General features: G+C 39.4%; 4 protein-coding genes across 11 annotated transcripts in view; 2 read left to right on the top strand and 2 right to left on the bottom strand.

Annotated features, from left to right (window-relative positions):
* Positions 1–2717: 2717 nt before the first annotated feature.
* On the top strand, positions 2718–11829 carry CLEC1B (C-type lectin domain family 1 member B). 2 transcript variants are annotated; one of them, XM_047067336.1, is made up of 6 exons: positions 2718–3037; positions 3642–3740; positions 5017–5136; positions 5294–5445; positions 8645–8792; positions 10753–10815. In XM_047067336.1, the coding sequence occupies exons 1-5, from the start codon at positions 2851–2853 to the stop codon at positions 8753–8755; spliced, it is 669 nt and encodes a 222-aa protein (XP_046923292.1). In that variant the 5' UTR covers positions 2718–2850; the 3' UTR covers positions 8756–8792; positions 10753–10815. The 2 variants fall into 2 exon arrangements, with proteins under 2 accessions (XP_046923292.1, XP_046923291.1); XM_047067335.1 differs by having other exon boundaries at positions 2724–3037; positions 8645–8751; positions 10753–11829.
* A 3008-nt stretch (positions 11830–14837) lies between these two features.
* Positions 14838–28645, top strand: CLEC9A (C-type lectin domain containing 9A). The gene is made up of 6 exons (XM_047067339.1): positions 14838–15002; positions 16936–17016; positions 23754–23900; positions 25968–26119; positions 27299–27420; positions 28082–28645. Exons 1-6 carry the CDS (start codon positions 14912–14914, stop codon positions 28200–28202), a joined length of 714 nt encoding a protein of 237 aa, XP_046923295.1. The 5' UTR covers positions 14838–14911; the 3' UTR covers positions 28203–28645.
* CLEC1A (C-type lectin domain family 1 member A) lies at positions 23711–58197 on the bottom strand. 4 transcript variants are annotated; one of them, XR_006959947.1, is made up of 8 exons: positions 57322–58197; positions 45091–45189; positions 43574–43750; positions 39126–39277; positions 36771–36889; positions 35263–35460; positions 27495–27658; positions 23711–23955 (listed from the first exon to the last, which is right to left on the bottom strand). XR_006959947.1 is itself a non-coding variant. In XM_047067338.1 (7 exons), exons 1-6 carry the CDS (start codon positions 57434–57436, stop codon positions 35310–35312), a joined length of 813 nt encoding a protein of 270 aa, XP_046923294.1. In that variant the 5' UTR covers positions 57437–58197; the 3' UTR covers positions 30798–30937; positions 35263–35309. The 4 variants fall into 4 exon arrangements, 2 of the variants coding, with proteins under 2 accessions (XP_046923294.1, XP_046923293.1); XR_006959946.1 differs by having other exon boundaries at positions 34779–35460; XM_047067338.1 differs by lacking the exons at positions 23711–23955; positions 27495–27658 and adding an exon at positions 30798–30937.
* Positions 58198–69856: 11659 nt separating this feature from the next.
* CLEC7A (C-type lectin domain containing 7A) overlaps positions 69857–71721 on the bottom strand; it is a 12375-nt gene continuing 10510 nt past the window's right edge. For all 4 annotated transcript variants that reach the window (XM_047065261.1, XM_047065260.1, XM_047065259.1 and 1 more), the window contains one exon: positions 69857–70106. In XM_047065261.1, the coding sequence (XP_046921217.1) occupies positions 70029–70106 (78 nt within the window). In that variant the 3' untranslated portion in view covers positions 69857–70028. The remainder of the gene's footprint in view (positions 70107–71721) is intronic.

The following is a 71721-nucleotide window of genomic DNA, read 5'->3' on the forward strand; positions in this document are numbered from 1 at the left end:
AAGTGTGTTATCTCTATCTCTTTTTCCTGCAGTTCTCTGTTTAATTTGCTGAGTAACTCAGCTTGTATTTATAGGCTATGTAGAGGAAGAAAATAGAATTAAGACTAATGTTATCAAGGGCTCCTTTGACCCTGAGAAACTCTGTACTTACCCAGCATGTTTACACCCTCCAAGCCACGTTAGGGTAATACAAATAAAGGCAAATATATTTTTATGCAACATAGATCTGGACCTAAGACCCTCAGCTTTTGGCTAGTGTTTTCAACGATCAAAAAAAGAAAAAAGTTGTATTACAATCATTAAAAGGAAAACAAAAACCAAAGAAAGTCCAGAGGCTGAGCTATAGGAAAGGAATGTCACCTGAAGCTTACATTTCAGCTTTCCTATGTCTGGTGTTAAATGTAAAGTTTTAAGCATTCGTGAATCAGGAAGTAAGCCCAACATATTCTTGGCAATTTCCAAGAAGAATAAACGCGATATTTTTATATCTCAACCAATTACCCAAGACCTAGAGAATGTAGAAACCACAAAAAAACAAGCTGATTGTAATGTTTCATACTTCCTGAAAATTTCTGCTAATTGAACAAGAAAACGTTTACAATAATTACAAAGGCTTTTGAATGCCTACGAACATTACTTACATATTTGATTTAATTTAACTGTAAATTTTCAGAAGTTACTTATTGGGCTACTAAGACCAGAGCGAAGATTTGCAAAAAAAGTGTCATTTGAACTCACTCTCCTCCGTTCTTTTCTCTCTGTCACTATGTCACAATTATTTTTCAGTGTCTCTGTATATTTTGGGGGGAGGGAGAAAGCTGATGTAAGGCAGTGACAGAAAGAACACGGAACAGAGGAGTGAAGGTGGAGGAAAAGCCTCAGGAATGTTGTGTGAATAAAGGCAACAGAAGAAGAGAAGGAGGGTCTGAGTAATTCCTGGGCAATGCCTCCCATGTTGTTTTGTTTATTCTTTACCTCACTTTTAAAATTAGGTGAGGTGTGTAAGGAAAGAAATTTTAAAATGAAAGATTATTTTTTTTTAATTTTTTTAATGTTTATTTATTTTTGAGACAGAGAGAGACAGAGCATGAACGGGGGAGGGGCAGAGAGAGAGGGAGACACAGAATCGGAAGCAGGCTCCAGGCTCTGAGCCCTCAGCCCAGAGCCCGACGCGGGGCTCGAACTCACGAACCATGAGATCGTGACCTGAGCTGGTCAGACGCTCAACCGACTGAGCCACCCAGGTGCCCCAAAATGAAAGATTATTTTAAGTGAATTTGACACAGAATTCGGAGGGAAGGAGGTAACAGAAAGGGAAAAAGAAATAGGTACAAGATGTCCCCAAGGGAAAATTAGTAAACAAAATACCTGCCATAAGATCTTATGTAATTACTGTATTGAAAAGTAAAGTCTGACACTCAGCTAACTAGAGAAAAAATAAAAATAAGATTATTTATAAGATTAATGCCTAGAAGTTACTTAGAAGAAGGGAAGCTTTTCTGGCCATGAAGTTTTAACTGTATATATATTATTATTATATATATAAATAATTATTATTTATATTATATTTTTATATAATTATTTATATTATATTTATATATAAGTATTATTTATATTATATGTATGTTTGTATAGTATATTTATATTATTATTATTTATATATATACTTATATATGTCTGCTATAAAACTATATAAAAGCTACCCTAATGACAAAATAGAGTCCTCACTAATATTCTTACATTAGCACAGCAACTAGCTCTCTCTGGCTGTTCTTTTTTTTTTTTAATTTTTTTTTCAATGTTTATTTATTTTTGGGACAGAGAGAGACAGAGCATGAACAGGGGGAGGGGCAGAGAGAGAGGGAGACACAGAATCGGAAGCAGGCTCCAGGCTCCGAGCCATCAGCCCAGAGCCCCACGCGGGGCTCGAACTCACGGACCGCGAGATCGTGACCTGAGCTGAAGTTGGACGCTTAACCGACTGCGCCACCCAGGCGCCCCTCTCTGGCTGTTCTTACAACTCCTTTCAGTGTGAGCCACAATAACAACCTGAAAACCCATTTTATACAGTTAAATGCGTGGAAACACATATCACACTCCGATGTGCAGGGCACTAGGAACCTGTCCCTTTCACAAACAGCTCTTCATCGAAGCACCACCATACCTGTAATTACACAATTTCGCTTCATGATGATTTGCCCCTTGCTGGAAATTCATTTTAAAGTGAAAACCTTTGAAAGGCAGTGCCTACATCCCCGACTCGGCTTTATTTCACTTTATTTGGTGGGTTTTCTCTGATGCCTAAACCCAAGCAGTATGAAGCCTGCTTCCTGCAGAGTCCTCAAAGTTTTGAAAAATATAATTTGTGGAAGATGCACGCATTTGGATGAAGTGTAGGCTATAGTTAGAAATGCTGCCCTCTAACACAAGACCCTGAAACGTCTCATAGAGCTCATATTAGATCAAATTATGTTAGACTTTCTCCTCACCGTGGAAGAGGCTATGTATCTGCTCGTGTTTTGCCCAGGAAATTTTCATCACAAAACGGTTCATTTCAACAACATGATTTAGGCTCCACTAAGGCGAAGATGAGGCATGAACTTTTGTTCTTTGAAAGGATACACGTAAGGAGATGTTCCTTCATTCAGGGCTGAAGATAAAGAAAACAGGAAGCAAATGCCATATCTCCTCCTTCACGGCAAGTTATTATTTGTATGTTTTTACGTTCAAGGTCCTTGTATCTCTGAACAGCTAGGAAGGGGCTTCCTGGAAGAAAAAATATCCAAAAAAAAAAAAAAAAACCCAAACCCAAACCCAACCAAAACAAAACAACCATGTCCCCCAACTCCTATGGCTCCTCCTTACCAGAGAGAGGAGGATCATCGACTCGCCAACACTGAAATCGTTAAGAGTGGACATTACAAGTTTGCAAAGTCATTGGACCCTAAGCTCACTCGTAGTCCAAGGGAAGCCATGCAGGATGAAGACGGATATGTCACTTTAAATATTAAAGGTCGAAAACCGGCTCTCACCTCAGGTAAGAGTGCCCGGAGCCAGCAACTTGGAAATTAATTGTTGAAATCGGTCAGTCAGAGTTTCCCTTCTCTGCTAGGGGTAGCACGTATAGTTTCATTTTCCTGATGACCTTCCTTCTCTTCAGAATTTGACTAATACCTACATAGGCTCAGACAGACTTATTTAGAATATCAGCGATAGAAGATAAAAGCAGGGAACGTTACCCTAAGGTTTACACAGTTTCTTGCTGGGAGGAATCAAAATCAAGCGGATAAGGGGAAAGAATGTTTTCTAACCTTCATTTTCGAAGATGTCAGCCAATGGGTATGATTCTCCAGCTGTGGCTTATAAAAGCCATCATTTAGGGGGGTGGGTACAAAACACAACGAAGACCAAGAAACAAAACCCTTAATCGTCGTTTTTGACTCAGAGTCGAAATCCATTGGAAAAAGTTGGGTGCGTGGCATGGGGAGTGGGTTATGCTCGCTATTGATGATCACCAAAAGAACACTAGCAACATTTGGCAATGAATCTGTTTATATCACTCAGATAACCTTGAGAGAGCAAGGGCAGAGGTGACACTGCCACATAGCCCGCCCCCTAACATCTTTATTGTGTGCCCACAGTTGACTCTGCTTCCTCACCTTTGTGGCGTGTGATGGCTTTGATTCTGCTGACCTTGTGCGTGGGGTTAGTTATTGGGCTGGTGGCTTTGTGGATGATGTGTAAGTATTGACTCATTGGGAAAGAGTTGACCTGGTGAAAGCAACACCTGAGGGTCCGGGTGGATGCCCCTGAACCAAATTGTCACTGTGGGTCTACTTGTTACTATTTCAATCATCTTCTACATGGCTGCCAAGAAATTCTCAATTTCGACTTCAGACTTTTTCCTTCTGTTTACGATCACTTTGCTGATTTATTATTACAATCCTTTTCAAGAATTTTAAACTGGTCTTGGAGATCCTGCTCGGTTTAGATCCCCATGATCTTTTCAAGTTTTTTTTCTCCCTGTCTCACATATCCCACGCCCCGACCAACATGGGGCTTTCTCGGTTTCCCCGCCTGAGAGTTTGCTGTCTCTAGTCCCTCTTCCTAAAAGCCCTCCTTCCCATTGTGTTTAATGAATGTGTTTATTTTCAGTCAGAAACAATTTGTGTCCCGCACAAAAAAAAATTATCATTTTTTTTCTTTTTAGAAGTCTAAAAGCCCTTCTTTTTATAAATCTAAAAGCCCATGATGTAGCTGTTGCTGGTTTGTGTACCTGTTTATTTTTCATAAGATATTGTAGAATCTTTCATTTGTCATCTTTTTTTTTTTTTTGGAAAATGTGAGTAGTAGTGTTAAAAATATTTTGAAATGTTTTATTTATTTTTGAGAAAGAGAGACAATGCGTGGGGGAGGAGCAGAGAGAGAGGGGGACAGAGGATCTGAAGCAGGCTCTCTACTGACAGCAGAGTCCCACGCAAGGGGCTCGAACTCACAGACCATGAGATCATGACCGGAGCCAAAGCCTGAAGCTCAACCCATGGAGCCCCTCAGGCGCCCCTCCTGTGCCATCTTTTATTCACCCGAATATCACAATATTTTGAGCACAACCAGAAATCAATAATGTATTTTTTAAATCAAAAGAGATTTTGGTATGACGTGAAAAACAAAGTAACGTGCCATCCACCTTTGAAATCTGCTTAGCAACCTGCATTAAAGGAAATCTCAAAACCTGCACCTCGTTTGATCAGGAGGGCATTTTCTTACTTTGCGATGGTCTCCTTCATATAACTGAACTTCTTTTGGATGACCACCAGGTGTCAGTTTTGCGCAGTTCTTAATTTGTTCTGGGTCCCCTTCCCCCCTTGTCCCCAGACCCTTTGCAGTCCTCGCTTATTCATGTGTATCCAGTAACCACTCAGTTTGACAATTCTACTGAAAGTAGAGTTCATTGAAAGGTCTCTGCATCACCGTTATTATCCTGATGACAAATTATTACCCAATGTTTACATCCAGCTGCCACAGAGCGAAACTACCTACAAGTGGAGAACAAAAATTTCTCAGGCACTCTGCACCGGTTGGCACAGCAGTTCTGCCAGTATTTAATAAAACAATCCGAACAAAAGAGCGGCGTCAGTAAGTATGGTTTTGTAACCTCTTCCTCTCCCCCCCCCCCCCCGGAGTATTTCTGTGATGTTATCCGTAGGGAATCTGGAGATCTGCAAGCAACATTGAATACACGGAAAAAGGAAAAGTAGAAAGTAAAGATTCCTATGCTGGGTTTCTCCTTAAGGCCATAAATGCAGCCCATGTGACCGAAACTGGAGATACTACGGCGATAGTTGCTATGGATTTTTCAGGCACAACTTGACGTGGGAAGAGAGTAAGCAGTACTGTGTTAACGTGAACGCCACTTTGCTGAAGATTACCAGCCAGAAAGTTCTGGTAAGGAGATTCTTCTGTCAAATATTTTGGAGTCATGCGGAGCAAAATTGTAAGTGAAGCATTTGATTTTATGCACACAACGCGCGCGCACACACAGGCGCGCGCGCGCGCGCACACACACACACACACACGTTTCTCGAGTCTTACAGTTTGTACTAATCTGAGAACCTTATCAAGCCCAGTAGAAATGACCACAGCTGAGAGTAAAAAGTGTGAAAATGAACTAATGAGACTTCGAATTCTGGTCTTACGCCTGTGACAAGTCATTTAAGCTTTCTCAGCTTTCTTAACTCCATTTACTAACTCACAAAAGAATCTGAAAGTATAAAGAAACTCAGCAGCTCAAATCACTGTAAAATATAAATAACAATGTCGTCACAGTACTGCATGGCTCCCCGGGTCCTGCTAAGTTGTTGAACAGTTGAACTTGAACAAACTATGATACAAACTCCACCTTTCCACAGGCTCTTCGGTAGGGTGGGGAACAATCTCATTTGCGAAACACACAGGATTTCAGTTGAAATTTTTCTGCAAAACGCGTTGCCTCTTCCACATTTTCCTCTTTGACAGCTTCTAACAAAGGCTCTATTTTTTTTTAATGGTTATTTATTTTTGACAGAGAGAGACAGGGCATGAGTGGGGGAGGGGCAGAGAGAGGGAGACACAGAATCCGAAGCAGGCTCCAGGGTCTGAGCTGTCAGCACAGAGCCCGAGGCAGGGCTCGAACTCACAGACCGCGAGATCATGACCTGAGCCGAAGTCGGACGCTCAACCGACTGAGCCACCCAGGCTCCCCAAAGGCTCTATTTTCTTTTCTTTCTTTTTTTTTTTAAATTTTTTTTTTTTTTCAACGTTCATCCATCTTCGGGACAGAGAGAGACAGAGCATGAACGGGGGAGGGGCAGAGAGAGAGGGAGACACAGAATCCGAAACAGGCTCCAGGCTCTGAGCCATCAGCCCAGAGCCCGACGCGGGGCTCGAACTCGTGGACCAGATCGTGACCTGGCCGAAGTCGGACGCTCAACCGACTGCGCCACCCAGGCGCCCCGAAAAGGCTCTATTTTCAAGTGAACTATGTTCACATCCACTCATGCACTCTCTCTTTATTATTTAGAATAGCTTTTCTCGTCTTTGTGAATCCTGGAAGCAAACCAGAAACCACACCTTAGAGTCTCCCTTCCACCAAATAATAGGTTAATTTTTTTTATTTTTTTAAGTAGTATGTTTATTAAAACATTTTTTAATTTTTTAAAAATATTTTGAGAGAGAGAGATTGAAAGAGAGAGAGCTAGCAGGGGAGAGGCAGTGAGAGAGGGAGAGAGAGCGTCACCAGCAGGCTCCACTCTGATGCGGGGCTCGAACACATGATCATGATGTGAGTTAAAACCAAGAGTCAGGCGCTTCACTGGCTGAGTCACCCAGGCGCCCCTGAAACGTTTTTTTAAAGGCATAAAGTATGTATGGTATTCATCCTACACCTTCTATTATGGTAAGTATCATATTCTGTATATTAAACATGAACGCAAGTATAAGTTCGAATACAAGATCAGGATTTGGGTTGTGTACAGAGATCAAACCAAATGCAAATGCTCAAGCCAGTCATAGTCTACAAAACTGCCATAGTTGATCAGTAAAACTGACTTCTACTTTCCTGAGCTGGAGTCCACAGAAGTGGGACCAGACATGAGGAGAACATTCCACTGACACGCATGCTCCTTTGTGTGTGCTGCTTCATCTACTAATTCGTGTTGTGGACTGAAACTCAGAGACGGCATTCAGATAAATACATTAATTTTCTTTCCAATCTGGCAAAAGAAGAGAGTGCCCGAAAACCTCGACTTCAACAGCCAGAGATTAATGGGAGACATGGAAACATGGCTTGAATCTTGCTACCCTAAGCTGATGCCAGATTGGAGACTTACGAATGAAAGAGGAAGCAATGTCAGTTTTGAGAAACAAAGAATAGTTGAACGGCAGGTGGACTATACTTTGTAGAGTGAAGTATACAATGTGGGTGTATTTTAGCGAAAAGAACAGGGGGTTAACAGAAAGGTGAGTTATGCCTGAAGCTTTAAAAAATAAGCGGTTAAAGGTGACTTTCAGACACTGTCTCTTATGGAATGCCAGTCTGTGTCTCACATCTGTCAAGAAGCTCAAGTCACTTTTTATTTGTCAAGAATGCATTCTCACCTGTTTTTTCTGAGAGGTATGAGCGTATACGAACATTTGACTCCTTTTAATTTTGTTACCCATAGATTGATTGATTGATTGATTGATCCATCAATTCCACAAATATGCACTGAAACGAGTCCAGAATCTGAACCTACGCAGTTAACAAAACTTCCAGAAGTCCCTAACCTTGGGGAGCTTATATTCTAATTGGGGCAATAGGCAATGACCCATAACGTATAGTGGGTAGTGTTCATTCCTAGGCAGAGAAAGGTAAATTAGAGGGCGCCCGGATGGATCAGTTGGTTAAACATCTGGTTTCGGCTCAGTTCATGGGTTCGAGCCCCGTGTTAGGCTCTGCACTGACAGCTCGAAGCCTGCTTCAGATTCTCTGTCTCCCTCTCTCTGCCCCTCCCCTGCTTGTGCGCTCTCTCAAAATAAATAAATAAACATTAAAAAAAAAAAAGAAAAAGGCAAATGAGATAAAGCAGATGCTGTTTGTAATCCCTTTGAGAAAGACCTCATATAACTCCCTTTTACTCAATCAACTGAAACAAATTAATACTTCCATATGTAAATTTTGTAGGCTACTACAAAACTAAGCTAAGCGATGAAACCAAAGCCAAGTAGAGGTTAAACCTAGGGAATAATAGTTTCGCCAGCAATATATTTCTTTTTTATGTTTTTTCTCCAGTTGTTTGCCATTATCTTATTTAACAGCCATATTTGGTACTCTATTTGAAGTGGTTATAATAGACTCTAGTCTTCTGTCAGTGAAAGATAAACACAGAGGAGGTTAGAATATCTGCTTTTTGTGAACATTTTTTTCCCTGTATTCTACAAGCAATTTTTCATTCTGGAACAAGCGAACTTGGCACAATTCTAAACACCAAATATAATTAATATTCATATTGACGTGTAATCTAATTTATTGTTGTTGTTCAGGGTCTTATCGAGAAGCTTTGTCTTTACGTCATTGCAAGACCTGTGAAAGCGTGCTGACCGTTCTATTTATTTGTGTTTGCAATAGGAATACATGAAGTCTAGGACTGGATTCATTCGTTGGGTTGGACTGTCCCGCAAGAACACTAATGAGGTCTGGAGGTGGGAAGATGGTTCAGTGCCCTCCAAAGATGTGTAAGTCACTGGACTTTTGGAATACAACTACTCTCTTGATGGCAAGTTACTTAAAAGTTGGGAGGTGGCTTGGGGCACCTGGGTGGCTCAATCGCTTGAGCGTCGGACTTGGGCTCAGGTCAGGATCTCGCAGTCTGCGAGTTCGAGCCCCGCATCGGGCTCTGTGCTGACAGCTCAGAGCCTGGAGCCTGCTTCGGATTCCGTGACTCCGTCTCTCTCTTCCCCTGCCCCACTTGTGCCCATTCTCTCTCTCTCTCTCTCAAAAATAAATAAACATTAAAAAAATGAAAAAAGAAAGTTGGGAGGTGGCTCTGTACCCTTCTGTGTGCTACATAAGCAGTAGCTGAGTCACTGACACCTGAGTCCTAATAAGTGACCACGGGTAATAAGACAGTTCTACCTTCCTTACTCTCCCATGCCTCTGCTCTCTATCTGTGTCACAACCAACCTCTACTTCCAATATTTTTCCCCATTCATTTCTACCCTCAAATTTACCGTTGTGATATTTGCATGTGTGTGTGTGCGCGTGTGAGTGCATTTAACGTGATCCGATTCTCTTCGCATATTTTTCGAACAAAATTATCATTCTTGTTGTTTTGTGGTTGGAAGTGATTACTTTGAGGTTTCTTTGGACTTTTCAGCATCATTTTACCCACTCTTTCACGCTAGGGTTCTCCAAGAATCAGGCACATCGTTTACAAGGTGGTTCCAATGTTCATATCATAAGGCTTCATCCTTCTACAGACGAGCCAGGCAAAGGAGCCAATTGCATTAATAGTTAATATGGCTTTCCAGTTTCCAACCTCAAGATTTTTGCTCATTTTGTATGTCAAAATTCTGCCTTTCCGGTTAAAATGTAAACCATATAACTAAAACTTGTACAATCTGATCGTTACTAAAATTTGCAATTAATTGATTCAACAGGTACTAAGTATTTACTATGGGGAGGAGCAAAGTATACCACAGGTACAAGCAAATTTCTTCATAGGTCTTGAGCTTTAGCTTCTGTCATTTTCTGCCTCATTCCCAATACTCTAGGCAAACGGGTGAACCCTCTGTGCTTTCAACAAGCTCAACTTGTTTTGTTGTCTCAGGGCTTTTGGATTTACTGTTTTCTTCTGGAATGTTCCACCTCCGGAACTCCATTGTGGGCTCCCCCTTGTGACTCACATGTCTGTTGAAGCCTCACTTCCTCAATGAGGTCAACTTCAATTACTGAAACTAAATTAGCCCCACATCCACTCGTTTCATTTCTTCGTAACTGTTACCACTCTCTGAAATGTTTTATTGTTGGCTTCTTACCAATATCCTCTTATATTTAATGTAAGTTCCCTGATAGAAGGGACCGTGTCCTTGTTGACTCTATCATCGGCACATAAAACAGCTTTGGCACATGGTAGGTATCCTACAGATGTTTGGCAAACCAATTAGATGTGTACATTCTTTGTTCTCTTGTCACAAGCAGTGTGGCAGGGAATAAAGACAAGGTAAGGCAATCACGGTAGAGTGTGCTTAGCCTTATATCTGCTAGCTTGTAAGACAAATCCTCATTTAAAAAAATGTCTGATCAACTTACTTTTCCTTGAGCTCCTTCCCATTTTGTACAGCTACTTGTCCTACGGGGTTCTTCTAACTCCTCTCTGTTTATCTAAATCCTATCCTCCCTTCAAGACAGAGCTAAAGCGTGCTCTTCTATGAAAAGATGAAAAGATAAAGCCTTCTCCATAGTTTTAGATCCCATCCATATCCGTCTCTTTCTCTGGACTCTAATGGTGCCTACTGCTCACTTACTACTTAATCGATGCTGTTTGAAATCGCTACGGAGCTCCTCAGCTGTGCATACTTTATACTCCCGAGCAGAGTGAAAATTTCTCAATGATCTGAATGTGTGTTTTCATTTTTTTTTCCACTTTGTGCCACAAAATACTTGCCCGCAGGGTTTGATCGTTGATTGTTGACATCGTTTTTCACAGGAACTCATTCTCCCTTTTCCATTCACAGGTTTGAGCTTTCTGGAAATGGAGGAGACAATATGAATTGTGCCTATTTTTATAATGGGAAAATTTACCCCACCTTCTGTAATGACAAACATTACTTAATGTGTGAGAGGAAGGCAGGCATGACAAAGGTGGACACACTCCTGTAATGCAAAGAGATGGGAAGGATGTCACAGACAGGTGCTTGATTGTACAGTGACAGATCTGGATGAAGGACTTCCTGGACATAAAATTGTTTATTTTTTCCCTTCATCCCCCTTGGAGTCATCTTTACATTATCTTTTCTACCAACCCCGCTTCATTCCTCCTTTATCTATCCCTTCATACTAAGGGATAACTTAATCCCGTCTTTATACATCCGGAAGCCAGTCTGTGAGTTGATCATTTGTTCTCAGTTGTTCTGTTTCCATGCGTTTTCTTTCTTCTTGTCTTCTCCTCATAATTATGTCAACGCAGTATGATTCACTGCATCTTCAGACGCAAACAAAAAAACACTTTAAATTGGAATGAGAATGGCTAGGCTTTCATCAACCGAAGCTGTGCAAGATATCTACGTTTGAAAGACAACATAAGGTAGTGGAAAGAAAACTGAACTTGGACTCCGTAGAACAATGTAGATGATGACTTAACTAAAGTACAACCATGGACCAAATAGTAGTGTGGCCCCTTTAACGTTCATTTTCTCATACTTCAAATAGAATAGCACCCATTATCTCACGCTCGCACAACCTAAGAAAAGGTCAGGGTACTAACTATATCGATAACCCCATGAAGAGCAACACCATGACTTTCCTATACGCCCAGCATTAAGCACGGCTCCTTGTGGCTCACGGGAAGCAAAAAAATAGTCACTTGTCATCGCGTGAAAAGCACCACAATCTGTAAAACATCACAGAATTACAATTTGGATTCTGAGTCTGCTTTGGTTAGACTCAACCTCTGTAATTTTCTGTGCAAGGAAAAATAAAAGTTTCTGGGCAAGAAGCCTGATGGGGTTTAGAAATAAGAAAATGCTTCCTTAACAAGGCCCGTAGGCAAGTAGACAAAACGGCAAGTAAAAATGTTTTATCTCTTCCTGACAGTTCTATGCTTGGTTTTTGCCGAATAACTCCTGAAGTATTTATAGATACGTGGGGAGGCACCCTTTCACGGGGTAACAGGCAAACATTGCATTTCTTTCCCACAGCTTCCTTGAAGCCACTCTTTCTTCTCACATTGGTGGTAATAAAATTTGTGAATGGGATTCTCAAACATCTCAACTGAGAGGTTTGGTAAACCATGCAGATGTGCAAACACAAATACTCAAGGTTCTCAGCTGGAAGGCTGAGAAGACGCTGAGTCCTGTGCTTTTAAGAAGCACTCCGGCTCGATTCTGCTACAAGTAGGTTTTAATACATTGTGAGAAAAACTACATTAGAACTTCCTCCCTGTGTGGCTTTTGGTAAGTTACTCTCAGTTTCCTCATGTGTGAAATGGTTTTAATATTATTACTTTACTCACAGGTAATGGGATCATCTGATATGATATATACAACATTGAGCAGAGTACCAAACATGTAATAAATACTCAACAAATAGGTATTATTTTATACCTTCGTGCTCTAATACCCAAAGACCCTTGGATCTTTATCTTGTCTTAGACTATCGATAAACAAGCAGATTTTGGAGAGACAGGAAAAATAACACAAATACCTCAGGTTTCGCTTCTACTTCAAGTATCTTGAAATTATGGTCTTGGGGGCAGAGTATCATTATGTTACTGTTTTATTTGTTGATTTAGAGGAATGGAATAGGAACTAATATTTGAGAAAATCATCCAGAAATCAACCATATCTCTGGACTTTAGTGTTTTATCACCCGCAAATGGAAAAAAAAAAAAAAAAAAAAACATATATTTATACATCACTATGGCACAAGTAAATTTCAAAGAATAATATGATATCTTAGGTCCCGGAAAAAATGCAATTAAAAAATGTAAACCAATCAAACTGTGCCTACAAAGATTCTTTTTTCTGGTCCTCAAATCAAAATAATCTTATACATGAAATCAGAATAGCACAGATTTTAATAGCACAGGCTCTGCGATCAGAGCACCTAATTTCAAATACTGACTTCCACTTACTACCCAAGTGAACTTTGGTAAGTAGTTTGATTTCTCTGCGCTTCAATTTACAACGAAGTTACACTGTGCTAATGACAGTGCCTGTTTCATAGAGCTGTTTTGAGAATCAAAATAATTCACATAAAAGCCTTTTGAAACACTACTTGGAAAGTCATGAATAATCAGCAAAAGGTGGTATGATTAAAAACATCAAAAGCGATACAAGTAACCTATTAATTCTTTATTGGGAGAGCCCAGTGTTTCCCCTAAAGAAATTTATCAGAGCGTATACTGTGTTACAGAAAACTAGATCTTTCTAAGCTTGATATTTAGTCCTGATAAAATGTGAGCGCACCTGGAAATTAATGACAACTCATTGAACTTCCTGTTCCTGTGCTCCTGACATTAGTCTTAATGGACGTTTGGTATGCTTATGGCTTCTTCCTCTTCTTCTCTTCAAGATAGAAATCACTACATTAAAAAGGCTACAGAGTTAAGTGACGTTGTTTTTCAGATCAGAATCTCAAGTCACATGAAAACCATTAGAAGTATTCAGAGGATTTGCTGGATAGTCTCCCTTTACCTCTTGAGATCCTCTCGGCCCCACCCTGTGTCTTGGGGAGGCAGAACTCAAATAACCAGCATTATTTGGGGAAACTTGCCCCTGGCTTCCAGTTAATTTAGCTATTGGGAGGTCCTAGCAGTGATCAAAGGTTGAAATGAGACAGTGGTCAAGGTATTCAGTCCCTGGGTCTTCCCTACCATGACATGGTTTGGCAAAGGAAAGGCTGTAAGTTCGGTATCTTAGGCCATGACCCCTATCAAACAAGTCATAGAGTTCAAACACCCTCCCCTTAACTCCTCAGGCCTAGGGGTGATAACAGTATCCCGATGCATATCTCACCACCTTTTTTGGGTCCATTAATCCTTCCCCCAACAGTGCCCTTATTCAATGCCCTTAGATTACTCTCTGAATATGCCATTTGTTTTCTTCTGTTACAGAGACCAATGATTGATGCAGGGAGACACTGAAACAAAAGGGAGCATTGCAATTTTGCAGATTGTTGAGATTTGCAAACTATGCATTAGTAAGACATGACCTTTGGCCATAAGGACAAATGGCCAATATGTGAATGGTGATTAAAGTCTCAAGTTTCTTAATACCAATGCTATAGTCACAGGATGTGACAGAAATGGCCACCTATCCACTAAATAACTCATGCTTCCCATTTAGAATAACATTGTCATAAAAATTTCCCTGGCCAGGCAAAAATCACATGTATCGGGCCCAGCCTTTTAGATCCAAACACAAGCATTACATTAGTGGATGTGGATGTGCTACGTGTAGGTTATGGCTTTTCGAGCAGATGTGGATTTGCCATCTTCTCTTTCCCTTTCCAAGGGACTCGGGTGTCTCACGAGATAGAAGGAGCCTGGGTCCCCCTTGGAAGAAATTGGCCCACTAACCAGGGTTACTCAAGCTAAATTGTTATGTGAGCAAGAAATAATCTTTAGTGTGCTTTCTGAAACTCACTTGTCACTACATTACCCTAACTACTACAGCAGGTAAATTGATTTTAGAGATGAAATCCCTCCCTAGCTTGTTTGTTTTAAGGATACACAGTGATCCACAGCTCCTTACATCCAGGTGAGCGAACCCTGGCTCTTGGCTCCCTAGGTCATCCAAATGCTTCCTACACCAAATATAAGGGTGCTGTTTGGACTTCTATTCTTTTCATCTTGACAATAACCTAGTGCTGTCACCTTCAACGTCTGCTGTGCTTTGGAAACCAGAGGAATAATCTACTCTACCATCGGCCGTTTCAAGTTCAGGTTCTTTCTCATTTCCTTCTTTAACAAGTTCTACTTTGGCTTCAACTTCACAAACTTCTACTTTCTAGATGAAGATGCATCGATTCTATTCCTTAAACCCAAACGTAGTTTCCCACCGGTGTGAGAAGTAGTCAATTTCAATTCTTTCACCAGCCTGCTCCTGCCACAAGAGGAGATATTTTGCCTCGCCTTCTCCTGGAGACTGCCTTACCTGTCGAAGCATCTCAGACATGCAGGAAGAAGGGACATACAACTCACTCCAGTGGGATAATCCAACACCAAACCCTTACCAGAAACATCTGTCTTCCACCAAATGTTCAGGTAACCAGTTCTGATTATTTAGTCCAAGACTTTGCAGTTTACATTTTGTTTCCTGGCCTACGATGAGCCCAAGGTGATTTTTCTAATGAGATTACTCACGTATGCATCTGATAATGTGCATGATACGCTAATGTTAAAAATGAAGTGATATGGGAGAGTAAATAAAGGTGCGAAAGGAAAAGAGCAATGGCTACGACAAATACGTAACCTATGACAAAAAAGTAACCCTTTTCCCTCTCTCTTGCTGGAAAGACAACGAATTCCCAAATTTGGAAGATACATGAAAGAAATCATATATTTTTTTATTAGTTTGGTTCCTGCATAAAATACCCTGAAAATCACCTGACAAATACTAGGAAATAAAGAGAAAACATGAGTTGAAAACCTGGCAAAATCTTATCAGTCTGGAGGGGTCTGCTCCAGTGATCAGTGCTGGTATTATTATTTAACATTTGTATTAGCTTCTTATTATTTTGATAATAGATTAACACGGACCGAGGGGTTTAATACAAGACAAATTTGTTATCTTATAGTTCTGAAGGTCAGAAGTCCAAAATTGGTTTCATTGGGCAAGGCGTTGGCAAGGGTGCGTTCCTTTAAGGGGCTCTGGGGGAGAATACATCTCATTGTGTCTTCTAGTTTCTAGAGCGGCATTTCTTGCTTTTCTTGGCTCATGGCCTTTTCCTCCATTTTCAAAGCCAGTAGCATTATGTTTTCAAGTGTCTTTCCGCTTCCATTGTCATATAGCACCCTGACTCCCGACCTCCCACTTATAAAGGCCCAGATCAAACAGGATAAAGTCCCCATCCCAAGATCCTTCACTTAATTTAAAGTCTCCTTTACCACAAAAGGTAATATTTACAGGTTCCAGGGAGTAGGACATGGGCATTTGGGGCAGTGGCATTATTCAGCCTACCACATAATCCAAACAAAGATAACTTTTAATTCTTTCTGGCTAGTGTTAAGAATATAGCAAATCATACATTCTTCATTTTTCCTTCCTGAATAGATGCAAAATTACCTGGAAAACAAAATGTCCCTCATCCAAAATTGTATATTTTAAAAGAAATATCTGTGGGGGTGCCTGGGTGTCTCAGTTAGTTAAGTGTCTGACTCTTCATTTCAGCTCAGGTCACGATCTCCCGGTCCATGAGTTTGAGCCCCGTGCCAGGCTCTGTGCTGATGGCCCAGACCCTGGAGCCTGCTTGGGATTCTGTGTCTCCTTCTCTCTCCGCCCCTTCACGATTCATGCTCCATTTCTGTCTCTCTCTCTCAAAAATAAATACACATTAAAAATAATTATTTTTTTATTAAAAAAATTTTTTCACATTTATTTATATTTGAGACAGAGAGAGAGAGAGAGCACAAGCCAGGGAGGGGCAGAGAGAGAGAAGGAGACACAGAGTCTGAACAGGCTCCAGGCTCTGAGCTGTGAGCACAGAGCCCGACGTGGGGCTCGAACTCACAAACCGTGAGATCATGACCTGAGCCGAAGTCAGACGCTTAACCGATTGAGCCACCCAGGCGCCCCCCCCGCCCCAATTTTTTTTAATAAAAGAAGTATCTTTGAACCAATCTTGTTCAAGTGGCACTGGAGAGAGATGAGGATGTTTGCTTTCAAAAATGAAGGCTTACTACCCGGTTTGCTCTAAAAGATTGCTGGAAGAGAAAACTGGAAAACTAGGTAGTAAGATTGTGGCATCATATACTGTTAAGAGAAGTATGTTGTTTAACCTATTGGATTTGACATTTTTCCAAATCTAACTTGCATTTCCAAAAGTTCAGAGTGCTTTTTTCCTGTTACCACAGTCCCCAGGGCTTCAGGGATTCTCTAGTAAGAATGCAAATTCTTTCTTTCACTCGGTCTGCTCTTAGCCCATGTCTTTCGTCTACTTTCTCTAACTCAGTATCATTGGCCCTATTCCTTGCTCAGGAACATGGTGTCTTCTGGTGGTGATTTCATGTATTTTCTGCGTGGGCTCAGTAACAACCTCTGTTTTCCTGGGCATCAAGTGTAAGTACAAAAGGGTATCTTCTAAATAATCTCTCTGTATACATACTACATATACTTTACATATAATTATAAAAATTATATGTAAATTATACATATTATTATAAAAATACATATGTACATATACGCTGCATGTAGCTTTATAGACAATTCTATATATCATTATAAATAAATATCATAATTTATAAATAGATAAACCAATCAATGAGAAACCTGTAAATGCATATAAGTGATGTAAAATAATGGCTTACTAATTTAAGTTATGGGGCATTTATGTAACTCTCTAAGCACTGGGATGCTACTGATAACTTTTAATGCTCATCTTCACGAGTTAATTGTTTAACTCAATTCTAATGCCATCGTCTCTTTGGGGAAAATAATGCAAATAATGACTTATATTATGATTCAATTTGTGACTCTTATTAGTATGCCAAAGGATGCAATTTGAAAGATTTCAGTATAATGCTCTTTCTTTTCTAAATATTCATGTATTCTAAATTTGACTTTATGCAGATTATTTTAGTAAGAGCTTTTCACTTTATATGAGGCAAAGTACAAGATAGTAAGCTTAATGCAATCTGAACACTTTATTTGGGCCATATTTAATCACATTTCTTTAGTCCAAATTTTAAGACATGTTTTCATATCTGGCTAGTGAAATTTTTATAAAATATAATAATTACAGAGCTGCAGATTACAAAAAACAAACAAAAAAACAACCAACAACTTGGATTATCACTCATGCTAGCACTAGGAAATATTTATAGAAAGACAGAGAAAAAGTTTATTGTCCAGATAATTCCTCCTTTTCATATGCTCTGGAAAAACATTTCTCTATCTAGCAGACATTAGCTGGCGAGAATTATGAGTTCTAGAATGAAGAAGAGACGGGTTCAGATTTGCTTCCACAAAGTACAAGAAACTTGATCTTGTTCATGTTAGCCATGAACTTATTTTCCTGATTGTTCTTAGAAAATTGTTTTAAGGGGCGCCTGGGTGGCGCAGTCGGTTAAGCGTCCGACTTCAGCCAGGTCACGATCTTGCGGTCTGTGAGTTCGAGCCCCGCGTCGGGCTCTGGGCTGATGGCTCAGAGCCTGGAGCCTGTTTCCGATTCTGTGTCTCCCTCTCTCTCTGCCCCTTGCCCGTTCATGCTCTGTCTCTCTCTGTCCCAAAAATAAATAAGCGTTGAAAAAAAAAAAATTAAAAAAAAAAAAAAAAAAGAAAATTGTTTTAAGAATTACTAGCAGTTCAATAAGTAATTGTTGCCTTGCCTATCGCCTCAAAAGAAATTTCACAACAAATGTGAGCACTGCGAAAGCCTTCCTTATCTCACCGTCTACTCTCTCTGGGTATCATATAAAAACGTTATTTAAATCAAACGCAAGTCTGTTTTTTTAGGAAACTCACACTTAAATGTATATTTCTCAAACAGACACACTGGAAATAGATTGAGGAGTTGAAAGAGAACTAACAGAGAAGTAAATTAACCTCTAATAATTCAGTTTCTTCTGTAAAACCTGGGCACTTTGAATGGAATATTGTCTAGCTCCATTCTGACGACAGTACAAGAATTCATGCACAGAGTGACACTGGAAGGATACAAAAGTAACTAAAAACAGGGTCAGGAACGTAAGATAGACGGTGACAACATCAGTGATTGCTGTTTGTTGTTTTTTTAATGCCGTAATCCCATGGATGTAGTCTGTATGAAACAATTTTTTTTAACTCCCAAAACAAAAAATATGGGAAGAAAATACTTCCAGGAGGATAAAGGAAAGCTAGTTAGAAAATAAAGTATTTAAAACTTTCAGTAATTTCTGGAAAATGCTTACAAATACAAGTTTTGGCTTTTTTTTGCATTAATAGCTACAAATACCTACTTTTAAAACTTATAAATAGCACTATACAAATGTAAAATATTTTTACTAGTGGCTTTTCTTCATGTATAGTGGCTTTTAGTTTTTTGCTACCAATATGGTCATTGGCCAAGATCATCTTTTACACTCTCAAAACATTCTTAGGGCTTTTATTAAGTAAAAGCCAGTTACAGAAACAAGAGTTGTGCTAAACAAGAAGTGGTTTGTTGACTTCAGACTTTCTTAACTTATCGCTGTCCTTCTAGTTATAGATTATTTTATAGCCAGTATATTTTGAGTTGTAAAAATCATGTTTAATTTCTAACAATTATCTCACCTTAATCATGTTCCACTTGATAAAGAATGTTAAATATTCTCTCCATGAAAATTTTCACTGTAAGAAAAAGGCCAATATTAATATTTAAATTATTATATACTATATAATTTAATATACATATTAGAAACAGGGACATGTTTCTGACAAAGAGTAATGAATGAAATCTATATCCTGTTTAAAATTTTTTTTTTCAACGTTTATTTATTTTTGAGACAGAGAGAGACAGAACGTGAACGGGGGAGGGGCAGAGAGAGAGGGAGACACAGAATCGGAAACAGGCTCCAGGCTCTGAGCCATCAGCCCAGAGCCTGACGCGGGGCTCAAACTCACGGACCGCGAGATCGTGACCTGGCTGAAGTCGGACGCTTAACCGACTGCGCCACCCAGGCGCCCCTATATCCTGTTTAAATATGAAAGTAATGCATGGGTTAATTACAAATTTTTCTTGTATACCATTAAAAATGCATCCATATGTATCTGACAGTAAAATGACTCGTAAAATTAATCATGTACGTTGATATAAAAGGATACACTGCAGTAATTTAAAGAGGTCTTCTAGAACTGTTGCTGTTAATATGGAGATATGGTTACACAATAGTTCCCATGAAATAAGCAGACTTAAAAGTCACTTATGGAAAAATACAGTTTTATAAAAATTATATGTAACATAGATGGGGTTTTACATGCATATGTGGAAAAAAGTTTTAGTAGATATAAACTAAATGCTAACAACTGCTATTTGAATGGTGGGTTTAAATGTAAGGAAAAGCAGTTTCTTGCTTTCTTCCTACTATTTTGTATTTTCTATTTTTTTCTACCAAATGATTTATGCTAATTTCTATTTTGAAAGCTCTGTAGTGCAAAATATTTTCTAAAACATCAAATTTTTTCATTTGTTTTTACTCTTCTTTTTCATTTTCTTAATTCATCCATTAAGTATATCATACAACATCATATAATTACAAGATACTTTTATTTTGGGGGGCTTTAAAAACATTTGTCTTATATTCCCCCAAATAAATATATTGTTTAATCTTTATTCCTCACTTGTTGCAAATTGATTACAAGCCCAACACTGTATTTTGCTTCCCATTTGGGAGGGAACAAAAGAGAAGTCTCATTTCCCTTTCTCCAGTTTTATTACAGTTTTATACAGTACAACCTTTTCAGATGGTAATAAACACAGCAGCAATAACCTCAAGAATATGGTTAATCTAGAAAGAGTTCATCGAAATTTAAACTTCTGGAATAATACTTCAAATTCCTAAAAAAAATATTATTTTCAATCTCTAAACGTGCCAGATTATTGATAGAATAAAATAAATAACGTCACTGTCCTACTCCCCACTCTGGTTATATCTAGCCTTTTGCTAAGAAGGAACATAATCCAAGCCACTAGCAGCCTAGGTTACTTGAACCACCAATGGACAAGGTATAAACCATCCATTGCATATCTCCCTAGCTCTTGAGCAAAATATGGAAAAGAGGGTAAGAGTCCTAGACCATATTGAGAAAGATTAGCATATGTGTAATAATAGACCCCAAAGTAGAAGAGATAGTTCGATAAAAGTGGTATTATTTTAAGACCTATTGGATGGATATTTTCCCAAACTGATCAGAAACACTAAGCCGCGGGTTTCAAGACATTCTATAAAAACCAAACGGCACAAAGAAAAGCAATATCCATGTGAAGAAAACTATTTAATAGACTAGGAATAGATGGGTACTTTATAATATGATTTTTAAAAAGAATCGACCTAAAAAGCGAGTCAGACTTAGAAGGAAAGAACGGCAACAAAAAATAATATAAAAGTAATGTGAAAATGGGAGAAAGGCAGGCCCTGCCGAATATTGAAATAAAATTATAAATCTAAAATAACGAAGGCTGTGTGGTTCATTCCGCCGAGAAGCAGGCAGATCGAATGTAACTAAAATAATAGAAATATATTATTCCTATTATTCTATCCCTTCAGCTACAGATGGCAAGTAAATGAGGATGGGGAGGACAGGCACGTGGGAGGCTCAATCGGTTAAGCATCTGACTTCGGCTAAGATCATTATTTCATGGTTTATGAGTTCGGGAACCCACAAGGAACTCCGTACTGATGGTGCAGAGCCTGCTTGGGATCCTCTCTTTCTCTCTCTCTCTCTCTTAGTCCCTCCCCCACTTATGCATGCGGCACTCTCTCTCTCTCTCTCTCTCAAAATAAATAAACTTAAAAAAAAAAAAAAACAAGACAATGGGGAGGGGTTTCATTCAGTAAAGGATATGAGACCACACACAATGTAGCCATCTAGGGGAGAAAGGCTGAAGTCATACCTTATAAATTCCAACGAAATAAATTCCAGCTACCAAATATGGAAAAATGAACTACACTTATAAAAGTATAATCTCAAGTGTAAATTTTTTACTAAAAATGACTCAAGAAACAAAACACATGAACATAGGGGAATAGAAGGAAAAAATACGATAAAAACAGAGAGGGAGGCAAACCACAAGAGACCCTCAAATACAGGGGACAAAACTGAGAATTGCTGAGGGGGTGTTGGGTGGGAGGATGGGCTAAATGGGTGCTGGGCATTAAGGAGGGCACTTGTTGGGATAGGCACTGACTACCAAAGGTAGATGATGAATCGCCAGATTCAACTCCTGACGCCGTTGTTACCGTATATGTTAACTACCTTGGATTTAAACAAAATCAAAAATTTTAAAAAGCATCTGACGTACGTGGGGCAAACTACCACACGCAAAGTCAGACACACTGGGACAGTGTAACTGCAGCTCGTATCAGGGAAAAGCTCAGTTTACCAAAGTACAAATGCACTAACAGAACCCGTTACACGAGATTGATTTGCCGAAGAAGAGTCACACGACCCAAAATGCCAGGGCTGACAAATGTACAGTTTACCATAAGAAAAGGGTACAATTTAACGACCACATTAAAGTAAGGATATGTATTACAATGAAGGATCCGGACAGGCCAGGTACGAACAGGTGTCTCGTCCTCCCTCTGTGACTATCCTTTCGGAACACAGTTCTTCTCTTCAGTCAGGAACCACCAATGTATACACAGAATACTTTGGTACCAGGGCACCCCAAATAGAGTCTTGCTTGGGAATTTTTATATTTTGCTGACTGCATAGGCATACTTCTGTAAGGTACCCGGCTTCAACAGCAGACCCTGCTCAGGACCTCCTTGTAACCAGGGGCAAATCATCGGTCATATGGCATCAGTAAAGAATGCCGACAAGCTAGTATAATCTGGCCCCAACATCCTCAGACTGATGATTGCAAAGCGACACTATTAATCGGTATGTCTCATACCTCGTCCAGAGGTCGGTACCAGGCAGAAACTTTACAGACACTGTCAGGCTGATCCCAGGCCTGTTTGAATGAATTCTCAGCACAATAAGCACCTCATATAAAACAGTCAAGGAAAGAGTAGAAACTCAATGAGAAAAATTATAATTATGTATGTAATTATATATCATATATTATATATAATTATACACTTCATAGAAAAGGAAATACAAATGACATTTATATGTACGAGAAAATGTTTCGACACCAGTGTAAAAAGGTAAATGCAAAGTCAAATGATATTGAGATACCATGTGCAACAGCATATATGGAGGGTAATTTGGAAATATGTAATACAACTTAAATGTACATAAACTTTGACCAAGCAACTTATCTTAAAAATATGCTTGCATAGGTGTGAAATTATGTATGACTAAGGTTCTTTATTACAGTATTTATTTCTGGAATGCCAAAAGATTACAAACAGTCTAAAAGTCAATAGAAAATGTCTAACATAAATCATGATATATCCAGACAATGGAATTCGATACAGTTATAATGAAAGGATGAGAAAGCTATTTACATACTGATATGGAATTAGGTCCAAAATGTACTTTATAATTACCTTTTTTTAAAGTTTACTTATTTATTTTGAGACAGAGACAGCATGATTGAAGGAGTGGCGGAGAGAGAGAGAGAGGGAGAGAGAGAGAGAGAGAGAGTGAATCCCAAGCAGGCTCCTTACTGCCAACACAGAGCCCGATGCGACGCTCAGTCTCATGAACCAGGAGATCATGACCTGAGCTGAAACCAATAGTCAGACACTCAGCTGACTGAGCCACCCAGGTGCCCCCCAAATATATTTTAAGTGGTAAAATAAAAGGTGAAAAACCATATAAACAGATTGCTACCGTCCATACAAAGGGAAGAGAGGGCATTTTATATGCATTTGCTTGTAAAATTCAAGCAAACATATATGGAAGAGTAAAAAAGAAATTGGTAAAGCTGACTGCTCTTGGGGAGTGAAGTCAGGTGCATGGGGAGACTGGGTGGTAAAGTGGCTTTTTGCTCTGTCTCCTTTGAAGTTTTTGATTCTTGAACAGTGTAAATTGTAAACAAAAACTTAATGCGAATTAAAGTCCCAAAGATCATCAGTAATTTGCAGCTGTACTTAGTCTGTATGGAAAAACTACTTTGCAATAATTTGTTAGTATTTTTTATTAAGAATGATTGTTATTGTTTGAAGTGTTCCAGGTGTCCACTATTGCAATGAAGCAGCAAGAAAAACTCATCCATCAGGAGAGAACGATGTGGAATTTCACACGATGGCAGAAAAACCATAACCTTCAGATGAAATACTGTCAAACCTTGATGCAAAACTCCTTTGTTTCAGGTAATTGATATCAAATCAGTTTCCACTGTGCAGATACAAATGTAGGCACCAATCCCTTAAAAGAAACAGTGACATACATTTTACTCTCTGCAGAACTACGGTCAGAGCTTTAAATTAGGAGGGACGTAATTTTGATCCACACTTCAGTTCAGTCTTATTTATATATTTCCATAGAACGTGGAAAATACTGAGGTCCCACGAAATGCAGATTTAAAAAACATATAGTCAAATTTCAAAGGGAAATGTGTAGGATTAGATCAGATTTTTTTTTAAGCAGCATTTGATGTTTTACCCAATCACTCCAATTTGTAAGTGCATCTTTAATTATAGTTCTAAATTCTTCAATATATTTAGTTGAGACATTGCTTTAGATTCAAATTTAGATATCCCTTTGGGCAGAAAAATCATGTTAGAAATCAGAGTCTTTACCACAAAAATTATAACAATGCAGGGTTCAGCTCTTTTTAAATATTCTATGAAGTTATTTCAGTTTTATCTTTTACATCTCTTACAAGCATTTCTTTTCAAGTAGGCTCCACACCTAACATGAGGCTTGAACTCACAACCCTGAAATCAAGAGTCACACTCTACCGACTGAGACAGCCAAGCTGCTCCCCTCTTATAAGCATTTAAACCTAAAACAGCCTATTTCTATTTGTTTTGTAGTTTGTCAAATATTCTATGGTTACCTAATTGGCATTAATTATCCTTGGAGTGAATACCATTTAACAAATCACCAATGAGAGAGATCAAAAACCTACTATAGCTCCTTCTGACTAAAATGTAGTCAAATAAATGTTTACAGAATCACTGTGTGCCCCACAGTGTTTTTAAATACATCAAGCTTTTGCAAGCATGAGTTGGGCCCACATCTGAGCCACCAACCTTGAGACAATGACAATATCCATTTTGGAGACCTACAAATCTAACATGTCCTCCAACCTTTCAGCTGCCATTGTCAATGCCACTCAGGCTATAACTTTAACAATAGACAAGACACTGATCAGCATAGATTCTAAATGAAGGATAATGAAAAGCTTTAAATAACTCAACATTGGATCCATGGAAACTGATAATGAACTATTTGTGACCCTCAGTAGAAGTCCTCTGTCTAGAAACTAGAGTTCTGGAAATGCCAGTGTCTTTCCCTCTATAAAACTGTGCAAGAAACGGTCAAATTCCTGCTTTTCGGTTCCCCTTGTATACTCTTGAGCACACTTTTTTTGTGAATACATTCTTTAAGACAGGGTTCATAAAACCGATTAAACAATATGGCTTGCTTGTTAGTTATATCCAAGTTCTGAAATAAGCTTATTGGTCACTTATGTTTTTCTTCAATTTTCCTCACTCACGTTTTTCTAAAATCATTCCTCAAAGTAGAATGAACTGTTTGTTCTCTCCCTTACATACGAAACACGTTCATGTTTAACTCTCAGAATTTAAACATCAACTTGAAACTTATTACTCAGCTTACCTAATGGTCCAGTATATTTCCAATTAGATTGGACCAGTGAGATTAACAGACATGAAACAATAAGCAAACAAATGAAGACATAAATGATGTCAACCTAAAGAAGGGAAATATTTATAAAAATAGAACAATCAGCTCACTTATTATAGAAGAGGAACAATTTGGGGAAAAACATCCCAAAGCTAATTTTAAGTTTAAAAAAAAAGTTTACTTATCTATTTTGAGAGGGAAGGAAAGAGAGAGAGAGAGAGAGAGAGAGAGAACCCCAAGCAGGCTCAGCACTGTCAGCTTGAAGCTTGATGTGGGGCTCAAACCCACGAACGTGAGATCACGACCTGAGCTGAAGCCAAGAGTTGGTCGCTTAACCAGCTGAGCCACCCAGGCCCCCCAAAGTTAATTTTATCTTAAACTAGTTCTTACAGACCTATTGTAGCTGGAAATAATTATATAAATCTCACTACGGTAAGTACTGCCTCATACGAACCATTTGGTTAAAAGTGCTCAGTTTCATTGGGGGTGAGACAAGGGGTTCCTTTGGGAAGATGTGCTACTGATATTTTTCTGATAAATTTAACGAAGTATGTTTATATTCAAAGCCCATAACTGCAGCCCTTGTCCAAACAACTGGATTCAGAATGGTGGAAGTTGCTACCATGTCTTTGAAAACTGGAAAATCTGGCACACCAGTAAAGAGGACTGTTTGAAGGAGGGCTCTAATCTTCTACAAATAGACAGCAAAGAGGAAATGGTAAACAGTATCTCGTGGTTTCCTATCATTCTGAAAATACCCTGATACGTTAAAAGAAAGGACTCATTCTAAGAAGACAGGACTCCTTAATATTCTACAAGAGTAGTATATTTGTTGTACGTAACAAAGGTTTCAAAGAGACGAAGTGGGAATTGCCAAAGTTTGTTTTCCCTTTAATTAGACAAACAAAACAAAAGCAAGAAGCTATCCAGAAATCAACGAGACTATGTTAGCTGTATGTCCTTTGTTAATCAAAAAGGTGAGGTGGTAAAGGAAATACTATTTTATGACTTGTTGATCCACTCCAAGATGTACGTATATTACAGTTGTGTGTGGTTCAGAGTCATCGTTTTCAATGCTGTCGGGAAGTATAACAACCAATCACAACTCTGTAATTACCAAGGAAAAGCGGAAGTATAAAAAGGGAAGTGACGTCATGAAATGGAGAGGTCTATGAAAATAAGCATTTGCTAAATGAAACGTTTAGTCTGGTTTACTACCATCTTAACAAGCAGTGTTTCCCTGAAGTCGTTTTACATATTTATGGAAATAGGTATGAAATAGAATACAGAGTTGACACATTTCTGCCCTTATTAAAAATGTATGCTTGCTATACTCAATAATTAGCTAACGTTCAATTTTCCAAGAATAATGAGAGAACGATTTAACAATATGTTAAGGACACGCAGGAAACCAAGACAACTTGAACTCACTACAATTATAGGTTTCCACTATTTTTTCTGTGCAAATTTGGTGACAAAAGCTAGTCATGTTTTTTTCTAACAGAATACCCCTACAGTTAAGTTGCCTCTGGAATCTTCTAAATTATTTCTCGTATTGAAGTATACTGGGAAAGAATGATCTATGCGGTCTATGATGTCAAGGATATTTCTACTTTTCCTGATTAGTATCACACCTTGTTTTGACATGTATTAACTGTCAAACTCGGAATCTGTTAAGATTATTTTATTGCCAGATGCTTATTTTCCTTATAGTCCTTAAGACCCCATCTATCGTACGACAATAAAAACAAATCTACGAAATGTATCCCTTCTTTTAAAACCATCTCTGTCTTATTCTTTCTCAATTTCCATCGAGGCAAAATGTCACACTTTATATTTCATCATAGTTTCTTGCTGTTTTCCCCCTAGTTCACTGTTGAGGTCTTGTTGCTTCTAGGACTTTATCACTGGCAGCCTGAGGAAGATCAAAAGTGGCTATGATTACTGGGTGGGACTGTCTCAGGATGGTCTCAGCAGATCGTGGCTTTGGCAAGATGGCTCAGCTCCTCCCCCTGACCTGTAAGTGTCTGAGGGAATTGTTACAAGAAAAATTAGAAACCTGAGGGAATTCAGACGTTCCTTTTATTTTATACCTCAGAGTTTTTCCAGAAGACAGAACCAGCAATGATAGCTTCACAGGCTTTTTATTGGAACCAAAGCTGAGGTCATTGAAGGGTAGCTTCATGGCTTCCAAGTTTTCCTCCTTCTCAGTCCTGCTGCCATCACCCGTAGCACATTCACATGAAAATTGGAGACGCTGCATGAACAACATTTATCAGTATCATGACATTTCCTGTGGACCGTTTAATGGCTAGAGTACTAAGGGAAAGACATTATGGTGATTATTAAGCGATTTCCATATTAAGGTTTTTAGATAGAACTAGGGAGATTGGTGAACAGGATTAGGTGCCTTAGTATTTTGAGAGTTAAGAGTCGGGAGAGAAATCCTAAGTTAGAGCCAACTTTTGTGTCTCTATTTCTTTTAATATGAGGCTTTTTGCTATTACAGTAGCATATTTTTATTGAGCAAAAACAGCTCTGTTACTGAAGAAAGAGGGTGCCATAGGAGAATACCATATTAAAACAAAACAAAGAGCTACCCACCTCTCGTTAGGTACCCACAAGACCATCACTGTCAGCCCCATGCCTAAAGTCAGATTCACTGACTTTGCCTCCCCAGGTCACCAGTAAAGACACTCCAATCAACTAACCAGCTTTGCGGATATCTCAAGGACAAGTCCCTGTCTTCCGCTAACTGCAGCATTTGGAAATATTTTATCTGTGAGAAGTATGCATTATGATCCTCTACCTGAACAAAATTGCACTTGAAGAGATCTATTGCAAGAGTGTGCTGATCAGGCCATTGGAAAACCTGCCACAAAATTCCAAGGGGCAAGTGAAGTATGCCGATGTGTGGGCTATGAAACTACCTACCTGGGAGGTAGGTATCAAAACCTATCTCTGCATTTACACTTGGCAATTTCCTTCAATGCTTTCCAGACCTTCATTTGACATTGTGTAAATTGCCAAGAATAAAAGTGACTTCGAGCTACTGAGGACAAAATCCCGAAACGCTGAGAACAAACTGAAGAAAAAACATGTCCTTGTGCTTTTGTTTCCCCCCTAATCTAGAGTGACTATAAACTCCACACAAAAATCTATAAGCCCCTGGGGGGGATGATGCCTTTCTAGCTGGCTGATTTTTTTTATATATAAATAAATAAATGTAGGCTTTTAAAATCTCTGCCTGCCAGATCTTTCTTTGCATGTTTTCTAGGCTTCCAGGCATTCCACTATTGAATCTGCAGGAGAGTAGGACTGAGATATGGATTTTCATATTAGAAAGAAGACAGACAGCTATCTGCTGCCTGTAAGACAATACCCTTTTAGGATTGCAGAATTCTACTGGACACTTGCATTACGAGCACTTTATATAAGTAGAAGGAGTAGTTAGGCCGTCAGTACCAGTGCATCTCCGGTAAAGGACAGCTGTGAACTTCCTTCTTTCTCTCTCTGACTGTCTCTAGTACTCACAAATCAAAGGACTCAGGCTGGGACTCTCAAGGTTAACACTCCAGCATTTTTTTTTTTTTATTTTTAAAATTTCAATTCCGGTATAGTTAACATACACTGTAGTATTAATTTCCGGGGTACAATGTCGTGATTCACCAATTCCATACATCACCCTGTGTTCATCATGATAAGTGCATTCCTTAATCCGCATCATCTATTTAACGCCCCCCCCCACTTCCCCTCTGGTAACCATCAGTCTCCTGTTAGTAGTTAAGAGTCTGTTTCTTGGCTTGTCTCTTTTTTTCCCCCTTTGCTCACTTGCTTTGTTTCTTAAATTCCATATATAAGTGAAATTATATAGTATTTGTCTTGCTCTGACTTTCTTATTTCACTTAGCATTATACTCTCTAGCTCCATCCATGTCATTGCAAATGACAAGATTTCATTCCTTTTAATGGCTGAATGATATTCCATTGTGTGTGCGTGTGTGTGTGTGTGTGTGTGTGTGTGTGTACCACATCTTTATCCATTCATTAATCGATGGACACTTGGGCTGCTTCCATATCTCGTCTATTATAAATAATGCTGCTATAAGCATAGGGGTGCATGTATCCCTTTGAATTAGTGTTTTATATTTTGGGGGTAAATACCTAGTAGCATGATTACTGGATCATAGGCTAGTTCTATTTTTAACTTTTTGAGGAACCTCCATACTGTTTTCCAAAGTGGCTGCACCAGTGTGCATTCCCACCAACAGTGCAAGAAGGTTCCTTTTGTTCCATATCCTTGCCAACATTTATTGTTTCTTGTGCTTTTGATTTAAGCCATTCTGATAGGTGTAAGGTGACATCTCATGGCAGTTTTGATTTGCATTTCCATGATGACGAGTGATGTTGAGCATCTTTTCATGTCTGCTGGCCATCTGGAGGTCTTTTTTGGAGAAGTAATATTCCACTGTAACTGCATCTCTCTGTGCCTCAATTTCTTCATTGTAAAATAGTAATAGACTTATTTCAAAATATTATTTGAGAATTAAATTATTAATGTATGTTAATTGCTGAAACTATTGCCTTTCCTAGAGTTTGACACTATATCAGTGCTCATTATTATTATCTGGAGTAAATTACTAGTCATCTGTAGGCATCAACTTTATTAATGTAGTCCAGATAAACATGATCCTTTTTCCTGCGCGGGTTACGGGAATATTGAGAAGCTAAAGTTTATATATAAATGTCAGCAACTGTCTAGACAAAATATCCGTTTTAAAGTTAATGACTCTCTTCAAATAAATCTATAGACAATCTGAATCCTAGGTCTGCAGGCTCCTTGTACATAGATCAGCTTGTTGCCAACACACAAGATATGAAAGTATCTTGTAATCTACAGGAAAGAAAAATCCGCCAATTATTACTACATTACTTCTGTTTACCATCCTTATATAACTTACTACACAGTAAATTCTCATCAAATACCTGCTAAATTCAATATGATTTTATTTAATTTTTCATTTTTCACAAGGACTAGCTGAGCTACATTAGATTCTCATCTCTCTTTACAATAAAGATACTGGCTTAAATAAAGTGAAACAAAATAAATCCACTGAGGCTAGTGGAAATAACTTAAATGAACCTAGAAGTCTATTGTAAAAGGTGACCTCTGAGGGAGAAGGTCCTTTAAGGATGGGAAGAGCATGTTTTCATGTTTTGTTTTGTTTTGTTTTGTTTTGACTTTTTTAATGTTTATTTATTTTTTGGGTGGGGGGAGGGACAGAGAGAGAGGGAGACAAGAAGCAAGCTCCAGGCTCTAAGCCTCTCCAGGGAGAGGGAAGCAAGCTCCAGGCTCTAAGCTGTCATCACAGAGCCGACGTGGGGCTTGAACTCACAAACTGTGAGATCATATCTGAGCCGAAGTTGGACTGAGCCACGCAGGCGCCCCTATTTTGTTTTTTTAATTTACCCTTGACCTGGAGTTTAAACGGTGGGCTTTTCAATAACAGGCATTTTTCTCTAATTTTCTGCTGAACCTGGAAAAGGAAAATAGCACAGAAAACACAGTATAAGTTGAGTCCTGTGTTTGGTTTTCACAGCTGACAGCTGGCGGTTGAATATAATAACCTGGAATAAACGAGAAACAATAACAATTTGACTGTCTCAAGATTCTTCAGAGTATTGTCATGGAACTATGTTTACAGAAAGGATAGGAAGCATTTAATAACTCTGTTAAGAAAAAGTACAATGAAGCCAAAGGCAAACATCCTTCAGCTGATGTCATTCCATCAATATGTGATGCATAATTTACAAGCCAGAATCTTATCTACAGTGCAGCTGGCATAGGACCCTACAAATTTCCTCAGTGGCAACACTGCTTTACACATAGATATTATGGGTGGAAATTTTTTTTTTTCTTGCAGATTGCTTTTGGCCCAGAATATCAAGGTCTTTTTCCAGGCACTGGTAAGGGATTGGGCCTTGGCACAGAGATAACGAGTTTTATATGTTGGTCTCACCAATACTCAATTGGATATCTTTCATCCATCTCATTGAAATCCAAGTTAGCTTTAAGAAAAAGGAGGAAAGGAAACATAAAACCCTGTCCTATAAATGTAAAGAAGCTTTGTTACAAGCTATGGTTAAAGTACATTAAGCGTATAAAAAGGAAAACATGAGAATGGTAATGTTGATAGAATAATATTACCAGATCCTAAAAACTTATTCACACAACGCACCTTGTAAAAAAGTTATGTACACTGTAAATAAAATCACGATGGCTTTTGCATTCTGCGAAAATGACAAGAATCCCTTTACAAAGTAGTTGATTGAGGAGGGCACCCGTGGGGATGAACACTGGGTGTCGTGGGGAAACCAGTGTGACAATAAATTTCGTATTAAAAATAAATAAATAAATAAATAAATAAATAAATAAATAACAAATATTAAGGCCAAACCCAAGGCAATCTACTAGAGTCTTCTACTTATTTCATAAGCGCTTATGTCTCCAATGTAAAAGCTCCCCTTACACTTCTCACTCTTCCTGCTATTACAGGGCTCATGATCTGTTTCCTGTTGATAAGTTTTAAAAGCAGTTGAATATCCTCAGGAAAAGAAATAACTCATTGTGTACCCTAGGGAACTCAGATCTACCAGGAAAGGCTATGTTCCTCGTTTGACTTTTCCTGAAATTTCTTCAGAATTAACTAACCACACAAAAGCCTGGAAGAGAAAAAGTTTTCACGAGCCAAAAATTAATTCACGTGGTGCTGCTTTTTCTGATTAACCATGGAAACATGTCTTAGCAAATCACACTTCCAAGTTCACGTCATGATTATTTCCTATTCTTTTTCTTTTTCTTTTTCTTTTTTTTTTTTTTTTGAGAAAAAGAGAGAAAGAGGATTCCAAACAGGCTCCACTCTCAGCGGGAAGCCTGATGCGGGGCTCGATCTCATGAACCATGTGACAGTGACCTGAGCTGAAATCGAGAGTCTGATGCTTAACTAACTAAGCCACCCAAGAGCCCCTATTTCCTATTCTTAAATATTTTTAAAAATGGGGAGAAAATGTTGTGCCCTACTATATTTCTGTTCTTTTGAAATATCTGCTCATATTGTGATCAGTGTCACAAGTTTTGTGATACAGATGATGGGACCGAGGGCAAATATGGAGAGAAATAGGGTAAAGAATAGCAAGAATGTCAAATAAATGCTATTTTTCCCTCTTCACTATCTACAGTGACACTTTCCCTTAGGTTGCAGATTTGAAGGAAGAACACTTTTCAACACCCACTTTCCAGGCAGCTAGTCTCTTTAAAGTAATGGCATTTAAAGAGACACTTGTCATTCAACCCTGAACTAGACTGCAGTTATGTAGGATGCCAGGGGTCAAAACGATGTGTTCCATGTCCCTGTTTTACAATTTAGTCCACAAAATAATTTGACTTTCTCATATTAACCACGTTTTCTTCCTGTGGTCACAAAACTTAAATAACACTTAATTGCTTAACTAAAGTCCTAAACCACATTTCTTGTTATGTGCCTATTTTATTAATTGCATTCATTAAGTATCTGCACTCATCATAAAAAACATTTGGTAATATCCACATCTTCTTAATGTAAGTGCCTCTCGATAATTTACTAAAGAATACAGATATCCAAAAAGGACTGCTTATGCTTTTTTGTGGTCCCTTATGTAAAAAAAAAATAGGGGTTCCTGGATGGCTCAGTCAGTTGAGAAACTCTTGGTTTCTGCTCAGGTCATGATCTCATGGTTCATGGGATCCAGCCCTGCTGAGAGCACAAAGCCTGCTTGGGATCCTCTCTCTTCCTCTCTCTCTGCATCACTCCCGCTCACAGTGTCCCTGTCAAAATAGATAAACTTTAAAAGAAAACACTAAATCCTTTTTTTACATGTTGTTAATGTCGTTTACATTTCATATTGCAATTTAGATTGTAAAACTAATTTCATATTTACCCCAGTTCAGCTAACCACAGCACCACGAGAAAATTACAAACATTTCCAATTCATACTTAATGAAATAAACTTCATGAGGTAAAGTGATTTGCCCAATAATGAATCAGTGTAGGGGATCTAAAACATCTCATTTTATGGCCACAAGTGCATTTATTTTTGCACAACACAATAAATCAAGACAAAATTTGTTCAACTCTGAAGACATTTCCTGACGAATCGACAGAAAATTGAAAAGAAAATTAACTCATAAGAAATCAACACGTAGTGATTGCTAAGTAATGCAGTCTTATGAAAATGAATACAGACATATTCTCTTTATCATGATTGCTAATTTAATATCATTTTACCATGAGATAGATGCTTACTGAAAATAAAACTAAAACACCCCAGTTTCCACTGCTGACAAATAAAGATTTATAATAGATGATCCTTTCTAGCATTAAACCCTTAAAATTGATTTTTCCATAAACCAACAGTCAGTGGTTGTGATGGTGTTATTTACCATGACCCCTGTTATGATTGTGCATATTGGCTTCCTGAGAAAGGAATGCTTACACAACAAACCAGTGATGTGTCCAAATGTCACAGTCTCTCTTCCCCTTTCCAGGACCTGACTGGATAACTCAACCTATTAAAATTTCCCTGACTTATCTTTAGCCATGGGTTGATGACCAGCTTGCCTCAAAAGATTTCATCTCAGGAAAGTGCTAATATCACCTTCTTGAAATCAGTGTGCCTCTCAAAGACTTATCTTCTTCCAGTGATCAAATAATCAGTACTCTTGTACAGTCCCTACAAACTCTCTGTAAGGCACAAACAACCAAAACACAGGTTGCTATCATAGTTTGAAGAACATCTCCACGCTGAAAATTTCCCCAAATCACAAATCTATTCTCAAATCACATACATTTCACATTATTTACATTTATTATTATTAAATCTTCAGTACCTGAAAGGCATAAGCATGGATCAAATGGAAGAAAATCGGAACTGATTAAAGACTCACATGATTAGATTCACATAAAGAGACTGACATTTGCTCTGGTCTTCAATCTCTCTGAAGGGAGGATTGGGGCAGTAACTGGGATACAAAACTGAGCTGAGAATATTTCTTTCTTGGAAGAAATTCCTCAGGAAAGGAGATAATTGTTGGAGTCTTAAGTGAACAGGGGGAGGTATGTTCATAAGAAGTTAAGATTCTAATAAAGAGAGTTATCCCAGTGGAAAGCAAGCCCTAGACATGGCAGATGGGGGCTTTATTGAGAGAGTAGGAAGGGAAAAGTACGGACTGAAGCAAACAGAAACAGAAAGAATTAGTTCTGTATTTAAGAACGTTGTATAGAAAGTGACTGCTAATTTCTCATGGTCTACTTGACCTTTGGAGTAAAGAATGTTACACACCTTTATTTCCTCTACTTCAGTAAGTTTCTCACTTCTCCAAATATTAAGGAAGACATGGAAAAAGGCAGATGATATTAGATGATGAGAAGGAAGAACGCTGGAAAGCATCTCTAGGTCAAGAAGGTAGATTACAACTTTACGAAAGTCTGCGACTGGTGGGTGGTATGCAGATAGGACTTCTTTGTGACTCATAAACATTTGCATGAACCTAAGCTCAGAAATGCTGGTGATCTTGAGCAAGAAACAGGCAAGTGCTTCTTGTACCTGTCAGAGAAACTGCCTTTCCTCCTTTTTTCCCATTTCCCAATGTCTCGAATATCCTTTGCAATGACCTTGCTTGGCTCAAATCATTTTGCTGCTTTGTTGTACAAACATGGCTCCAATAGGAGAAAAAAAGGAACTGAAACCAAATTATTACAGGTGCCCATAAAGAAATTGACTTTTGTTCTGATCTTCAATTTCCCTGAAGGGAGCTTGACATCACCTTTATGGCGGAAGAGTCAATCACCTCCACGTAATGGCTCAGAGAGGCTAATGGAGGCTCTCAAGCTTCACTGCTGCAGCCCTTCTTTCACACGCACACCGCCTCAACTCTTTGCAGTCCTTTGAGAAAGCCTTCCCATTGAGGATGGTCACACAGTCCCTGCTTCTTAGGCTGGTGAAATCTATTATAATCTCAAACCTTGAAGAGAGAAAAAAAAAAAAAGGTTAATTGAATCATAGTTTACTTCTAAAGTGAAACGTTAAATACCCAGAGAGTACATAGGGAGTATCCTTCGCTTGACAAAATTGTAGAATAGACACGCAGAATGAGTTTACTGCGAAGACGGGGTCACCAAGCTCTTACTTTCAGCCCCTCAATTTCCATACTCATTCTTGGAAGCATCCGTTCATCTAAAGCAACAAAAGCTGTTTCTAATTAAAACTAGGATGCATGGGGGCGCCTGGGTGGCGCAGTCGGTTGAGTGTCCGACTTCAGCCAGGTCACCATCTCGCAGTCCGTGAGTTCGAGCCCTGCGTCGGGCTCTGGGCTGATGGCTCGGAGCCTGGAGCCTGTTTCCGATTCTGTGTCTCCCTCTCTCTCTGCCCCTCCCCCGTTCATGCTCTGTCTCTCTCTGTCCCAAAAATAAAAAAAATAAAAAAAAAAAAAACAAACAAACTAGGATGCATGCTACAATCCATCAAATTTATCATATGATTTTACCACCATCTGAGAAATCATCTGCGACTCAGTTTAATTAACTGTAAAATTAAAAAAAAAATGATTACACTGATTACATCCTACCTCCTGGGAGAAGATATCCTGTACGATATAGAGAGAAGAAAGGTATCTGTCCGAACGTGGCTTTAAATTGTAATATATTTGGGGATAGGTATTACATTTACCTGTTTCAAAAGATACCATGACAATCCTATCTAAGTGCTCACATAAGTAAAAGTAATTTTTGATAATATTACTCTTACAACATCAGCAAATCTAGTCTCAGAAACTGTACTTTTAAAGATGTGCTCCCCTGGGTGTTGTATAGAAACCCATTTGACAATAAATTTCATATTAAAAAAGTAAATTAATTAAATTAAATGAAAAATAAAATTAAATAAATAAATAGATAAATAGATAAGTAAATAAAGATGCGCTCCCTATTACACTACCCAGGAAGCCAAGAAATCTGAGGTCTTATATTGTCTCCGGGTATTGATAACTCCAAGGGACTTCAGGCCCTGAGATAAACACTCTGAAAGCATCCAGACGGGGAACTGCCCCCACTGTTTCACTAACAGTTTGTAGGTCTCCTTCACTGGTTTATAAGCCATTGAAAAGCAAGCACTATGTTTTATTTCTGAACGTCTTGGTCCATCCTCTTACAAACTCTGCACCCAGTGCAAAGCAGATGTTCAACTAATGCTGATTGAACCCAATTGTTGGACCCTGTGATGCAAGCAAACTCTCTCTATTAAATGCTTTTCCCACAAAATGTTCTGAAGGCTTACAGTTCAGAGGAGTACGGGGTTCCATCAGTCCATAGCCACGCCTGTCCGCTGCCATTGCGGGATAGCCCTGTCCAATAAGAGTAGAAAAACTCAGAGTAGCTCTGAGGCATGGCAAACTCCTGTGAAAGGCACACAAGAAAATCTTTAGCTTTAGAGATGTTACACCCTATACACACAGAGATGTGTAGGGCCAGCCAACACTTTTAATATAATACAAGAACAACACATGGGTCCTGCCCCACATAGGTGATAGTGCCCTTGAGAGAAAAAGTGTCTGCGGGGAGGTCAATTTGGCCAAGTTAAAGAATTGATCTTGTCTTAATAATTATGGAATGTATACTGATATTCTGAAACCATGAATCGCATCAACCAAGATTTATAAACGACCCATTATTTGCAAGTCACAAATACTAAGGTTTATATAAAAAAACGAGAGGCAGATTTACAAAGAGATGGGGAGTAATTCTGGGAAATGGAAGAATATGGAAGGACAAGTGTAAACATGGGAAAAATAACCTTTATACAGGGACTGACCCAGAAGGAGAAAAGACTAATGAATGTAATTTAACGCAAAAAGATGTAAGAGAAAATTTGGAAAGATGATTTATGTCTCAGACAAGGAAGGGCAGAGAAATTTTTCATATGTGTGTGTCTATTTATATTTTTGTATAGTATTTATATATACATATATACTCATATATAAATTTCTTCCCTAATATCTATATTGAAAATTTTTTATTTTTTTAACATTTATTTATTATTGAGAAACAGAGAGAGACAGAGCATGAGCATGGGAAGGGGCAGAGAGGGAGACACAGAATCTGAAGCAGGCTCCAGGCTCTGAGCTGTCAGCACAGAGCCCGATGTGGGGCTCAAACTCACAAACTGCAAGATCATGACCTGAGCCGAAGTCAGACGCTCAACCAACTGAGCCACCCTAGGCACCCCTATACTGAAATGTTTTTAAGTTATTCACTTCCTTCTACCTAGTCTCACTCTTGATAACATAGAAATTATATAAATTTGTGATAATTATCCATTTTTATGTCCTTCTTTTCCACCATATTACGAGTTCCTTAAGGACACACACATTTTTTTATGTCTTCAACCCTTCAGTTAGTTAATGGCACATGTTTGTTCAAGTAAAGATTATTGGCAGTGTATGTGAAACTATCACTAAGTAATAGTCATCGAGTAGGCCTATCGAAAGAAGTGTAGTTGAAATACTTCCGACTGAAGGGTAGATCCCTCAAATTAAAAGTTCTGAATATAAATCACATGGAAATGATTTAAGTATATACAAGGATATGAAGCATGAGAGAAAATCACTGTATAACTTTCACGATATTCCCTACCATTACATATAACGCAGTTCAATTATATACCTGAGTCCTCAGTATGTACCTCAGTCCTCAGTATGTACGAGAGGTGGGGGAAACAAAGAGAATAAGAAAAATTAGATGGGCTTATGGTAGGACACATTGTCTTAGTCAAATAAAGTTACCTCCCTTTCTGCTTAAATTGAGCTGTCAAGAAAGGATACAAATATTATTTTAGTGGAAAAGAGACAGTGCAGAGCTCTATTCATCACAGATTTCAGAAAGTAGGTAGGAATTTGGATGTAACCAGAGGGATGTTAAGAGTTTGCATAGTGAGGTGGCCTTTTATTTCAATTAAATAATCCTTTGTGGATAAACTACTTACTCTGGGCCGAGACCTCCGCTAAAACAATGATAAATACATAACGGTCACACTGCTTGAGGGACTAAATCCAGAGGCAACGATAAATATTTTTTTTAAGGTGGCGACAATTACGTGATTTTTAGAGTTTATTTTAACCGCATATACTTAATATATGTCAATTTATAATTTCACTTTCATATTTGCCTTGACCCGTCTATGTTAGGCTATAAACTTCTGGAAAGCAAGGTATTTATCTGCAAACTTTAGTAATGATTTACTTAATGAAATATTTTTAATGAAAGCCCTTGTCCCTTTATAACGGAAGGACAGGAAGGACTATTTTCATCTTTCTGACACTGCCTCCATATTGTGCCCTTCCTGCCCACATCCAAAGAGGTGAGGCACAAAAACAGTTTTTAATTTGATTCCTGACTGGTGGAGATTTTGAAGCGCCTCCTCTCGTGGTTCTAAGGCATGGGTTTCTGTGGAGAACAGAAAATGCCTTCTTCCATAACCCAGGGAATCACTCGACACAACAGGAGTAAGACTTAGGCCTTGATGGCAGTAAGTGTGAGACTGTGAGCATTGACTCCTTAGATTCTTCTTATACGGCGCTTTGAAAGACCTCCTTTTGCGAACAATTCACACACCGACTAAGCCTCAGGATCTTACCAGCACTTCCTGCGTGTTTATCTTCAGCATGGTGGCGTTCTCTGCAATGCAGAAATATTCACAGCCTTGCCAACTCTTGCTGTCTCTACAGAATCGGTAGCATTTGTCCCCATGCCATTTCCATTTTTCTGGACAAGGGCTGCATCTGTGTTCTTGGAAAGAAACCAATTTTGATACGTTATTTTTCTATCCAGGTCTACCTTCTTTCCTTTCCTGAAGTTATATAGTACGTGATGACTCAAGAGAGAATTGATGCCCTTTCTCTTATTTAGTTGCCCGGGTGATGATAACTACAAATGTTTACCGAACACCCTCTATGTGCCACGAGTTGTTACTGGTACTGAATATACAGTGGAATTTGAAAATATCCAGTGAAAATCGAAACAGGGGCGTCTGGGTGGCTCAGTCGCTTAAGCATCCAACTTCGTCTCAGGTCATGATCTCCCAGGGCCGTGAGTTCGAGCCCCGCGTTGGGCTCCATGCTGACAGCTCAGAGCCTGGAGCCTGCCTCCGATTCTGTCTCCCTCTCTCTCTGCCCCTCCCTTGCTTGTGCTCTCTCTGTCTCTCTCTCCGTCTCCCTCTCTCGCTCTCAAAAATAAATAAACGTTAAAAAAAAACTAAAAAAAAAACAAAAAAAAACTAAAACAGACACTACCTGCTTTCATGGAGTTTGGAACCTAGCAATGAATGATTGGAATTGCTTCTTGCCATATGTAACAGAGAATATTCAGTTTCATAAAGAGCTTTTAATTATGCATGGTATTTAAGAAACAACTGAAGCTTCCATACTTTTCTTCCTCAAAATTCTCTTGAATAATTGTAAAAAAAAAAATTTTTTTTTTTTTTTATATAGAGAGAGCATGTGCATATGCACGTGTTCAAGCAGGAAAGGGGCAGAGGGAGGGAGACAATTCCAGTCAGGTTCCATGCCCTGCACAGACCCCACGAGGGGCTCAGCTCATGACCATGAGATCATGACCATGAGATCATGACCTGAGCTGAAATCAAGAGTCCAATGCTTAACCGACTGAGCCAACCAGGCACCCAAAGGCTTTTTTTTAAAATGCAATATATACCAATAAGATATGGACTCTTTTCTCATTCTAAAAAAAGTCAATAAAATTTAAGAAAAAAAAAAGCATAAGTACTAAGCAAAGTATGAATTCAAAGGGTAAATCTCCATGTGTCAGAAATTAAGATGGGCCCCACAGTCGGAAAAAGTAAGTGCACAGGTCAAGGGTGAGAAGGACTATGTGGGTAGAGGTTATAAGTGTAGGAACTACTCCCTGAAAGCCATGGTTTCAACACTGGTGAGGGTACATGGCCTTGGGCTTTTGAGAACAGATATTTGTAAGCACAATCCTTACGGAGGTATGGGAACTCAATCATTCCATAAAAATATATCTATTTTAAAAACAACCCAGTGTCAAAATGTTAACATGTTACAATGTAAATGGTCAATATGCTAATGGGTATGATGTTATTGTTCGCATTTTTTTGTGTGTGTATATTTGAAATATTTCTTAAGATAAAACAAAGTTTTAAATAAATAAATAATTTGGGAGATTTTTCGTAAGTTAGTTGATATTTCTGGCTCAGACTTTATAGCAAACTACTTACTCAGCTCTCCACTTGGATATCCATATGATACTTCAAATTCAACAGGCCCAAAACAGTGTTCTTTTTTGTTCTAACCTTCCCCCTCATAACTACAGAATTCTGCCCCATCTCACTTGATCACGTCTCCCCTAACTGCATTGTCCAAAATCTCTGGAGGTATCCTTGACTCCTTTATTTCTCTCACCTCCCATTTTATTCCATCCTTCATTCATCTCCACTAATAACATCCTAGTTTGAGGAACCATCATCGCTCTCCTGGATGATTGCAAAAGCCGTTTCTGATGTCATTTCTCTGTTTTCACTCTTCCTTCCTCCAGTCTATTTTCAACATATTTGCAGAGTTAGCCTTTAAAACTCATGGCAGATATATATTTCCTCGGCCGGAGATGCTGCAGTGGATCCTTATTTTGCCCAAAATAGAAGCCAAATCCCTTACCATGTCACCTAACGCCATAAATAATCACTACCACATCTCCTATTAGTTCTCCGCTCCCTCACTCTGCCCTGGGCACACAGGCTCCTTATCATTCCCTGAACAGACAGTTGTATTCACTTGAGGGCTCCCGCACTTCTTGTTCTGGTTCTTTCCAGAACCTCCTTGGCTCGGTTCTTTGCCCATATTATCTACATGGCTAACTCCCCCAACGCTTCAAATCTTTGCTCCAATACCCTCACCTTAATTAGGAATTCATGGTCTCCCTACTTTAATTAGCAACCCACCATCCCTAAATCCCTGATGCCTCATGCCTTATCTACTTTATTTTCCATAGGATTGATTACCTTCTTATAGATTATGTTTAGTTTGACCAACCCTTTCCTGTGTGCCTGAAACCTGAGCTTTCCCAAAATGTGGGACTTTCAGTACTAAAGCTGGAAAAGTTTCCAGCACACTGGGACAAGTTGATCATCTTATTTTATGTTTTTAAGTCTATTTGTTACCACCACCCCAATAGAGCAAGAGGTCTACGAGGGCAGAAATCTGTGTATACGTTGCATGGCATGCATCAGTCAGTGCTCAATAAATCTTAGCTGAATGGGAGAGTGGATGGATGGATGGATAATGGGAAAGGAATGGAGAGCATCAGAATAAAACTGAGAACGAACATCAAACCAAAGCTATATGGACATTTTCATGGCAATAAGGGATATCGTTAACAGATGGCGGGTAGATTTTATATTTAAGGGAGGCATGGTTTACTTGCATAACCAACTTTCTGTTTGTTTTTATACAGCTAGCTGTAAATCCCAGAGACCACCGGTTTCAGAGAAACTTGGATTACCTTTCGAAGGCACAGCGCCCACCATAGAAGACAACATACAGCGGGTTGTCGGAAGCACAAGAAGAAACAAGACTCTATGAGGTGGTTAGATGCATTGATCATCTTGACTTTGAGTATGATTGCATAATGTATGTGTACCTCGAACCGTAACGTTATCTACTTCAAATACATACAACTACATTTGTCAACTATTCCTTAGGAAAGTTAACAAAGAAAAACAAAAGAAAGAAAATCGTGACCAGTGAGGCCATGAGTCATGCGGAAAACAGTCGCCTAGAGAAATGGAAGTGTGCACGTGGGTGCCATTTACTGGCTAACCACGCAGTCTGGCTGTCTGGTTAGCGTGGGAAGTGATACCCGTATGGAGGAGGAAGACTTCAACCCAATTTAAAGTCCCTGAAAGAAAAATAAAAAGTAGACTCGAAATGTGGGTTGCTTCCTGTGCTCACACAATGAGCAGAACAGAAGAGAAGACTAACTGGAATAGAGTTAGGCATGATGAAACCCAAAAAAGACAGGAGAAAAAGGCCTGGGAATGAGATGAGGCTTCCGGTCTTGTGGTCATCAAAGCGTGGCTCATCTATCACTGGCATTGTCATCATCACCACAATGCAGATTTCTGGTACCCAGAGAAGGCAGAGTGGATTTAAATGACTGTGATTTGATTCAGCCTATCAGCATTTTTAAACATTTTTTTTAGTGTTTATTTATTATTGGGAGACAGAGAGAGACAGAGCATGAGCATGGGAGGGGCAGAGAGAAGGGGAGACACAGAATCTGAAGCGGGGTCCCAGACTCCGAGCCGTCAGCACAGAGCCTGACGCGAGGCTCAAACTCACAAACCATGAGATCATGACCTGAGCTTAACTGACTGAGCCACCCAGGTGCCCCGATACCATTTATCAGCATTTTTAGCCTGTGCCAGAGAACTATAGTTACGAGCTCATTAACTTCTCAGTGAGAAAAGATTTATAAACTCATTACAAAATGTATACTACTCTCAGCTCTTTATGTGCCAAGGTAAATTAAGAAATAACTCTGTATTTTATTTATGTGCACTGTTATCTTGGTTATTCAACGTTAATTGTTTTTATTGTGTAAAATGTCTGAATTTGAGGGGCGCCTGGGTGGCTTGGTCGGTTAAGCGTCCAACTTCGGCTCAGGTCACGATCTCGCGGTCAGTGAGTTCGAGCCCTGCGTCGGGCTCTGGGCTGACAGCTCAGAGCCTGGAGCCTGTTTCAGATTCTGTGCCTCCCTCTCTCTCTGCCCCTCCCCTGTTCATGCTCTGTCTCTCTCTGTCTCAAAAATAAATAAACGTTAAAAAAATTTTTTTAAATGTCTGAATTTGAAGAATCTTTTTAGTATTATAACACAGAGGTACCTGAACTAAATGATCCAGTAACTGGGGATGGAGGCGCCCAAATTCTTTATTATGTTTGCCAGACAACAAACTGAGTATTATGTGACTCCCAGGTACACGGATGGGAAAGTCAGCTCTACCATGACAGATAACCTGAGGGCGGAGGGAGCTTAGTGAACAGGACTTACCTCCAGTTTTGTTATAGAGCTCACGACACAGTTTTTCAGCCACGCGCTGCAGAATTTCTGCAAGCTTCCTGTTCTTTGTCTGGAGAGACTGCAGCTGTCGGGAGAGATTCGCCAATCTTTCTTCCTTGTTAGAAATGCTGTCTTGCTGAGTGTTGGAAAGCTGGTAGAACTGGAAAACTAACCCGAGTTACCAAGTCAGACTGCACAGCTGGTTTCTTCATTTCTACTTCCCCTTTTTACATACGGGGAAGAAAAAACATTGTGCTGTTTAAGATCTCATGCTTTGAGCTTTCATATCGCGTGCATTCAAGTTTGAACTGCAGTACACAATAAATTGCATTGTCTCAAGCAGTTTAATTTCTCAAACTCTGTCTTTTGATCTGACAATGTAGGATCATAATAACAGTTTCTAACTTCAGGACTAAAATCTTCACCCATATTCACTACTCAATAAATATTTTGTGCATACGCTTATAGCACTGCTTAACCTGAAACCACAAATCCACTCATCTAATGATTAGTATGTTGACTATGGACAATCAGCATATATTGTTATCTCATTCAGTCATTAAAGTAGTCCTATTATCATTTCCATAGTTTTATGGATTCCCACTGGGCTCAGTGAGAACAAGCAACATCCTTAATATCTCTTGTCTAGAAAATTTCAACCAACCCTTAGGCTTAAACTCCAGATTTCAGATTTCTAAATCTAAGTAGAAAAGTCCTTCATGAATCATGAAAGTTGCTTCATATCCCTAAAAGTAACGGCGATCATGAAACAAATTATATCAAAATGAATTAAAACTTTGGAGGCCATGGTAGAAAGAGAAATATATATTTTTTTAATTTTAAAAACTTACGATGTCTTGAACCACCTTCTTCAACTGCTCAGGAAACATTTACTATAGGGTCTCAATCTCATGAAGCAAATTCACCCACTTCACTTTTTTAGTTTTTGAACTTGTCCTTCCTGGTTTGAAATTTCAAGACTTTTCCACATGCATGTTTCCTTGTTTGGTTTTCACAAGATTTTGCAAAATGATTCTATAACTTCCTGGGCTTTCTGAAAAATACTGTGGTCATTAAGGACCTAGTCTGTCCTCCTTATATTGAGGGGGTAGACATCAATGAAATCTCTTCCCTCTGTATTAGCCTGCTGAGTCATGCACACTAAGAGCAAAAACCACTGCCTCTACTCTTTTGTAGGATAAAAGAGGGTTAAACCATGCATGCATTAAAAATTGCTGATTTTAAATATCGGCATGGAAACGGACAAAACCCTGCTCGATCTCAAACGGAATGTAAAAGTCTAGCTAGCAAGCGATTGCTGCATCTTAATGCTTCTGTCACTACTCATCATTTACATGGGTGCTTTAGAATAAGGTACACTGAAGTACCCATGGGGTTAGGGTTAGGGTTAGAATTAAAGTAAAAAAAAAAAAATTCATAAAAGTATTTCTCATCCCAGACAACCCTTAGAACCAAGATCCTCCCCCCAAGTCAGAGCGCAGACTTACACACAAGCCCCAGGGCCAACAGGCCAAGCAGCAGCACCAAACACAGAGTCAGCAGGGTCAGGGCCACTGGACGCCAAACTGAAGAGGGAGGCCGGTGCCCTGCAGGGAACAAAGGAAAAGGCAGGATTTCGCTTTTTGTTCCTCTGGATCTCTGCCACCAGCGGGCAAGTGAGAAGAGCTGGTTCTGGGAAGGAACCCCTTCTGCAGGAAAACAGTAACCAGGGGCTAGATAACATGCCCTCCATCCTCAGGAATGCTGTTAAAAGGCTCACTGCCAAGCCTCACTTACACAGCGGGAATCCTTCACCGGCCCCACGGAGTTCCGCCGCCCTGCCCGCCCCCCCCCCCCCCCGTTCTACTTTGCGCTGCATCGAGCAACGCATTGCCAGTATCTTTATAAGCTGGTTTGTGTAACCTTCTTTTTTGCCAAAATCCGAGTTATGAAAGACATGGAACTGCCTCAGCGAGGAACCGTTGTTCACACCAGCAGAGAGGTGAAATTAGTGTGCTGTTACTTTCGCGACGCATCGCCCCCCCCTCCACGTTCCGCATCGTGTTTCTTCTGAAAAGCAAATTGCGTATGACTAATGAGAAGTGATCATTTTACTGTTTGCTTTTGGGGATTTCTTTGTTGAAAGCCCCTTTCCTGTAAGGATTTTGTTCGTTCACTTCATTTATATCTCTGTCAAAATGGACCGTCAAGAAACGTGATCATCAGGGGCTCAAGGATGAATCTAAGCTATCTCAATTTAGAACAGTTAAATAATAAATGCTGCACCCCCACAGTCGTGCTTTGTGGTAATCGCAGAGGAGCTACTGAGTCAACAGGGAACTGTCACCTGCTGAGGCTGGTTATGGATACGAATGACCTGTGTGGTATCCTACAAGGAAGACGCTGCCCCCACCCCCGAACGTGTGGCATCTAGCATCGTGATTAAAATGAACAAAGAAAGAGCAAAACCCTCAATAAAACTCTGATGCTTCCTTGAAACTGTGTTTCCCTTCATTGGGAATGTTAGGTCAGGTCCTAAAACAAAAAGGTTGAAGACATCTGAATTCATCTCCTCTTTGATACAGTCCTCCATGTCATGTATTCTAGGTCGTGTATTCTAGGTGTAATTTGTGTTACACCTTATTTCCAAGTGGGGAATGATAAGTAGTAATGATGGTGTAGAAATAGCGAATGTGTGGGGCGCTGGGTGGCTCATCCAGTCAAGCATCTGACTCTTGATTTCTGCTCAGGTCCTAATGTGAGCCCTGCTTCAGGCTCTGCACTAACAGGACGGAGCCTGCTTAGGATTCTCTCTCTATCTGTCTCTCTCTCTCTCTCTCTCTCTCTCTCTCTCAAAATAAGATATATAATTTTTTTGACATTGGAATTGATATATTTTAAACTGTGAATCTTATTTTCTACTAACGATCACCTCCATGAAAACTTCCACTGGATTGCATTACATTTAGAAAAAAATCCAAATTACTTTTCAAGAAGACTCAGATTGCTCTTTCAAAAAAAAATTAGGGGCTCCTGGGTGGCTCAGTCGGTTAAGCATCCGACTTCGGCTCAGGTCATGATCTCCCGGTTCGTGGGTTCCAGCCCCGTGTCGGGGCTCAGACAGCTGACAGCTCAGAGCCTGGAGCCTGTTTCAGATTCTGTGTCTCCCTCTCTCTGACCCTCCCCAGTTCATTCTCTGTCTCTCTCTGTCTCAAAAATAAATAAACGTTAAGAAAAAAAGAATTAAAAATAAAAAAAATTAAATTGGATTATATTATTTCCCCACCTAAAAGCTTCCTATAGCTTTCTTGCACTTAAAATAAAATTCTACAAGAGTCTTGTTCTTCCGGACCCTACCTAGTTCTTTCATTCTTTTCTGAACTACTCTCCCCTCATTCAAAGATCCTACACACAGTGGCCTCTGTTTAACCTTGAAACAAACTTGTCCTTCGTGTTAACCTGTGTTAGCTCCGCCTCTGCTCCTGCATAATTAATTGGCAGGCTACTCCCTGCTCCTCAACTTTCCATTTAAATGATGCACCCTTGGAAGAGGTCCAGGAGTTCATTTCTTTTTTAAGTTTAGGTATTTATTTTGAGAGAGACGGAGTGTAAGCAGGGGAGTGGCAGAGAGAGAGAGAGAGAGAGAGAGAGAGAGAGAGAGAGAGATAATCCCAAGCAGGCTCTGCAAGGTCAGCACAGAGCTTGAGGGGGGGCTTACACTCACCAACAGGGAGATCATGACCTAAGCCAAAATCAAGAGTCAGACGCTTAGTCGATTGAGCTACCCAGGCACCCTAAACATTGTTGATTTTTAAAAATCTATTGCGTTTTCAGCCATATTTCTGACAGCAGAAGGTGGACTCAGCTAAATTCATCTTCTAGCCATACTGGTTTCTATTCACTGACTTGTGTGAGATTCTGAATCACGAACAGATATTGGAGAGATGTGCTTTCTTCCCCATTTCCTTTGATTATGTGGCCTATGTGATTTGGTCTAAATTTTCCTGGAAATTGTTGGACTGTCAAGGCATTGACTTAAGAGTATCTCAGATCAACAGAACATAAAAGTACGAGATCAGAAGCCAGAATATAGCTGATGCTAAACATCCTCTCCAAACCCCAAGTCTTTTTAAAGTTCCTTATGGCCAAAAAAACCTTAAATAAGGTGGATATTTCTGGATTCCAGAGGTACTAGCCCATATGTGCACCCACCACCATGATGGCTTTATTTTTCTCTATATATCTTAATACTATCAAATATATTATATATCTTACTCGTTTCTGTCGGTTTATATCTGTCTTACCCCAATAGAAAGTAAGCTCCTTTTTGAAGAAGATTATTATCTATTTAGTCACTAGAAAAACATCAGTTCTAGCACCTAGAACATCAGGTGAAATCAGCTCAATTAATGTGGAAGGAAGGAAGGAAGGAAGGAAGGAAGGAAGGAAGGAAGGAAGGAAGGAAGGTGCAGATTATATATAAATATCTGTCATATACCTATCTACTCCTGCTGAAACCTATTTATATTAATACACTCTGAAAGGCATAAACTATTTCTTAAATGCTGTTCCTTTTTTATGACTAATATTTCCCTGGTCCAAATTATAAATAATAAGAAGGTACACAGAAAGAAAAACTATAGAAATCAACCAAACTATCCCTTAAGAAACCTGCTCTTCCTCGTATAATATCGGGGCCCAAGAGAGGTGTTGATCTTCTACCGAAAGAATAAAAAAGAAGAATCTTAAACCTTTACTGTAAAGCAAGGGCATGGACTTAACATATTAGAATATTATCTAATAATAATTATATCCATGTAAAGAATAAATACATCACCTTTCCTAAGATTGTCTCTAGGACAGAAGACAAAAGCAGGAGTCTATATCTTTTGCTAAGGAACAAAGTTATAAAAATTCCCTTCTAAAGAATCATCTTTCCCTGGTCATTTGGAAATTTTTCTACTCTGACTCTCCTCTCTCTCCCTCCTTTTCTCCCTTCCTCCCTCCTTCCCTCTCTCTCCCTGCCTCCCTCTCTCAGTATTCACAATCTCTTCCTGTTTATCTCAAGACTCAGAAAAACACAACCCTAGGGAGTTTCTACAGGAGGTGTGCTCATTTCCCAGGAAACCAGGCTTCCATAATGGAAAGCCCTTGGAGTTGAGAGTTTCACTTCTTTTTTTTTTTTCTTTCTTTCTTTCTTTCTTTCTTTCTTTCTTTTTTTTTTTTGATGTTATATTTCCCTCTATTTTTCTAAGTTTAATATTCCTGAGTTTTATTCCAAGTGTCTTGATCATAAAATGAGGTCTGTCTCTAGGGGCCACCTCCACCCTGAAATAAGAAAAAAAAAAAACTGCCTGGGAGGTGCTTCAGTTTGGCTTGGCTTTATCGTGGTTCTATTTTTTGGAAGAGAACCCCTGTGCTGTCCCCTGAGGCATGTTTAGAAAAAGGTGTGGACAGGGCAAGGAATGGTATAAACATCTTTAGGAATAATGAGATACATATATAAAAAAAAAAAAACAAAACACCCCTTTCCTGTATCTTTTTACTATAACTATATTATAAAAGGCTACAGTGCTGAGGTCAAGTTTGGAAGGCAAATTCCTTTGTAATTATAAGAAACGTTGTAGATGAAGAGAGTTGGCATCCTTGACCGGTTAGTTACTCTTTCTTCATCAGGCGTCAGAAAGGGGGAGTTTCCCTTGAAAGAAAGGCTCCACTCCCAGGGCCTATAAGAAATGACACCTGTATTACCAGATGTAGTTTTTTAGTATGCCTCTGAAAGAGAAAGCATAATAAAAGCTGGAAAAGACACAGAGAATCTAAATAATTTGCACAAAGCCACATGGCAAACTAGGGCCAGAGACAGGATTACATTATCATGCTTAACAGCACACTTTGTAGACTTCTCCTTTACCAGGACTCACAGACATAATGGAGGCGAATTAGACAGGTGGCAAGGTGCATCATCTTTCAGAAATTACTTTTAACGTTGTTTTTTTTTTTTTTTAATTTTTTTTTCAACGTTTTATTTATTTTTTGGGGGACAGAGAGAGACAGAGCATGAACGGGGGAGGGGCAGAGAGAGAGGGAGACACAGAATCGGAAACAGGCTCCAGGCTCTGAGCCATCAGCCCAGAGCCCGACGCGGGGCTCGAACTCACGGACCGCGAGATCGTGACCTGGCTGAAGTCGGACGCTGAACCGACTGCGCCACCCAGGCGCCCCACTTTTAACGTTTTTTAATCATGAGATATTGCCGCTTAGATATCTGACTTTCAAATTTCCAATGTTGTCTTTTTAGCAACTTCTTTTTGTTTCCTTACTCCTCCCATAGGGCACAGAATAAATCTCTGGGAGAATATTTGAGGGGCCGTGAGTTGAGAATATTTTTCAGTGTTCATGAAAACGCAGATTTTCATTATCTTACGATTTTATTTCACATCCTATTCAATATTTTCATTCTCTCTAAAAGTAAATGGATGTTATTCTTCCTATCATTTCAAAAGAATATGCATCTAAAAATGTATAACCTATTTGCAGAATATCATTGAGTTTTTAACTCACTGCAATTAGAAAGTCGATTACACATATGTTTTTGAGTAAAATTTAGGTGAGTCAATTTTATATCTTAATTAAGAAGTTTCACTTATGAAACACAATTCAAAAATAACATCGCTACTCATAAAGATTGCTAACACTCCTTGAGTTACTAAGATAAATGCCTTATGCATTATCTCGTATCTTACAACCCCCTGTGAGTAGATACTCCTCATGATCCCCATTTTACAGGCAGGTAACTGAGTCCTAGAGGGGTGAGTCCCCTTACCCAAGGACACACAGCTTTTGATAATGACAACTACTGAGTGTATTATGTGGTCATATTTCATTTGACTCATCCAAAAACTACCCGAGAGGGCACTATTTTTAACCTTCCTTTGGATTTTTAAAAACTGCAGTATCTAGGAGTTGCTTAATTTGCTTAAGTTTGCACAGCTAGTAAGTGAAGGAGCAAATGAAATTTGGCTGCAATTTTTAAATCATTTTCCTAGCCTCCCAACAGATCCCACATCAATATTTGTCCTTATATGGCAGTTCCGTATGGAATTATGGAAAGACTCTAGTGTTTTACCGCTTACTACTTTTCACTTCTTTATTGTGAAACACCTCAGAAATAGCCACCTTAAATCATACCTTCCCTACTCTGCCACCAAATGCAAGTTTAAGTTCTTCCTAAAGGAAAAACAAGTCTTCTTGGTATAAAAGACCCTGCGTAGCAGGATCCCATCCAACGTTTTAGCTTCATCTGCCAAAGGTCCCTCCTCATATGCCCCTTTTCTTTGAAGACTATGTCTCAGCCCATTAATCGACCTTCTCATTGCGTTTGACTCTGCGGGTGATTCCCCCAATGATCTTATCCTGCTCTAAATTCCCATCCAAAAGTAATACTTCACCTTTTCCCTCTGAGTTCTTGCCTTTCTTAATTTTACCCACTAATACACTCTCCCAGGCTAGCTCTTACCTATCTGCTTTTGTCCCTGCCCGCGTCTTCCTCACTACTAGTGCCCATCTTGCTCTGCCAAGAGCAAACGTCACCTCGTTCAAGGATATTCACATGAGTAAACACAGTCAGGAACTTGTTCATCCCTATCTGCTCTTGTGGCCTTCTACACATCCTCAATAGCGTTTACCTGCCATTTTCTTGTAATTGATTCCCATTACTCCTTCCACTTCTCCAAGCACCTAAAAATCGGCTCTCCTCATCAATGTACGGAAAACAAACGGTTGCCAGACAGGAGGCAGGTGACGGGGTGGACAAAATGAGTGAAAGAGAGTGGGAGGTACAGGCGTCTAGTTATGGAATGAATAAGTCAAGGAACGGAAGGGACAGCATGGGAAACACAGTCATTGCGATTGCCATAGCATCGTGTGCCGATGGATGGCAGCTACACTTGTGGGGACCAAAGCATGAACTTGTCAAATCACTAAGTTGCACAGCTGAAACCGATGAAACATTTTGGGTCGACAATACTTCGCTTAAATAAAAATAATAATAGCCTTCCATGTCTACCATCTTGCTTGATGTTAAATAGGTATGCCTTAAAGATTTGTTGGATCAGTGAGATGTGATTTATGCCATGGCATGTAAGTGACACTTTAGTTGAGGAAGGGAAGCTAAAAAGCTAGAAAAATTTGAGAATATTGTAATGAACGTAAGCAGCGGTAAAGCAGAACATAAATGTGTAATTAAAGTGTTTTTATGTTTTTTTCTTAAACCCTAATATGTCTTCAGGTTCTTTTGATAGGTTTATAGTCTTCTGTTGGAACGTTGGCCTATCAGAGGAAGCATGATGAAAACACACAGGAGGGAAAATGCTGGGATTCTTCTTCTAGGGATGGAATACATTCATGCAAATAAAATGCCTCACTGGACTCTTAAAAATAATAATAATAATAATAATAATAATAATAAATAATTTTCAAATGCACTTGCGCAAACTCATAATACCTCAGATCTGACACTTGATCTTTTCTCTTTACAGCTAACTCCTCAAAAAGAGAAATATTTAAAAAGGAAAATGACAAATTGTTTATTTTCCTATTTAACTAGGTTCCTTCCGAAGTCCTGGTATTAAAAATTACCAATAATCTATTTTTCTTCTTATTGCTAAAACAATAAATTGTTTTTAGCCTTCCTTTTGCTTGCATTTTCTGCAATATTTATTATTTAAAAATTTTTTTTCATGTTTATTTATTTCTGAGACAGAGAGAAAGAGCATGAGTGGGGGAGGGGCAGAGAGAGGGGGGTACACAGAATCCGAAGCAGGCTCCAGGCTCCGAGCCATCAGCACAGAGCCCCACGCGGGGCTCGAACTCACAAACCATGAGATCATGACCTGAGCCAAAGTTGGTCGCTCAACCGACTGAGCCACCCAGGCGCCCCTATTATTTATTATTTTTAAAATTCACCATTGACTTTTCCATTTCTCTTGAAGTTATTGTTTTTTGACTTCCTTAATGTCTCTCTCTCTCCTGGTCCACCTCTGCCACTGTTTACCATTCATTATCAGTAGCTTTTATTGGAACGTCTCATCCATCCTGCCCCTGATTCTCTCCTCGGAACTCTATTCCTTCGGGTTTTTTTGTCTCTTCATTTCCATTCTCCTTCTCAGTGACCTTGCTCATCCTCAGAAAGTTTAATTCTAACCAAGATGTCAACAATTCTCACATACATATGTAGCTCAAAATCCTTACTTGCAACCCACTTGCAACACATCCAAGTGTCTGGGCAACTCCAACTGCCCGGAGTTTCTACCCCAATTGTTGGCAACACCATCTACAGAACATTGGTGGAACCTAATCAACCTGTGCTCTTTCTTTCCTTGTCTTTCCACTTGTAACCAGTCACCAACTCTTTAAACTCTATCTCCTCAGCATCTGATTCCCCCTTCTCCTTCTCACACTACTTCAGTTTAGGTTCTTCTAATCTCACACTTAGCTAATGCTAACTACCTAGGTATTAGCTCGTGCAGTTTCGTACTCCTGCAATGCATCTACCTCTTTGCAGCCTAGATGGTTTTCTAAAAACACAAAACTGATTACGTTACTCCCTGTTTAAATCCTTCTGTGAGCTTATTGTACTGAATTGGAATGAAAATACCTCAATATGACATAATAGGCCCTTTTAACCTTTCCATACTAGCTCTTGTCAGCTTCCCCTCTCTCCAACTCTACCCATCAGCCAGAACGCAGTGCTTACAGATCTCTGAAAACACAGTTACTTATGCCCTCCGTGGCTTTTCTGTCATGTGTCTGTCTGCCTATCATGCCCCTAACCCCTTAAACCCTCCCAGCTTTGTTTTCATATGATGTAGAACTTTCTTTCTTCCTTCCTTCCTTCCTTCCTCTTTCTTTCTTTCTTTCTTTCTTTCTTTCTTTCTTTCTTTCCTCAAGTTAGTTAACATACAGCTCAGTCTTGGCTTCAGGAACTGAACCCAGTGATTCATCTCTCATATATGACACCCAGTGCTCATCCCAACAAGTGCCCTCCTTAATGCCCATCACCCATTTAGCCCATCTTCCCACCTGTCTCCCCTCCAGCAATCCTCAGTTTGTTCTCTGTGTTTAAAGAGTGTCTTATGGTGTGCCTCCCTCTCTCTTTTTATCTTATTTGTCCTCCCCTTCCCCTATGTTCGCCTGTTGGCTTTCTCACATTCCACATACGAGTGAAATACCTCTGTCTTTCTCTGAGTGATTTATTTTGCCTAATGTAATACCCTTCAGTTCCATCCATGTCGTTGCAAATGGCAAGACTTCATTCTTTTTTGTTGCCAAGTAGTATTCCATTCTGTATATAAACCACAGCTTCTTTATCCATGCAACAGTTGATGGACATTTGGGATCTTTTCATAATTTGGCTTTTGGTCGATAGCCAATATCAACAAATTGGTTGATAGTGGTTGATAGAGTTGCTATAAATATTGAGGTGCATGTTCTCCTTCAAGTCAGCATTATTGCATCCTTCACAATTGCATCAAAGACCATAAAATACCTAGGAATAAACCTAACCAAAGAGGTAAAAGATCTGTATACTGAAAACTATAGAAAGTGTATGATAGAAATTGAAGAAGACACAAAACTTTAAGTTTCCTCATAAACAGGGATCATATTATATTTGCTATTACTTTGCAATATCGTATTTGGCATACCTTGCAATATGCCTGGCATAACGTAACCTTGAACATAAGTTTTTAGAAAGAAGGTATGAGGACATTGTCTTTCACTTTTCCTTTTTATCTTCTGAATTGTTTAGCATTTTTTAAGATGAACATAACTTTTATACTGAAAAAATGAAAATCGAGGAAATAAACGAGTGGACATAATTTATTTTTATTGATTTTAGAGAAAAAAATTAATTTTCCAATCATAAGAACTTAAATCTGCATTGCCAAAATATTCCCGGAGTGAGTTTTGCTCTGGTATTTTTCCCCTTCTCCTCCTCCTCCTCCTCCTTCTTCTCCTTTTTTTAATGTTTGTTTGTTTTTGAGAGAAAGAGAAACAGCATGAGCTGGGGAGGGGCAGAGAGAGAGGGAGTCACAGAATCCAAAGCAGGCTCCAGGCTCTGAGCTGTCAGCACAGAGCCCAACGCAGGTTCGAATTCACAAGCCGTGAGATCATGACCTGAGCCGAAGTCGGATGTTTAACCAACTGAGCCACCCACATGCCCTTCCTTTGCTCTGTTATTTTTAATAGTAAAATTATATCAGATCATTTTCCTAAGAAATAATTAAACTTCAACAGTGACATCCCTTTAAATATTTGCATCAGCACAAGGTAAAAACGAAGTATCATACATGAAGGGCAAGATAACTATTTTCAGAGGTTTGCCTTCAAGACACTTCTTTGTAACCTTTACTCCTACTGTTTCAGTTTCCCCTTCTAAGGGAAAGGTTGCCAGATGTTTCACTAAGTGTTTTATCCTGCCCCACCTACCTCTCCACCCCCTAGCTCGGCAGAACTTATTTGTACACCCTGTTCCTGATTATGCTGATTACTGATCTTTGTGAGTTCCTGGCTCTAGTTAAAGATGAAAACTGAAGTTATACACAAGCCACTTAAAACCACAGCCACGAAAGCTGATTCTTCACAGGATTTGTTGGAGGAAAACATATCGGATCGTGCAGCTCATAATCGGTGGCTACAGAAACTGACATCCCAAAGTTGTCACTTTGCTTCACATCAAGGAGGCTAGAAGTCCCCAGTATCTTCTTACAAGTTAGTAGATAGTGTAGTAGAAAGAAAACAATAAGATAAAGTCACATTAGTGAGTCTCAGGTGGTGATCATTCAATGAACAGAAACTGAGTGGAAAGGTTTAATAGAGGAAAGGAAGAAAACCTCAAAGTTATTTGATAAAGGAGAAGTGGAAGGCAACAGTGAAAAAAGTATGTGTCCAGATTTATAGAAGTGAAAACCTGAGTGTGGCCAAACGAGAAGGACATACTACGATCCCGTCACTGATTAAGAATCTCTCTGATGCAGGGCCGCCTGGATGGCTCAGTCGGTTAAGCGGCCGACTTCGGCGCAGGTCATGATCTCGCGGTCCGTGAGTTCGAGCCCTGCGTGGGGCTCTGTGCTGACAGCTCAGAGCCTGAAGCCTGTTTCAGATTCTGTGCCTCCCTCTCTCTCTGACCCTCCCCGTTCATGCTCTGTCTCTCTCTGTCTCAAAAATTAAAAAAAAAAAAAAGAATCTCTCTGATGCAGACTAACACAAAAATGTTAAACAGAACACTTAGGAATTCTCAAGGAATGGCATACTGAAAAGAAACACACAGGTATGTCTGTGGTATGCCAAGGACTTTACATAACTTCTCAACCTTAAACCCCAGCCACTCTATAAAATAGAAGTTTCATATATACAAGTGCTTAAAATTCTTTGAGGCACACAACGCTCACTGTATACGTGTTTACTGTCGCTAACATTTTATAAATGAAGGAATTGAGGCCCCAGAATACTTAAGCGACTTGTCCGATACCCCAGTCTGTAAGCAGCACAGCTGATATTGGAACCTGGCTCTGGGGCACCCGGGTGGCTCCGTCGGTTAAGCGTCCCACTTTGGCCCAGGTCATGATCCTGCCGCTTTGTGGGTTCGAGCCCCACATCGGGCTCTGTGTTGACAGCTCGGAGCCTGGAGTCTGCTTCAGATTCTGTATCTCTCTCCCTCTCTCCCTCTCTCTCTCTCTCTCTCTGCCCCTCCCCTGCTTGCACTCTGTCCCTCTGTCTCCTATAAATAAATACTAAAACAAAAAACAAAAAAAGAGCCTGTTTCTGTGTTACGCTGTGAGGTCTTTCCACTAGAACTCAAATCACATTTCGCCTTACATTGACTGAGTTGCCCAGGATATAAGATCCTTCTCTCTGTATATGAATTCTATGGACTGAAAAAAAATATTTTTATTGCTATGTCAGAAAGTGAGTTATTGGAAACAGAAGCATAAGGTAGAAACTTAACTAAGGTAGAAATGTAACTAAGATGAAATATTTTTATAGTTCACTTCAACCATCTCAGTAATATTCTGGTAGTAAGTAGAACAAAAGGGAACGGAATGGGATGTTATTGCATCTGAGGCCACTATTTAGATCATCGAATCACCGAATTAAGCTAAGGGGACCTTAGAAAGCATTTACTTTAATCCCACCTCATCTCACAGATGATAAAAACCAACACCTGATGTTGACATGACTCTCCCGAGGCCTCACAACTTCAAGAAGCAGAATTATGACAAAATACCCAGGTTGCTGTGTCTGCTGGAAAAACTCCTTCTAAAGCCACGAGTCCCAAACCAGCGAATTCCCAGATCGGATCGCAGATGGTAAATAGAACAGCATTGGATTTGGCCTTCATGGGAAGCCGGGAAAGAGAAGGAATGCTGCTTTAATTCTACATACAATCTCACCTTTGTATACTTATACCTACTTGGTAAACACAATACACCCTTAACTGCAAACCACTGTGCTCACGATAGAATCCTAGAAAAATAAACATCTTTGTTCGTACTGGGCTTAGTTTTTCAGACGTTCATATACGAGGCACACAGGTTGTGGAAAGTGCACAGTGACAGGTAATTATCAATCATGGAAACACTTTCTCTTTCCCTCATGTGGCGCATTCCCCAGAGAGAGAGCTCATCCCATGCATCGCCCAAGGGTCTTGCCAATTTGCACTCCGGGAGGCAGAGTACCTTTGCGTCCAGCCTCTGGCTGCTGGCTTGGAGACGAGGCTCGAGAATGCACACTCACGACGGTGTCCCCATCGTCATCCAGCATGTCCCTTGTGCTGCTGTACTTGGCCTGCATCTGGATTCCTGCAGGGATGAGGCTGGGCCGCAGTTTGATTGCACCCAAGCCGCGTGGCTTCTGCGAGCACCACAGGAACTACTGCACTGAAAGTCATTCCTGATGTTCTTCTATCCCAGCGAGTAGCAGGGGAAGCCTCTGGCTCCAGTTCCTGCCTGGAGAGGCCCAGCCCCTCTCCTGGGAACTTGTACGCGGAATGCCAAATTGCTCAGGCAGAGGGGAAATAGCATGTGTTTTTCATTTGGGCCGTCTCTGTCTGAACAATTTTCGAAGGGTTGCACTTCTCGGATCCCTTTTGTTCATTTATTTATTATTCCTGTGTAAGTACAGTGCAAAAAAAAGGGAGGGGGGCAAGACCTTATAATCACACACAGATTCCTTCAGGCTCTGCAGAGTAATAATCGGCCGAAGAGATACGTATCACCTGTTTCTTATCTACCATACACTCACTGAGTCACTTAGATGAAGGTTAACTTCTGTGCCTTTATGAAAAGAGAACAGACGACAGGACCTCCTTCTTCCACGAGGGCATATTGTGTAGTATGAAATGTCATATACGTGGGATGTCAGCACCGAAACTATTTCGAGAACATCTCATTGATTGTGCTTTTCCGTTTTACAGAAAAAGGAGATTGAAGTCCAGTGAGCTGAAGAAAGTGGTTGTTGTAAAGTCACATAGCTAGTTAGGGACAGTATTAGCTTTACAAGTGTTCCCCTATTGGACTTCTCCAGAAACAAAGGAACTGGCAGGTGCCATTTCCCTCCCCCGCCCCTCAACATAAACAGCAACCACCTGCAGGAACCAGTGCCGTGCTGATTCACTACCTAACTTGCTAATACGCACCACCAGCCCCCACCCTCCACCCCCCCATCTTCCCATGCTGCTTCAGAAGATCTGCCCTTTCCAATTATGCTTGCCTCCGTCTTGGCACTGCAGGTCCCCTCCCCCCAGAAGACCAGTGTAAACCTTGCCAACGCCCAGTCTACTGCCCCACAGGTTTTGCAGGGTCCCGGGCCAGTTTTGGCAGTGAGAGTGGTGGCAGTGGGTCCCACAGAGGACTGGCAGGCACCTTATTGAAACTGTGTGCCCTGCCCATACATGCTTTGCAGATCTGGCTTTGTAAAGGTGGTGATGGTGGCAGGTCTCATTTTGCAAGCAGACCAGCATGCGCCTTACTAAAACTGTGGATCCTACCCTGGCCAGTCCCATGTCTGTGGCAGTGGCATGCCTGTTCCAAAAAACTCTTGGGCATAGCCCATTCAAATTGGGGTCCCAAGGCCGACAGTGTGCAAGCAGCCCCAATAGGGGCCAGCATCACTCCAAAGTGACTCCTGCCCTGGGATGAGAGGAAGATAAACACACATGCCAGCTAGAGGGCTGCCCCAGCAGTGGGCTGGGGGCACACTGCGGGTTAGATTGTAGGCCTCACTCACCAAAGAAAACTTCTTAGGGGACACTACAGGGAAAGTGCCCTGCAATTTGCTACTACTGCATCTCTGGCAAATGCCTGGTCAGACTCAGCTTGAACCCAAGGTGGCCCCAGACTGGTCCACTAACACCACAGAGACAAAACACTGCCCCAAACATGGAAAGAAAACCACTGCAGATGACTGGACTGAAAGAAAAGCAGTCAAGACTCAACAGCAAAGCCCACACAGCACACATAGGAGATACCCCTGAAGCACCAGGTTCAAGAGAAGGAGATGTAGCTGGCTTCCCTAACACGCAGAAACAGACAGAGGGAATTAGACAAAGTGAGAAGACAGGAATATGTCCAAAATGAAAGAACAGGACAAAACTACAACAAGAGATCTAAGCAAAATGGATATAAGTAATATGCCTTAGAGAGAATTTAAGTAATAATCATAACTTCACCCATAGGACTTGAGAAAAATGTGGAGGGTATCAGTGAGACCCTTAAAGAGTTTAAAAATAACATATCAGAGGGGCGCCTGGGTGGCGCAGTCGGTTAAGCGTCCGACTTCAGCCAGGTCACGATCTCGCAGTCCGTGAGTTCGAGCCCCGCGTCAGGCTCTGGGCTGATGGCTCAGAGCCTGGAGCCTGTTTCCGATTCTGTGTCTCCCTCTCTCTCTGCCCCTCCCCCGTTCATGCTCTGTCTCTCTCTGTCCCAAAAATAAATAAACGTTGAAAAAAAAATTAAAAAAAAAATAACATATCAGAGATGAAGAGCATAATAAATGAAACTAAAAATAAACTAGATGGAATAAATAGCAGCCTAGAGGAAGCAGAAGAACTAATTAGAGACCTGGAGGACAGAATAATGCAGAGCGGTTGAGCTAAGCAGGTGAGAGAGGAAGGAAAACACGCAAAATGAGAATAGACTTAGGGAACTCAGCAATTCCATCAAGTGTAATAACATTTCCATTGTAGGGATCCCAGAAGAAGAAGAGAGAGAAGGTTTTACAGAAAATTTATTTGTAAAAATAATAGCTGAAAACTTCCCTAATCTAGGGAAGGAAACAGATTGATATCTGTTGCAGGAGGCAACAGATCTGTTGCAGGAGGCAGAGACCTCATCAAAACCAACCCAAGGTGGTCCACACCAAGATACATATATACATACATAGTAATTAAAACGGCAAAGAGTAGTGAAAAAGAATTTTAGGAGCAGAAAAAGGGGAAGCCTATGAGGCCATCAGAGGATTTTTCATCAGAAACTTTGCAGACCAGATAGGAGTGGCATGATATATTCAAAGTGCTGAAAGAAAAAAAATCTGCAGCCAAGAATACTCTATCCGGCAAGGATATTATTCAGAATATAAGGAGAGATAAAGAGTTTCCCACACAAACAAAGGCTAAAGGAGTTCATGATCACTAAGCCTACCCTACAGGAAATGTTAAAGCAGAGTCTTTGAATAGAAAGGAAAGGCCATAAGTAACAGTTAGAAAATAGGAAGCACAGACAGTAAAAAGAAGTATAGCTGTAAAATGCAGTCAAGGGAGTCACAAAATAAAGATATAAAGTATGACACTATATACCTAAAACGTGGGGAGGAAAGGAGTACAGAATGGGTTCAAACTTAAGTGACCATCAACTTAACATAGACTGCCATATACAGAAGATGTTATATACAAGCCTAATGATAAGCACAAATAAAAAACCAGTAATAGATAAGCAAAAAATAAAGAGAAAGGAATCTGAGTATACCACTAAAGAAAATGAGCAAACTGTGAGAAGAGAGCAAGAGGATAAAGAATCAGCTACAAAAATAACCACAAAACAAGTAACAAAATGGCAATAAATATATACGTATCAAGAATTAATGGGGCACCTGGGTGGCTCAGTTTGTTAAGCATCCGACTTCAGCTTAGGTCATCATCTCATGGTTCATGAGTTTGAACCCCGCATCGGGCTCTGTGCTGACAGCTCAGAGCCTGGAGCCTGCTTTGGATTCTGTGTCTCCCTCTGTCTGTGCCACTCCCCTGCTCGCCCTCTATCAAAAATAAATAAGCATTTAAAAATTAAAAAAAAAAAAGAATTACGTTGAATGTAAATGGACCAAACATTCCAATCAAGAGACATAGGGTGATAGAATGGATTAAAAAAAAAAAAAGGACCCATCTATATGCTGCCTACGAGACACTCATTTCAGACCTAAAGACAACATGCAGATTGAAAGTGAGAGGATGGGGAAATATTTATCATGGAAGTGTGTCATGGAAGAAAGCCAAGGTAGCAATATTTATATCAGACAAAATAGACTTTAAAACAGAGGCTTTAACAAGAAACAAAGAAGGACACTATGTGATTATTAAGGGGACAATCCAACAGGAAGATATAACAACTGTAAATAGTTTTGCATACAAAAGGGGAGCACCCAAAGACATAAAATGGTTAATAATCAGGGCTCCTGGGGGACACAGTCAGTAAAGAATCTGACTCTTGATTTCCACTCAGGTCATGAGATGAAGCCCCGTGTCAGGCTCCACACTGGGTGTAGAACTTGCTTGAGATTCTCTCTCTTTTTCTGCTCCTCTCCCACTCATGCTCTTTCTCTCTCTCTCTCTCTCTCTCTCTCTCTCAAAAAAAAAAATACAAGTTAATAAATATTAATAATGCTAAATAAATAAATAAATAAATAAAACAGTTAAGAACAAGCAGAACTAATCGATAGCAATACAATAATTGTAGGGGACTTTAAGACCCCCCACTGGGGCGCCTGGGTGGCGCAGTCGGTTAAGCCTCCGACTTCAGCCAGGTCACGATCTCGCGGTCTGTGAGTTCGAGCCCCGCATCGGGCTCTGGGCTGATGGCTCAGAGCCTGGAGCCTGTTTCCGATTCTGTGTCTCCCTCTCTCTCTGCCCCTCCCCCGTTCATGCTCTGTCTCTCTCTGTCCCAAAAATAAATAAACGTTGAAAAAAAAAATTAAAAAAAAAAAAAAAAAAAGACCCCCCACTTACATTAATAGATCATCTAAACATAAAATCAACTAGGAAACAGTGGCTCTGAATGGCACACTGGGCCATATGGATTTAACAGATATATGAGAACATTCCATCCTAAAACAACAGAATACACATTCTTTACAAATGCACATAGAGCCTTCTCCAGAATAGATCACAAATTAGACAATAACACAAGTCTCAGCAAATTCCAAATGATCAAAGTCATACTATGTATCTTTTCTGACCAGAATGTAATGAAACTAGAAATCAATCAAAGAAAAATATGGAAAAACCACATATACATGGAGGTTAAATAACATACTACTAAACAATGAAGGGGTTAACAGCAAAAAAGGAAATTAAAAATTACATGCAGAGGGGGTGCCTAGGTGGCTTAGTTGGTTAAGTGCCTACTTTGGCTCAGGTCACGATCTCGTGGTTCGTGAGTTCAAGCTCTGTGTCAGGCTCTGTGCTGACAGCTGGGAGCCTAGAGCCTGTTTTAGATTCTGTGTCTCCCTCTCTGTCCCCCTGCTACTCCCCCACTCATGCTCTGTCTCTCTCTCTCTCTCTCTCTGTCTCTCTCTCTCTCAAAAATATAATAAAAATTAAAAAATAATTACATGGAGCAAAATGAAAATGAAAACACAAACAGTCTAAAATCTTTGGGATGCAGCAAAATCGGTCCTAAGAGGAAAGTGTAGTGCAATACAGGCCTACATCAAGAAGCAAGAAAAATCTCAAATAAACAACCCAACACAAACTTATACCTAAAGGAACTAGAGAAAGGAGACTACACAAAACCCAAAACCAACAGAAAGAAAGAAACAATAAAGATTAGAGCAGAAATGAATGATATAGTAACTAAAAACAAAACAAAACAATAGAACAGATCAATGAAAGCAGGAGCTGATTCTTTGAAAAGATCAATATAATTGATACTCCTCTAGAGAGAGGACTCAAACAAAATCTGAAATCAAAGAAGATAGGGGCACGTGGGTGGTTCAGTTGGTTAAGCCTCCATCTTCAGCTCAGGTCATGATCTCACAGTTCATATATATATATATATATATATATATATATATGACCCTAAAGACTCCAGCAAAAATTACTAGAAGTGATAAATGAATTCAGTCATTGCAGGATACAAAATCAATGTACAAATATCTGTTGCATCTCTATACACTAAATGAAGTAGCAGAAAGAGAAATTAAGAAAACAATTGCATTTACAATTTCACCAAAAATAATAATAAAATCCCTAGGAATAAACTTAACCAGAGGTGAAAGACCTGTACTCTGAAAATTATAAAACCCTGATGAAAGAAATAAAACACAATATAACAAATGGAAAGACATTCCATGCTCATGGATTAGAAGAACAAATATCATTAAAATGTCTATACTACCCAAAGAAATTTATAGATTTAATTCAATTCCTATCAAAATGCCAACAGTTTTTTTCATAGAACTAGAACAAATGTTCCTAAAATTTTTATGGAGCCCAAAAGACTCAATTAGCCAATGCAAACTTGAAAAAGAAGAAAAAACTAGAGGTATCACAATTTTAGACTTCAAGATATATTACAAAGCTATAGAGATCAAAACAATATGGTACTGACACAAAAATAGACACATAGATCAGTGGAACAGAATAGAAAGCCCAGAAAATAACATATAATTATATGGTCAATTAATCTTTGACAAAGGAGGCAAGAAAAAGCAATGGGGAAGAGACAGTTTCTTCAACAAATGGTTTTGGAAAAACTGTACAGCTACATGAAAAAGAACAAACCTGGACCATGTTCTTAAACTTTACAAAAAAAAATAATCTCAGAATAGTTTAAAGACCTAAATGTGAAACTTGAAACAGTAAAAATCCTAGAAGAGATCATAGACAGAAATTTCTCTGACATTGGCCATAACAATGTTTTTCTAGATATGTCTCTTGAGGCAAAGGTAACAAAAGCAAAATTAAACTACTGGGACTATATCAAATTAAAAGGCTTCTGTCCAGCAAAGGGAACAACCAACAAAACTAAAAGACAGCCTACTGAATGGGAGAAGATATTTGCAAATGACATATCCAACAAAGGGTTAGTATCCAAAATATAGAAAGAAATTATACAACTCAACACCCAAAAACCAATTAAAAAATGGGCAGAAGACATGAAGAGACATTTCTCCAAGGAAAACATACGGATGACCAAGAGACACATGAAAAGATGCTCAACATCATTCATCATTAGGGAAATGCAAATCAAAACCACACTGAGATAACACTTCATACCTGTCAGAATAACTAAAATCAAAAACTCAAGGAACAACAAGTGTTGTTGAGGATGTGGACAAAAAGGAACCCTTGTGCACTGTTGGGGAATGAATTGGTGCAGTCACTGTGAGAGAGTCTGGAGGTTCCTCAAAAAATTAAAAACAGAACTAATCTAGGATCCAGTAATCACACTACTGGGTATTTACGCAAAGAATATGAAAACACTAAATTGAAGGGACATATACACACCTATGTTTTTTGCAGCATTGTTTACAAAGCCAAATTATGGAAGCTGTCAAATTTAGAATAAATTTAGATAAATGGAAAAGAATATATATATATATATATATATATACACATATATACACATGTATGTACATATATGTATGTATATGTATATACATATGTATATATGTATATGTACATACATATGTATGTATGTATATGTATATATATGTACATACATATATATGTATATATGTGTGTGTGTATATATTATATATATACACACACACACACACAATGGAATATTATTCAAGCATAAAAAAAGAATGAAATCTTGCCATTTACAACAACATGGATGGATCTAGAGGTATAATGCTAAGTGAGATAAGCCAGTCAGAGAAAGGCAAACACCATATGATTTTACTCACATGTGGAATTTAAGAAACACAACAAACGAACAAAGGGGGAAGAAAGAGACAAACCACAAGACTCTTAACTACAGAGAACAAATGGTTACCAGACGGGAGGTGGGTAGGGGGTTGGGTCATAGGTGAAGGGGATTAACAGTAAATTTATCTGATAAGCACTGAGTAATGTATAGAATTGACGAATCACCATATTGTACACCTGAAATTAATGTAACACTGTATGTTACCACACTGAATTGTTTTAAGCGTTTTTCGGTGGGTAACTAGGTGGCTCAGTCAGTCAAGCATTCAACTCTTGATTTTGGCTCAGGTCATGATCTCTAGGTTTGTGGGATCGAGCCCCATGTGGGCTCTGTCAGTGCAGAACCTGTTTGGGATTCTCTTTCTCCCTCTCTGCTCCTTCCTTGCTCATGTACATGCTCTCTCTCTCTCTTTCTCTCCCAAAATAATTAAACATTAAAAAAAGTGTTCTTCTGTTGTCAATTCAATCATCTTTTTTTCTTACAGTATATGAGCTCAGTTTTACATTTTATAGCATATTTGGTACACCACGATCATGAACAATCACACATTTAGCTGGAAGTCAGGACTTTTGCAATTATTGCTAACTACATGTGATTTTTTATGTGACTCCAGGAAGCCGGGTAATAATTTTTGCCTAAATTTCCTAACCTGAGAAGACTGTTTTAGATAATGTCCAAAAATCCTTTCTGAACCAATACAATATAATTATATTATTCTACCAATACTTTTCTATATTTTAGTTGACATCTTGGTTAAATCAAGCATACTAAATATAAAGAAGTGGAGAAGATGCTTGGGTGGGGTCGGGCAGGCCCTATGAGGGCAGGATTAGGAAACACACATTCTAGATTTATCATGTGTCTCCAACCGTGTATTGTTCATCAAGTTATTCTAGATAAAACGAACGTAAAGACATTTTCTCTTGCATTATGCCTTGTAAAAAGTAGTAAACCCAAATTAATTTGGTCATTTGCATTGGATTGATGTATTAGAAAATGGTATAGGAGCTAAGGCAGTAAAAAAGTTTGAAGTGAAGGGCATCTGGGTGGCTCAGTAGGTTAAACATCCAACTCTTGATTTTGGCTCAGCTCATGATCTCACAGTTCATGGGATTGAGCCCCGCGTTGGACACTGCTGACAGTGAAGATCCTACTTGGGACTCTCTCTCTCTCCCTCTCTCTCTGCCCCTTCCTTGCTCATGCTCTCTCTCAAAATAAATAAATGGATAAACTTTTTAAATAATTTAATTTAATTTAAATAAACTTGAAAGGAGAGGTAAGTGAAGCACACAGTAGAAAGAAGCAGGAAGATCAAATATTAGAAACTGCAACAGCTGGGGCCTGAAAAAAATAAAGTTAGAAGGTGTTAATAATTATGATTTTCCTGAAATATCAATTAAAACTCTTCTCCATTCACTGATTCAAGTAGATTCTTGATACTTTTCGCCACAAAACCTACATTACCATTTCTCCTACCTGTCCTTGAACATTTACTTTTTTTTCAACAATGACAAAAATATCTTTTGAACACCTACTTTAATTCAGGTGCTAGTCTCAGATTCTAGTTTTGTAAAACAAAACGCTCTGCCCTTTGGAGCCTATGTTCTAGGAGGAAGGCAGAGGATATACAAGAAAGACAGTAAGCAAATAATAGAGCATATTAGACTAGGACAAGACTTATGAAAATATGTTGGAAGGTAAGGGAGATTGAGAATATACAAAAAGGAGGGTTGATAATTTTATTTATTTATTTATTTATTTATTTATTTATTTATTTATATACTTATTTATTTGAGAGAGAGAGGGAGAGAGAATCCCTAGCAGGCTCTGCCCTGTCAGCGCAGAGCCCGATATGGGGCTTGATCTCACAAACCACGAGATCTTGACCTGAGCTGAGATCAAGAGTCAGATGCTTAACCCAACAGAGTCACCCAGGCTCCCGGAGGGTTGGTAATTTTAAATAAGGCAGTTGACATCAGCCTCATTAAGAAAGTGATATTTGGGGGCGTCTGGGTGGCGCAGTCGGTTAAGCGTCCGACTTCAGCCAGGTCACGATCTCGCGGTCCGTGAGTTCGAGCCCCGCGTCAGGCTCTGGGCTGATGGCTCAGAGCCTGGAGCCTGTTTCCGATTCTGTGTCTCCCTCTCTCTCTGCCCCTCCCCCGTTCATGCTCTGTCTCTCTCTGTCCCAAAAATAAATAAACGTTGAAAAAAAAAATTAAAAAAAAAAAAAAAAGAAAGTGATATTTGTGCAGAGCCTTGAAAGAAGTGAAAGAGTGCATCCTGCAGATTATCTAGGGTAAGAATCATTCAGGTTAAGGGAACAGAAAGCTCGAAGCATGCCAGTTATTATGAAACGAGAGAGAAACCAGTGTCCTAGATGGAATAAATGAAGAGGGGAAAAGTAGATTAGGTCAAAGAAGTAAAGCGGCCCACGGTAAGTGTCTCACAGACCATTGAAAAGGTCTTTTCTTTTTTGTTTTGATTTACCTATATTTATTTTTACTCTGAGATATGTGGGAAGTGAGGTGAATTTTAGTAGAGGCTTGACATGATTTGTTTTCAATTTAGAAGAATCACTCTGCTATGTTGGCAAAAGACCTTAGAAGGTCAAGGGTGGACACTGGGAGATTACTCCGAAAATTACTGCAGTGCCTCAGGCCAGAGAAGATGGTGGTCGTCGAACAGGAAAGTGTTTCCTCTAGTATGATCATTACCCACCTTGAATTTACCCTTTGGAACTAAGTTCAGTTAGCAGCCATCCTCCCTTTTCTGTCTCTTGCAACAGGTTCATGTTTTCTGTTCATTCCAACGTCCGTGTCCACGTAAACTGTGGTATAACCATGTATTGACGAGTCAGGTATAGTATGCTTTGGAAAGCCTAGAGCTATCTTACTGTATGCCAAAGTTGTGTCACAGTCACACTTTTATCTTTAAATCACAGCTTATCATTGCCTAACCTGTCTGCTGTAAGTACAGCTGGACATTCAGCACCCGGAATTATTTTTCTTGATGATTATGATTTCTTCGAATCATTCACTCTGTCCTTGGGACTCAGGAGGCTCGGATCAAGCCAAAAGCAAAACTAAAATACAAAATCTTCAAAGTCTCACCTTCTGCCTTAAATTAACTCTTAACCTGAATTAACTTTGCCCTTGCCACATTTCTTTTGGTATGTGTGACAATACACAAGCTTGCCTATTAAAGGGCACGAGGAGGGGCGGCTCCGGTCATGATCTCTCGGTTGGTGGGTTCGAACCCCACGTCGGGCTCTGTGCTGATGGCTCAGAGCCTGGAGCCTGCTTTGGATTCTGTGTCTCCCTCTCTCTCTGCCCCTCCCCTGTTCACATTCTGTCTCTGTCTCAAAAATAAATATTGAAAAAAAATTAAAAACAAAATAAAATAAAAGGCATGAGGAAATTTCACCAAAAATCTCTAGCGTCTTCTCTTAGATTTTTAAATACTTGAGAACCCAAATTTATTCTTCAATCTAAAATGACTATACTACCTTCTCCCCAGTGCCAGAATCATTATCATTTTCCGATGGGGAGAGGGCGTATTGCGATGGTGTTTATTACACACAGCATTTGGAGGCCAGAAGTTTCTTTAACATTTTTGAGTACAGTGATTCACATAACATACAATTACACATTTTAAAGTGAAAAATCCAGTAATTTGGCATGATTTCTGTTCGCTTGTTAATGGCCACGGGAAGGTTGTAACTCCCTCTCCGCTAATAAAAGGAAGACCCTTTTGGGAATAAAAATAGCACCAGTGGGAAAATGTAAGAGAAAAAAAAAAAAGAGACAAATCCTCATATGAGGAAACATGTTCCTCATATGAGGAAATACTTTCTTACAGGCATTATTGAGAAAGTGCTAAAAACTTCCAAATGTTAATCATCAAAAATAGTACGACACGTTTTGCCTTCCAGAATGTTAATACCGCAGCAATGGGATTGTTTTTTTCTATATTCATTACCAGATCTTTTTTGAATGATAGTATTTAAAAAGGAGAAAGCTTTCTTGTAAGAGCAATTCCCATACAACTTCACATTATACAAAATCTTATTAGTCAGAAATGTGGCAGACGTACTCTCTGAGCTATTTATATGAAAAAAATAAATAAAAAGATTGAGTTGCTGCTTTTTCATGATGCTTTTTTTAAACAATTTTTTTTGTTACATTTTTATTTACTTTTGAGAGAGGAGACAGAGCACAAGTGGGGGAGGAGCAGAAAGAGAAGGAGACACAGAATTCAAAGCAGGCTCCAGGCTCTGAGCTGTCAGCACAGAGCCCAACGTGGGGCTCGAACTCATGAGCTGTGAGATCACAACCTGAGCCGAAGTCGGATGCTTAACCAACTGAGCCACCCACGTGCCCCAGGGACAGAGAAAAATTTTTTAAAGGATTTTTTTAAACGTTTATTTATTTTTGGGAGAGAGAGAGAGAGACATAGCGCGAGTAGGAGAGGCGCCGATAGAAAGGGAGACACAGGATCCGAAGCAGGCTTCAGGCTCTGAGCTGTCAGCACAGAGCCTGACATGGGGCTTGAACCCACCAACTGTGAGATCATGACCTGAGCTGCAGTTGGTCGCTCAACCGACTGATCCACCCAGGCGCCCCTCATGATGCTTTTGATCATAACTGTGACCATATTGATGAACAAGATGATGGAATAGCTCCGATTGTAGTGAAGACGTTCTTTCTCATTTCTTCATTCAGCTGTTCAGAGATACATTTTGCCTTCCACCTGTGTCTGGCAAACTGCTAGAAGTGGAGGAAAGCATCATGGGAACACACCACATGTACTCCAGGGGCACTTTTTAAGGACAAAAAAATGAGTCTGGTCGGCCCAGAAATAAAGAGCCTTTGGAAACACCACGGATATGTGGCTAACTCCAGGTTAATGCTAAGTCAATGGTAGAATGGAGATAGAAGTTCAGCTGTCCCTACTCCACATGTAGGGCTCTGTTAACTGGAACGTAAGGCTGGTCTGCCGAAACAGTTGAAAAGTACAGCATCACAGACTCTCCATACCGTTTCTCAGCTAAGACTGAAGTTGGCTAAGCTCTCTTGATTATTTTTAGCCTTTATTCTGACCTCCAGCATCTTTCTTTCCCGTTTTGTTTTTTGCCCTTCTGGCTGTTACACACTTCTCTCTGTTCTTTGCATCAACAGCCTCGTCATTTTATTGACAACTTCTTCTCACAAATACTGTATGAAGGCAAACTACAAAGCTGGTCATAAATTATTGATAGGTGAATCCACACGCAATCGTGAGATGAGCTTTCTTGAATTTCTGTGCTTCTGATCTGAAACCTGTTAAAATACAAAGAGGTGATTAGAAAGAACATAAGAAATACTGTCTACTGTCTATAGAACGCTGAAAGAAATTGGCAAGGATCTTGTGAAAAGAGTTTCTGAAGTGTCCATGTTATTGGAAAAGGAAATTTGAATTTAGATTGCATTAGTTTTCAAATGGTAACAGGATAGGCTTCATTATTAACGCATAAAAATGACTCAAAATTTTTTTTAAGAAAAACACTGTTACATAAAATGAAATAAAGCTCCTGACAAATAAGAAAAATCACTCAGTATTCCATAGAAAGTTCTTTGTTGATCTTTCAACCTCTCACCTAGAAATATATTTATCAAATGAAACAACAGGCTAGTGAAATTATCTTTGGGTGTATTTAGTGAACAGACCAATCAGAGGAGCTATTATTGAGAAATACCTAGCACTAATGAAGAATCATAGATATCGAGCCCATTTAAAGGCAGGGAAAACAGCATTATGTATTTTAATTCATTCTGAAGACGGAGTTGTATTACAATACCATGATAGACAATTATGATCATTATCATGGTAAGTGGGTGTATGGCCCTGTTCTCTTTGCTGAAATAGAAGAGTTCTCCTGAAAGGGCGGCGTTTATCAGTCAAGCTTGAAGGGCATCACTGAGCCTCACCATAACAGCTATAGACTGGTACTCTTCCTCTTGTGTATCTATCTCTTCTTGGCCCTGAGGCTGGAGGATTGAGAGAATTCTTTTGTAGAAATGACTAGGCCAAAGCAGGAAACAGCCTTGATTTAGGCCTCGTGGAAGAAAGCCAAGAATTATAAATAGTGACAGACTAGATTTGAGAAAGAGCCAAACTGAAATCATAGAACTGAGAAATTCACGACACAAAATTAAAAATTTAATGGAGGTTTTTAACACCAGATTAGCCATAGATGGGAAAAAAAAAACTCAAAGATATATGAGAAGTAAATATCTAAAGAAAAAAAAAAGGCTGAAAGATTCAGGAAGAAGCAGAGAAGACATACAGAATATTGAGAATGGGTCTATAATGTATATAACTGGAATCCCAGAGAAAGGGAAGAAGCAACATTTCAAGCAAGTATGGCTGAGAATTTTCCAAAGCTGAGAAGACATCAGATATTAAACACATGTTAACCTTCAACTAGATGACCTTTCAAAACACCAAACCAAAAAAAAAAAAAAAAAAAAAAAGAAAAACATGGCAATATCTTTGAATGGCCAAGAGAAACAAACAACACATTTTCAATTTTATGCTCAAAGAAAATATGTTTTGGAAAAATTGAAATAGAAACAGGTTTAGACAAACACAGAGAATTAAACTCTCAAATTTCCACTCTAAAAGGAATCAGGGAGTTTTCTTCGGGGTAACAAAAATGGTTGGAAGGAGAGGCAGAAGAAAATAAAAAGCATTACAAACCATAAATATGTGGAAAAATCTAGAGGAGATGACTATATAAATCTACTGTTTGTTAGGGCTATATTTTTTTATTGAATCCAAGAGGGTCATCAATTGTTGATAGGCCATTTATTGACCTAATACTGTGAAATAAATCCATCCAAGATGGGAATTTAATAGAAAACCCTGCAGAAACTGGAAAACAAAGGACTCATT

The sequence above is a fragment of the Lynx rufus genome, unplaced genomic scaffold, assembly GCF_022079265.1.
Source record: "Lynx rufus isolate CCGP_SWC_20201006 ecotype Redwood Valley unplaced genomic scaffold, mLynRuf1.p SCAF_7, whole genome shotgun sequence".
Classification (NCBI taxonomy): Eukaryota; Metazoa; Chordata; class Mammalia; order Carnivora; family Felidae; genus Lynx; species Lynx rufus.

Coding starts and splice junctions, on each gene's coding strand:
- CLEC1B (XM_047067335.1), top strand. CDS start 2,851: ATGGCTCCTCCTTACCAGAGAGAGGAGGATCATCGACTCGCCAACACT. Junction 3,741..5,016: donor GGTGGCTTTGTGGATGATGT/GTAAGTATTGAC, acceptor GTTTACATCCAG/CTGCCACAGAGCGAAACTAC. Junction 8,752..10,752: donor TCAGTGCCCTCCAAAGATGT/GTAAGTCACTGG, acceptor TTCCATTCACAG/GTTTGAGCTTTCTGGAAATG.
- CLEC9A (XM_047067339.1), top strand. CDS start 14,912: ATGCAGGAAGAAGGGACATACAACTCACTCCAGTGGGATAATCCAACA. Junction 17,017..23,753: donor TGTTTTCCTGGGCATCAAGT/GTAAGTACAAAA, acceptor TATTGTTTGAAG/TGTTCCAGGTGTCCACTATT. Junction 27,421..28,081: donor TCAGCTCCTCCCCCTGACCT/GTAAGTGTCTGA, acceptor TTGCCTCCCCAG/GTCACCAGTAAAGACACTCC.
- CLEC1A (XM_047067338.1), bottom strand. CDS start 57,436: ATGCAGGCCAAGTACAGCAGCACAAGGGACATGCTGGATGACGATGGG. Junction 39,278..43,573: donor GCTCTATAACAAAACTGGAG/GTAAGTCCTGTT, acceptor TTTCTTTCCAAG/AACACAGATGCAGCCCTTGT. Junction 36,890..39,125: donor TAAACACGCAGGAAGTGCTG/GTAAGATCCTGA, acceptor TGCCTTTCACAG/GAGTTTGCCATGCCTCAGAG.